This window comes from Oncorhynchus masou, chromosome 20 (assembly GCF_036934945.1).
Source record: "Oncorhynchus masou masou isolate Uvic2021 chromosome 20, UVic_Omas_1.1, whole genome shotgun sequence".
NCBI lineage: Eukaryota > Metazoa > Chordata > Actinopteri > Salmoniformes > Salmonidae > Oncorhynchus > Oncorhynchus masou.
This window is the reverse complement of record NC_088231.1, coordinates 18,347,967-18,420,055: the sequence shown is the minus strand read 5'-3', so window position 1 is coordinate 18,420,055 and position 72,089 is coordinate 18,347,967. Positions and strand designations below refer to the sequence as shown.

General features: G+C 44.8%; 3 protein-coding genes across 3 annotated transcripts; 1 reads left to right on the top strand and 2 right to left on the bottom strand.

The window, feature by feature from the left end:
• Positions 1 to 11,606: 11,606 nt before the first annotated feature.
• mxd4 (MAX dimerization protein 4) lies at positions 11,607 to 51,996 on the top strand. Its single transcript, XM_064926645.1, has 6 exons — positions 11,607 to 11,845; positions 12,500 to 12,599; positions 18,371 to 18,400; positions 40,171 to 40,285; positions 43,109 to 43,271; positions 46,791 to 51,996. Exons 1-6 carry the CDS (start codon positions 11,782 to 11,784, stop codon positions 46,988 to 46,990), a joined length of 672 nt encoding a protein of 223 aa, XP_064782717.1. The 5' UTR covers positions 11,607 to 11,781; the 3' UTR covers positions 46,991 to 51,996.
• Positions 51,997 to 52,673: 677 nt separating this feature from the next.
• Positions 52,674 to 68,647, bottom strand: LOC135507100 (PRELI domain-containing protein 1, mitochondrial-like). Its single transcript, XM_064926646.1, has 6 exons — positions 68,516 to 68,647; positions 67,008 to 67,230; positions 65,725 to 65,950; positions 63,892 to 64,005; positions 62,505 to 62,583; positions 52,674 to 55,943 (listed from the first exon to the last, which is right to left on the bottom strand). The coding sequence occupies exons 2-6, from the start codon at positions 67,097 to 67,099 to the stop codon at positions 55,828 to 55,830; spliced, it is 627 nt and encodes a 208-aa protein (XP_064782718.1). The 5' UTR covers positions 67,100 to 67,230; positions 68,516 to 68,647; the 3' UTR covers positions 52,674 to 55,827.
• Positions 68,648 to 69,425: 778 nt separating this feature from the next.
• On the bottom strand, positions 69,426 to 70,112 carry LOC135506569 (transmembrane protein 215-like). The gene has a single exon (XM_064925909.1). The coding sequence runs from the start codon at positions 70,110 to 70,112 to the stop codon at positions 69,426 to 69,428; it is 687 nt and encodes a 228-aa protein (XP_064781981.1).
• Between the last annotated feature and the right edge of the window lie 1,977 nt (positions 70,113 to 72,089).

Here is a 72,089-nt window from a genome sequence, read left to right as displayed (position 1 = left end):
TGTAACCGCAGTGAGGGGAGGGTGGGGTGACGACATCGGGCGTTTGTGTTATTGTATAACTATGCAATCAAGGGGGTGTTTTGCATGGCGACAGAGAGACAGACAGAGACAGACAGTGGATGGGGAAACTGCAGGTGTGTAGTTTGTCTTGTGAGAGAACAGAAGGCTGACAGGGACCTCCGGAAGCACATGGGGAAATCTGGAAGTCACTCACTCACCACACACACACACACACACACACACACACACACACACACACACACACCCAACACAAACACACACACTCAACACACCTACACACACCCAACACACACTCACACACCCAACACACACTCACACACATACACACACTCACTCACAGTCACGGGATGCAATTAGCCCAGTGAGCATGAGATCAGGGCAAGAGAGCAATCTAACTGTTATTCCAAGTCAGGATGAGGAGGCCGCTGTTGTAATAGCAACTAGAACACTCTCATACCAGTACATGGTGACCTCTGAACAGTGGGACATAGGACAAATACAGGCCCAATACAGATGCAGGATCTTAAATTGAGCCAGAAAAGAATCCTGCAGCAGCAGGAATTGTGAATTATTATGCGGATTATAATTAATGGACATTTTTGTATGTATTGATACATTTTTCATAAGGGTAAATCATGTCTGAAATTTCAAAGTGGAAATTACAAACTTCAGAAGCCTTTTGAACCTCAAATACAGTATACGTTTTACACTTCCTTTTAAAGATCCTACATCTGTACGTGGTCGGCCAGTAGGCCACAGAGATATTTGTGACTTGTGTACTAACTTTCTAGTGTTTTCCATAATGCGTGTATGATAGTGTGTTGTGTTTGTGTATTTGTATGCTGACATCACAAAGTGAATAAAGTATATTGTATGGTACACTGGGTTGAACAAACAGAACCCTGATAGTCCATCTGGCTGTATAACGGGATTTACTGCTGGGCTATATGATCATGGTCTTAGAGGCTTGAATCGCAATCGACTTAAAAATCCACAAAGCTTGTGTGCCTCTGGCTTGATATGTGCTGTAAAAAAATAATTTACAACCGCCCCCAACAATAATCTGATACATAGTCTGTTTATGGAAAATGCAGAATGTGTCTGTGGACTCTTGCCCTTTTTACAGATACACTGGAGGGTAGCAGCTGGAGTAGCAGACATAATTCTGATCATTACATGGAGAACCTAACTGCTGTGGCGGGCCGGACCAAGGCACAGACCCAGTTGCGTGTGTGTGTACTATCCAGCAAACAGGAAGTAGGAGAGGCGACAACATCAATCAACTGTTAACAACAGACAAACCGTTCCGAGGCTGCTACCCTTCCTCATCTCTCATCGCTGCTTTCAATTCTTCACTGACCGTGTCCAGAGCAATGTGAGGCTCTCTGTAATGTGCTGTACAACCACAACAGAGCTAATGGCCTGCCGTTGTCAGACGGGTAAACATACACTCCTACAAAGCTACATTGTCTACACTCTCAGGAAAGAAGGTTTCCTAAAGGGTTCTTCGGCTGTCCCCATAGGAGAACCCTTTAGGTTTCTGGTAGAACCCTTTAGGTTTCCGGTAGAACCCTTTAGGTTTCAGGTAGAACCCTTTTTTGTTCCAGGTCGAACCCTTTTGGGTTCCATGTACAACCCCCTATGTGAAAAGGGAACCCAAAAGAGTTCTACCTATAACCAAAAAGGGTTCTTCAATGGGTTATCCTATGGACACAGCTGAATAACCCTTTTACGTTCTAGATAGCACCGCGGAGTCGTCTTGTCTAAAAGGAGCCCTATTGAATTATCCCAGATCTGTTTGCGATGTCTTGCCAACTTCTTGGCACTCATGAGGCAGAAGTTCGAGAGGGGTCACTCAGACTACACAGTAAGGCTGCAAAATGAATTGAATTTTAATCGAAATTGCAATATTGACATGTGCAATATCCATATTACGAGAAGCTGCATTTTTTTAAACGCCATGAATGTAACATTCAATCTCTTACCAACACTTTGGTTCCTACCCTGTCCCAACAACTTGTACTGTACCTGGCTTTTTCAGTAGTTGTCATGCCAAACATCACCAACCATAGGATCAGAATACTCATTTTATTTTTTTAAATCGCTATTATATTATTTACCTATATTGTGCAGCCCTACAACCCAGTGTTACTGTAAACACACCGGAGGGGCATCAAGTTCAACAGTCCACTGGGGAAATGCTACACTTGTATATTAGACTAATAAACAGACAGCGAATCCCTAAAGTGGAGCCACCGTGGTTCTCTGTCCCAGACTTGGCATCCTGGCACCTCTCCAGCCCAGTGATTGTGCTTGGCTCCAGCGCTGCAGCCCATTTAATGCAGAAAACACTTTACGAGCAACTAACACGCACTGTAAATGCAGTGAGACTGAGGTCTCCTTGTGTCAAGAACCTCAAATAGCTCCAAGCACACACACACACACACACACACACACACACAATGAAAGAATGTTGTTAGTTGTGTGCTGAGCGTAGCCCTGATTAGAGGATTATCCCTTTACGCAGAAGAAGTGTTCTCTCCATTGCAGGAGTTGCAAGACCAACATAATCTCATGAACATGAACATGTCAAACAATAGTGTCATTAAACACAATAAAAAAGTCTGTGGAAACAATGGCGTGTCAAATCAAATCTTATTGGTCCCATATTACATGTAGTAGATGTTATTGGTCCCATACACATAGCAGATGCTATTGGTCCCATACACACATGTAGCAGATGTTATTGGTCCCATACACACATGTGCAATGTTATTGGTCCCATACACACACATGTAGCAGATGTTATTGGTCCCATATGTGCAGATGTCATCCCATACACTGACTTAGAAATGTTATTGGTCCCATACACAATGTAGCAGATGTTATTGGTCCCATACACACATGTAGTAGATGTTATTGGTCCTATACACATATGTAGCAGATGTTATTGGTCCATACACATATGTAGCAGATGTTATTGGTCCCATACACACATGTAGCAGATGCTGTTAACCATACATGTGTAGCAGATGTTATTGGTCCCATTCACACATGGTTGGTGATGTTATTGGTCCTATACACACATGTAGTAGATGTTATTGGTCCCATACACATATGTAGTGCAGATGCTATTGGTCCCATACACATGTAGTAGATGTTATTGGTCCCATACACACATGTAGCAGATGTTATTGGTCCCATACACATATGTATAGATGTTATTGGTCCCATACACACATGTAGTAGATGTTATTGGGCCCATACACATGTAGTAGATGTTATTGGTCCCATACACATGTGTAGCAGATGTTATTGGTCCCATTCACACATGTAGTAGATGTTATTGGTCCCATACACATGTAGTAGATGTTATTGGTCCCATACACATATGTAGCAGATGTTATTGGTCCCATACACATGTAGTAGATGTAGCAGATGTTATTGGTCCCATACACATGTGTAGCAGATGTTATTGGTCCCATTCACACATGTGTAAAAGAGATATTAATCCAAAGGTAGCAGATGTTATTGGGCCCATACACACATGTAGCAGATGTTATTGGTCCCATACACATGTGTAGCAGATGTTATTGGTCCCATTCACATGTAGTAGATGTTATTGGTCATGTAGCAGATGTTATTGGTCCCATACACATGTGTATTGCATACACATATGATGTTATTGGTCCTATACACACATGTAGCAGATGGTTATTGGTCCCATACACGTGTAGCAGATGTTATTGGTCCCATACACACACATGTGTTAGATACATATCCCATACACACATGATGTTATTGGCCTATTGGTCCCATTCACACATGTCCCATACACATGTAGCAGATGTTATTGGTCCCATTCACACATGTAGTAGATGTTATTGGTCCCATGTAGCACCCATACACATATGTAGCAGATGTTATTGGTCCCATACACACATGTACAGATGTTATGTGTAGCAGATGTTATACACATGTGTAGCAGATGTTATTGGTCCCATACACACATGTAGTAGATGTTATTGGTCCCATTCACACATGTAGCAGATGTTATTGGTCCCATACACACATGGTATAGCGAAATCCCATGATGTTGTTGCGGGTATAGCGAAATGACAGTTGAACTAAGCTCGTGAGGCATTTATAATTTAGATTCTTCATGAATCAATGTGCATGTATTAATCATTTAGAAGTCTTAAAATGGATGCAGCAATCACACATTGCCCCTTTTACAATCAATTTGTTTTGGTTTTTACGTAACCCTCTCAAACAACGGCTGAAAGGATGAATGTTTAAGGAGCATTTTTGTGGTTTAATTCGATGCAACTTCACATGGTGTTTTTATGCTTTTATGACAATGGATAAAAACCATAAAAATGGTGATGAATGACAGCTAATTATAAAAGCAAATGGGTTTTCACCTTCCTCCCGTGACTCATAAAAACAAAACAAATTAAGCCTTGGTTTCGCTGATACTGTGCTCTCACACACACACACACACACACACACACACACACACACACACACACACACACACACACACACACACACACACACACACACACACACACACACGCGATTTCTCTTGGAGGAGCTCGCTGGTTTAGTTGCCTAGAAGATTGATGTGCTATCCATAAAAATCGATCCCCAAAACAAATGATCCTTCCACAGCAATACTAGTAATCAAGAGGAGAGGGAAACATCCGGAGGAGATTAGAAGTGCTAATGCTGTAGCAGCCTCTCCTCAGATAGAGCCAACAGTTACGTTATAGCCAGGCTGCACGGCGAAAGCAGAAGCTGTGCTATTTGGAAACAAAAGCTAAGTGTCAACCTAGGATCCACATTTGCACAAAGATATTACATATCTACTTATACACATAGGAAAATGCAGGCCTAGATAGTATTATAGTATAGGTGGACACAAGTGGAAAGTCACAAAAAAACACAGGCCCATTTTCATAACCTGTACAATGCAACATAAAATAAACACAAACATAGTGGAATTTATCTCAATCCAAACAACCATTTCCCTGTGTTGTGTTGTTGATATTCTCTCTCAGGAGAGACAGTGTGTTCTGGTTCACTGCTCTGGTTCCAGTCACTGATGGTGATGGCCCATGGTGCTTTGCATGAGGTCTGACTGAGGCTGGGGCTGAGGCTGGGGCTGAGGCTGAGGCATGATGGCTGGTTATGGCAAAGGGAGATAATATTTCAAGATAAAGTGGAGGTACTATTTCTGTACGATTAACTGATATGTCAGAGCATGGTTCATCCAGACAAATCTCATAACGAAGAATAAAAACACTTTTTCCTGGCTAAATGTATCACCACAATGGTAGCATTACACACAATGTTATACAAGGTTGCCTCAAACACATATTTGAAGCACATTATATTCAGCTGTATGTACTGTAGGCCTTAGTCAGATTGGCCACAATACAGAAAAACTAACTTTAGTCTCAGCAGGCTGTAACGATCTGGGTGTCGTGGGTTACGGAGTCAGGCGCAGGAAAACAGAGAGTTCAGGGTAGTGCTCTTAATGCACAAACGCAACATAAGCCACCCCACGAAACATAGGGTCCTTCATGCCAGAAACATGATGCCCAAATTGACTGGGATTAAATAGTCCAGCAAAAACCATGAACAGGAACAAACACGTTCGACTCAAACATGCACACATGTTACACAAACAATCCCGCACAAAGAAACAGGCGGGGCCGGCTGACTAATAAAGCCCAACTTAATCACCACAATGCATAACAGGTGTAACCAATAAACAGACAAGGAGGGGGAGGAAAGAATCAGTGGCAGCTAGTAGGGCTGGCGACGACGACCGCCGAGCCATACCTGAACGGGAAGGGAGCCACCTTCGGTAGGAGTCGTGACACAGGCTATATCAATAACGGCTGTATTTGGTGTTGATCGCGGTAATTCTTTGAACTAACTCTAGAAATCATGTTCTTGACACATGCTCTTGTGTGGGGTCACCATCGCAAACTTAAATCAAAATGTAACAGACAATTAACACTGATATCCACAGTACAGAATACAGCTGGATAGGCACTTTACAGAACCAGATGTTACTGTAGCTTACTCAGCAAGTTAATATTGCAGTCTGATTCCTTAGATGCGTCAAATGGCAGCATTATTACCTCTGTAGTGCGCTTACTTGACCAGATCCCATAGGGCTACCCATAGGGCTCTGGCTAAAAGTAGTGCACTAAATAGGGAATCGGGTGCCATTTGGGATGCACAGGACTATGTATGTAGCATCATACCTCATTGCACCATTGCCATGACAAAAGGTATAACCTATTTAGCTTTTCTCAAATCATGACTTTTGAAGTGAAAGTTCGGATTTTGGCATTGAAGCCCTTCATCTCCTTCCCAGAGTCTGATGAACTTGTGGATATTGTATCTCAGCATAAGCTCGCAACCACTGTATCTCTGCATCCAGTATGAAGGAGAGGTCGCTCTAGAGCCAGTGCTAACTAGTGTTAGTGCTAGCGGCCAAAGACTGAATATTTATACAGCTACAGTTTAAAGAACCCAGGGCATTGGTTCTTCAAAGCACTTTAACTTCCTTGGCAATTAAATAAAGGGCTTCATTGCAAAGTCCTGTTATCACTTAAACCGCTCTATGTATCTATGATTGAGGCCATGTATAATACGCTTATCACATGTATTTTTGAAAATACTGGGTTCAATCAATAGGGCTTGAAGAGGCCAATAATTTCACCTGAACTCCAAGCAGTCAAGCCTTCGTAATCTCTGTCACTCATAAAGGACGCACACCTACAGAGATCAGCTCAGTTCAGTGGAGCAGCAGCTCAGTCAGTGAAGTCAGTACTGCATCGTGGGACCGCCTACAATGATTTTAAAAGTGCACCCATTGCATAAATCTATAATTTCCACATCAATCGGCCTAACGAGGATGTGATGATCGTCAGAACTGAGGAAGTGTGGACGTAATAGAAGGTTTTTAGGGCCGGCCTGCCTGGAAATGCAGTTGTACAGTTGTCAGTTGTGAAACAGACTCAGCCTGGTCCCATATCAGCTTGTGCTGTACAAATTGCTTGGCATGGCAATGACCATAGGAGTTGGCTACACAGCACAAACAGATCTGGACCAGGCTACTATACGTGTGTTCCGGTTATTACTACTACCATCTGCAATGACGGAACCAACTGCAGTATGTGGTATTGAAACTATGAGTGGGTGGAGACAGTTGGGAGTGACATTATCAACTCAAATATCACACTGCATCATAAATGAGACTCGTCTTAGTTTCAAGTTTCAAGTTGTATTACTTTCAGGTTCCTAGTCGACAAAGCAACAACAATAAGAAATAACAACAGATAAGAATATAAAGTAAATGGCTCAGTAGAATAGAAGAAACATTTTAGCAGAAGTATAAAACAGGAAGGCACAATTAATTGTCCAATATTTACAAGTGTATTGGGGATGGGGGCCAGGGTATAAACTGAGCAGTATAATAAGAGTCTGGTAGCAGCAGTTGTGATGGTGTGTAACATGAATGTATACTGTGTGTGTGTGTGTGTGTGTGTGTGTGTGTGTGTGTGTGTGTGTGTGTGTGTGTGTGTGTGTGTGTGTGTGTGTGTGTGTGTGTGTGTGTGTGTGTGTGTGTGTGTGTGTGTGCGCGCGTGCGCGTGCGTGCGTGCGTGCGTGTGTGTGTGTGTGTGTGTCTGTGTGTGTGTGTGTGTCTGTGTGGGTGTGTCTAACGTGAGGAGAATCAGAGCAGGTGTTCGGCAGACTGAAACTTGTAGATAGAAACTGTCTCTGAGCCTGTTGGTATCAGACCTTATACTCCAATACCATGTACCCGAAGGTAGGGGAGAGAACAGCTTGTGGCTGGGGTGTGTGGGGTCCTTGATGATGCTGGCCTTCCTCAGGCACCATTTTGAGTAGATGTCCTGGATGGGTGAGAGCGTGGTCCCAGGGATGTACTAGGCGTCTTCACCACCCGCTGGGAGGGACTTGCAGTCGGGATGGAGCAATTCCCCGCACCAGGCCGTGTTGCAACCGGCCAGGCTGCTCTCGATGGTGCAGCAGTAGTATGTGGAGAGACCCGGAGCAACATGCAGAATTTCTTCAGACACTTTAGGAAGTAGAGATGCTGTTAGTGCCTTCTTGACAAGAGTGGTGTTGTTGGTCCAGGACAAGTTCTCGGTGATGTGGACGCCGAGGAACTTAAAACTCGTGACTCTCTACTGCAGTCCCGGATGTGGATCGGGCATGTTCACTACTCTGCTTCCTGAAGTCAACAATCAACGTGTTTGTCTTGCTGACGTTGAGGAAGAGGTTGTTGTCATGACACCACAAATGCCAGTTCACTTATCTCCTTCCTAAAGGCTGACTTGTCGCTGTTGGTTATCAGGCCTACAACCGTGGTGTCATCAGCAAACTTGATGAGGGAGTTGGTGTGGTGCAGAGCCACACAGTCGTGGCTGAACAGGAAACAGCACACACAGAAAACACCACCTGCCTTTGGGTTAACACACACCAACCTACCAGTGTTTATATAGGCCTATAATATATCAATTGAAATATGAACATATATAATAAATCGTTTCATTAACACACACACACACACAGGAACAATGGAGAATTGGCTTGCTAATAATAGCGGTGGAAACATTCACAGAGGCAGAAGTGTACGGCAACAAACAAAAAAGTATCAGGAAACAATAAAGAAAGGCATGCATATGAATTCAGCTGAACAAAGGGTAGGCCACTAGGGACCACTGTTCTCGGTATTAAGTCCCCTGGATTCTGTGGCAACTCAAGGTGATTCATTTATATGGTTTCTATATTGTCTTTGATCTGTTTGGTAAAGAGTGGTATTCAGTGATATTCTCAATATTCACTTAAACCATCAATGTCATTAGATACTGAAACACACACACACACACAATCACACACACACACCCAACCATAGCACATCTGGGGAATAATTCAAAATCCTGACAAACAGTCCTGTAGCTCAAAAATGATCACTAAACTAGTTTGTGTTGATCCCTACATGTTGCATCAGTCCAGTCTCTCCCGTCTGTTGACATGAACTGTACACAGAGAGAGTCAGCCTACGCATGGAGTGATTGCGTATGCAGACATTTCTCTGATGTTTCAAACACAGCCAATGCTTTCTTGGCCACTACAAGCATCTGGCAAAAACTGTCATCATCTTGGTTTTTGGCACTATCTTCCTGAGACCCTATATTACTTTCTCTTCCTCAGTACACCGCCCGGCTACACCTAAAGACTGAGCATTTTGGTGAGCTTTTAGATCAAGTTTATAACGCTGATTGCTTAACTTTACATTTATCCTCGTTGATAATGTTGTCACGTAATAATGTCTCTGCCACTTCGTTATCTCGGGTGAGTGTTCCTTTTGTGTGGTCTTATAGTAAGTGTGGGTGAGGTTGGTTGACTTTGGTTGCCAGCTGAAGCCTGGTAAAACCACCCTGAGCCAAAACCACCCTGTCACCAGTGAGTGGAGCATTCAGTCTTGTCTAACCAGGCAAGGCCAACTGGGCCATGTTTTACAGTCATCTGAAGACAGACTGACATATTGCCTATCATAAGGCTAGTGAGCTGTAAAATAATTAAGTGCAATTACAATAAAACAGAATAAAAGTTTACAAGATTACTATTAGAACACACAGGGCAATGTTTTACTGACATAACGAGATTGGTATGTGATATAGCCTGGTAATAATCATAAATATCACTTTATAACCAATTACTGTAAAAGGTTTATAGTAACAGTGAGGTAAGCTTTGTTTAACAGTATGGCCTGGTTCTATGATGGTAACAGCATAGCAGTGTGTTGTTGCCTTGAGGGACAGCAGCACAGCTAGGCCCACACCCTGTGACCCTGCGGAGAGTGTGACCTCATCACCATAACAGACTACGGCAATGTGGAGAGGAAGCTATGGGCTTGTTGTGTATTTTTATTTTAATGTCTTGCTTTGCACCATTTTGGAGAAAAATGCGCACTACCATAAAAAAATATTAAATATTGTGTCCACAACAGAATTATATAATGACATTTAGCCAAATTATATTTACCCAAATTCTTGTTCAATATCTTTCTTCTACAATATCCACACAACCACCACCAACGTACATTTTCTGTTGATCTACCCTTCATGACACTTAAAGGCAAACACTGAGAAATGTCACCTGGAGAGTCATTTTGACACTCACTGACTGACATTGAGGGCTATTTCCATAAAATGCTGCAGTTGAGAGAATACTGGGAAAATTAGCCATGGAAATGTGCAGACAGCTTGGTGAATACCCGCGGCACTGTGGCATGCAGGCTCTCTCCTGAAGAAGGCTTTGCAATACATTGTTCTTAATAATGGTCATCTATCTCATTCTAAAATGGTTCATTTTATCAACATGTATCTTTCAAAAAGATAATGACATACACAAGTCTTTGCATTTCATAATAATCCTAAACCTCCCTCTCTCCCTCTCTCTCTCTCTCTCTCTCTCTCCCCCCCTCTCTCTCTCTCTCTCTCTCTCTCTCCCTCTCCCTCTCTCTCTCTCTCTCTTGCTCTCTCTCTCTCTCTCTCTCTCTCTCTCTCTCTCTCTCTCTCTCCTCTCTCTCTCTTGCTCTCTCTCTCTCTCTTGGTCCCTCTCTCTCTCTCTCTCTCTCTCTCTCTCTCTCTCTCTCTCTCTCTCCCTCTCTCTCTCTTGCTCTCTCTCTCTCTCTCTCTCTTGCTCTCTCTCTCTCCCTCTCTCTCTCTCTGTCTCTCTCTGTCTCTCTCGGTCTCTCTCTCTCTCGGTCTCTCTCTCTCTCTCTCTCTTGGTCCCTCTCTCTCTCTCCCCTCTCTCTCTCCCTCTTGCTCTCTCTCTCCTCTCTCTCTCTCTCTCTCTCCAACAGCATCCTGTGGTTGCCAAATGCTATTTTTAAAAATCCTTCAAGATGTTTTCTTTTATTTGAATCATATGTAACTGCTGGAATTTTTGGCACGATAATACACTTTAAAGTGTAAGTATACCATTTTAAAAGTGAAAGTATCATATTTTATTAAAGTGAAAGTAGCATGTTTTTTTTAGACAATGTCATGACAACATTCCTCTATTCTACACCGGAGCTGAAACTTTTCTGAAATAAGTTGTCTAATTGAAGCAGTTGGCTCAACAAACATCAACGTGACTTCCTACACGATTCAAGATAGACTTTTTGACGAAGAGCAAACCACACTGGCAACCCAGACAACAGCCAAGTTCAATGTTCAAGAGGAAGGAAAAAGACACGCCCAAAAGTACCCTCTGCCAATCAACAGCCAGTTATCTAGATATCAGACCAATGAACGATTACGGGGCTGGGTCACACGCGTTGTTGCTAGGGTATAGCTTCTACCTTGTTACTATCACTGTCAAGCCAATCACAAGGCAATTCGCAATGTATCAACATGCTCCTGGTAAACCCGTCACTGAGCTTCCCTATTGGGCAAGGCACGTATTCAGGGCCCGCCTATGTGGATGTTATTATTTTCTAATTGGCCAGAACAGCCGTCCTTTACTTCGCAGGTTTTTAGTTAGGTGCAGTTGATATGAATCTGGCTGGGAGTCCCAAAGACTCAGAACTGAACATAGACGTTCATATCGACCTAACACAGTTTTAGTTTTTATTTCATTTTTGTCTCATATTTTTTTTTTACATTAGCTGTACATTTGTGTATATAGATATTATTTTATATTTTTATACAAGTCAACAAGATGGAACTTAATTCTCTTTTAATTCTCCTGGAGGCTGCAGAATACTTGGAAAGAAGAGACAGAGGTATTTCCCTGACAGAATGTCAGATGGCTTTGACTGGGTTAATGACCGTATTTAATGTTAGGAAAATTAAAACGGTCTCTATTCTATCTTATGTGAAGTTGTGGACGTGCACTGCCATAGCGCAGCTATGATGTCACTTTATGAGCAATGAACATACTGTGCTGGTGCGGTGATGTTATTGCAGACCGACCGACCTAGATATAACTTGCATATTAACAAACTAGTCAACACGTTAGGACAAGTCTTGAGATATAACCTATGTGCATGTGTAGTTTTGCATTAGTATGATCAGTCAATGCTTATAACCTGTTTTATCTGATGGCTATAGCCTTGTTTAAAATTGGTTAGGGACAAGTTCAAGATACAGTTTCTTATCAAGATACATTATGTATATCATGTTTATTATAAATGGTTATGTAGATAAACTCAATATTAGATTGTCCTGAATCTTGTGCTTTGCTCCAGCATTGTCAACGAGTTTATCTACGTAACCATAACCACTTTTATCAAATAACATGTTTGGCTTAGGCTACGTCATATATGGCATTGACAGTTCTATTATGTGATCGCCAGTTTATATCCCTTGTTACGTTTAATTTATTAGCCTACATGTGTAGAAATTAACCCTGTTGTTTTTGTTTACTTTGTCAATAGAAGCAGAACATGGTTACGCGTCTGTTTTACCGTACAATAGCGACTTTTCCCGAAAGAAAACGAAAGCTTCACCAATTTCAAGAAAAACTCAGAACAATAGGTAAATATACACCTTTTTCTAACGATATAGCAATATTTCCATCGATCTGTTTGTGTTTATTCGTCATTCATACAAACGCCATTTTTATTTTCACTGTTTAGATGTCGTATAAACACTGCCACGCGTACAGCATCACTTTTGAAGCTCACTTTCTTTTTCAACACCCATGCTTCATTCTGACATTCACCCTTTCCCCCAATGCATTCACGCATTGATTTGAACATGCACACTTCTGCTGCATTTGCAACGTTTTGGAACTTGTGTTATGTCACTCCCTCCCATGACCCATATGACACCGAGCGCGCGTCGTCATCTCGGTAACAGTACACGGCGTTCTGACATAGATAACAGAACAATTATGTTAAATGTATCGATTCTGCTGTCGTGCTGAGGCTGCTTTGTGCGGCTGTGTTTCAGGAACATTTAACAATGTGGCAATTGCAAAAAAAGATTACACCACTTTTAAGAAATGTTTGTTGTTGTTACTGCGCTAAATTTACCGGCCATTCTAGTTTTTTATTGGCTGGTTAGCATATCATATGATAGGTCCTGCGCAGTGCCTTCAAAACTTTTTTTAGAAGCAGTCTCACGCTTTGATAATTCATTTTTTCTTCGTAAGTTCAGCAAGTTATTTTAATTTCCTCCATCAACATATGAGACGTCATATGACCCGCCCTCACCAAAGAGGCTCATTTTATAAATCATATGTTGTGGGAGATATATAGGATCTGTCAGTGGCCTATATTGTCAAGTCTTGTGGTGCAGTCACAGTGTGTTTTCTTGGAGCAAAACAGTGGGGATGTGGCACACTCAGGTGGGTGTGGTGGCCAACTCAACTTAGCTCACACAGATGTCCACATAACACAGTGCCCCACAGACACAGCCTTAGCAGACCCTGCCCCTGCCTGGGCGGAGGGCTCAGTTTACAGCTGGTCTGGCTGCAGCCTGAGTTTCTCTCCCCTTTCTGGTACCAGTTCATTGCTCTGCAGACTACAACTATTCTTTCTGGTACCAGTTCATTGCTCTGCACACTACAGCTATTCTTTCTGGTACCAGTTCATTGCTCTGCAGACTACAGCTATTCTTTCTGGTACCAGTTCATTGCTCTGCACACTACAGCTATTCTTTCTGGTACCAGTTCATTGCTCTGCACACTACAGCTATTCTTTCTGGTACCAGTTCAACTACAGCTATTCTTTCTGGTAGCAGACTCTGCACACTACAGCTATTCTTTCTGGTACCAGTTCATTGCTCTGCACACTACAGCTATTCTTTCTGGTACCAGTTCATTGCTCTGCACACTACAGCTATTCTTTCTGGTACCAGTTCATTGCTCTGCACACTACAGCTATTCTTTCTGGTACCAGTTCATTGCTCTGCAGACTACAGCTATTCTTTCTGGTACCAGTTCATTGCTCTGCACACTACAGCTATTCTTTCTGGTACCAGTTCATTGCTCTGCATTCTTTCTGACTACAGCTATTTCTTTCTGGTACCAGTTCATTGCTCTGCACACTACAGCTATTCTTTCTGGTACCAGTTCATTGCTCTGCACACTACAGCTATTCTTTCTGCAGTTCATTGCTCTGCACACTACAGCTATTCTTTCTGGTACCAGTTCAACGCTCTGCAGACTACAGCTATTCTTTCTGGTACCAGTTCATTGCTCTGCAGACTACAGCTATTCTTTCTGGTAGCAGTTCATTGCTCTGCAGCTATTCTTCCTGGTACCAGTTCATTGCTCTGCATTATTCTTTCTGGTAGCAGTTCATTGCTCTGCAGACTACAGCTATTCTTTCTGGTAGCAGTTCATTGCTCTGCAGACTACAGCTGTTCTTCCTGGTAGCAGTTCATTGCTCTGCAGACTACAGCTAGTCGTCAGTACAACCCCATTTCTGCATTCAAATCAGTGGAAGTTAGTTGACACATGGAAACATGGTTTCCATCATTTTATTTAGCAGCCCTCCGTACCTTTTTAGATTGAATGTATTAATTGCAGTGCAATGTTATGCCCTTTGCACGACACGAGACAGAGGCAAATCGGTGTCATAGAAAGGAGATCGTTCGGGTGAGTTTCCCTGTTTACTTTGAAGACCGAGGTTAAATCGGGACACAAACACTAAATGCAACGGCCACATGGGCGTACATGCACACAATTATAAGATTACATCCTTGAACATGTGCGTCCTCAAAAACAACAAACGGATGCATACAGCTCCTCATTTTATTTTCACTGCATTGCTACCAAACGAGCACATCCCAGGCCTTCATATAATATGCACTTATAACCAAGCGACTGTTTTCATCCATCCCCAAAATGGCGGCTGATGTCGGCCTTATTTACACACCAGACCTGTCCCGGCTCTAGTGATGATTTGTCAATCTTATACTGACAGTTTATATGACATTCAAAGTCATGTGTTTGTTGTTGTTGTATGAGGCAAGTATGGTGTTGGACTGTGCCTCCCTGCCGGGCCTCTTTGGGCCTCTTTCACCCGTGCCTCGCTTAAGGAAACCATGGAGTGTCGCCTCGTGCTTTGCCTGTCCCCAATTTGCACATGTTTCAAATTTGAATAGGACTACTTCCTTATACAGGAGATAAAGCATTTCCTCTCCCCTGGCGTCGGATGGTGAAAAGGGCTTGTCAGCAGTGTCTGTAGGCTGAGCCCCTCCCCCTTCCACTGAGCATGGCCAGTGAGAGGCCTAGGGGCAGCACACATACGTGCAGATGGGTATCATCATTAGGCACAAAACGGAAGAAAACTGACTAAAACCAGGAGAGACTACCTGGACTTGTCCAGTCAAAAAGGCAAGTTGTTCATTGCAAAAATGTTTTTCAAGCGTTTTCGGTTGTGTGTCCTAGTGAACACCACCCTGGATACTATGACGATGGGTGACGGCGCACACAGGATAGGCTAGCATCAGCTCAATCGTCTCATGCAGTGCGCTGTGGGGCAGTGGGGCCTACGCAGATTCAGGTCATCTTCCCGCTCCCATCCCTGCACATCTGTGGGAACCACGGCTGAAGTCGACAGTACAAGGGCACTTAAGAGGGATTGGCTGAGAAGAGTGGAGGACTCCACGGCAGGGGTCTTTGTGTTCGTGTCTTGGCTTGTTATTTCCTTGGCATCCTAGATGGTAGTTTCAGGGTATTATTGGGACAAGAACCAAGGGGTTTGTTTATAAAGATGAACTCCAGTGCTCTCATTCATTTCCATTGGCGGGTCGTCCTAGTAGCCTTCCAAGCTCCCTGGCCTGAAATAGTATGCTGCAGTGTCGACACTGTAATGGAAAAAGAAAACTGTAAATTATACGGTAATTTGGGGTATCATCAACAGGAAAATACTTTTTAACATTTTACTGTAGCATACTGTACGTGATGGTGCATTGTGGGAAAATATTGTGGGCGGGAAGTAATTGCTGTATTTGGAATGGCACTGTAAAACCTTTTGACCACTCGTGGGTGGCAGGTAGCCTAGTGGTTAGAGCATTGGGCCAGTGACAGAAAGGTCGTTTTAATATCCGAGCTGAAAAGGGGGAAAATATGTGGATGTGCCCTTGAGTAAGGCACTTAACCCTCATTTGCTCCACGTGCACCGTACTACTATGGCTGACTCTGTGAAACAACATATATCACTGCACCTATCCGGTGCATCTGCCCAAAAATATATGGTATGATGTTGTTGTTTCTGGGTCATTAACATATTTTAAGGCGTGTGTCATTACACAGTACTTGCTTTGATACCACATTTAAATTACTGTAGGTGCACTGTAATATGAAAGACAGAATTTGACTTAAGTTGCCACCGAGCTGCCCGTAAGCTACTGTGAAATTTACAGTAACCCCTTTACAGTGTAGGACTGTTGACATACACATACTGCTGTCCAGTCTAGTGTGTGTGTGTGTGTGTGTGTGTGTGTGTGTGTGTGTGTGTGTGTGTGTGTGTGTTGAGAGCTCTCTGACAGATTTCATACACACACACATCGAGGGAAGAGGATTTAGTTTTCCACACGATGACGAATGCAGAGCTTTGTACAAAAAAAATAAATATATATATATATATATATATATAGATAAACAGAAATGGAGGTGTGGGGGAAAGGGGAGCGAGCGAAGGCCTTCTTCTTCTTCTTAGTATTTAGCCTTCTTTCTGAATTTCCATTGCATTGTCCCAGAATGCACTGCGACAAGAGGTTGTTAACCTTCCAGCTTATGTAAAATAAATGCATGGCTGTATGCCTTATCTAATACCGGGAAATTTGTTTCACCATTTGTTACACAAGAGTACTACAGCTCTCCCATCTATTTTTGCATCCTTGCGGTGTTTGTGTGAGCGGCTGTTTTTACCTGACTGGCCCTCCTGGCCCTCCTGGCCCTGCCTGGCGGTTTAGTCTAAGAGCACTTTGAGGAGCTGAGTTGCAGTCAGACCACAAAGAGGGAATCTCTCTCTCGCTCTCGCTCTCCCCTCTCCCCTCTCTCGCTCTCGCTCTCCCCTCTCCCCTCTCCTCTCTCCCCTCTCCTCTCTTCTCTTTCTCTTTCTCTCTCTCTCACACACACACACATTTTCCAAGCATCAGCCTCTTGAATCTCTCCAAGCCTGATTAGGCCTTCAGAGACGCTGCGTGTTATTTCCAACAAATACTAGATGAACATGCAGAAATAAACATGAAATTCCCACGGGTCTGTAGATTGTTTAGCTTATAAGACCTTTTAGACAATCAAGGACTCTATGGCCCTGTTGCAATATCCACACTAGCATGCTACTTAGAATGAAGCAATGCGTGTGGCCTGCAATTGAAGTAGAGTATGTAAGTAACAGTGGAACGTATCCTACGTGTTGAAAGCTGCAGAGCCACCCATATAACAGCAGAGGAAGGACAACTGGGAAAGGGCTTGGGCCGACCAACATCCTCTTTATACCGCGTGTTATGTAGGTCACACACTTCTTCTACCCTTTACGTCTCCATTTCATCTGTCCATCCTAATATCAAGACGTTCTCTCTCTGTCTGTCTCCTGACCTTCACCATGGGTCATGTTCATTATGTACCAAAACGGAAGAAAACATACTGAAACTGGAAAACTCTCCCTCAGAAGCACTCGTTTTCATATCCCATTGAAAAAAAGTTTTCAAGCGTTTTCCCAAATGAACACAACCCAAGTGCGCATTCCCATCCTGCACCCTGGTCATGAGACGGTGTGTATTAATGACAGTGTCCAGAGTGTTACTACAGAGTGTTACTACAGAGTAACTACAGAGTAATTACAGAGTGTTACTACAGAGTAACTACAGAGTGTTACTACAGAGTACCTACAGAGTTACTACAGAGTGTTACTACAGAGTGTTACTACAGAGTGTTACTACAGAGTACAGAGTGTTACAGAGTAACTACAGACTAACTACAGAGTGTTACTACAGAGTGTTACTACAGAGTGTTACTACAGAGTGTTACTACAGAGTGTTACTACAGAGTAACTACAGAGTTATTACAGAGTGTTACTACAGAGTAACTACAGAGTAACTACAGAGTGTTACTACAGTGTTACTACAGAGTGTTACTACAGAGTAACTACAGAGTGTTACTACAGAGTGTTACTACAGAGTGTTACTACAGAGTGTAACTACAGAGTGTAACTACAGTGTTACTACAGAGTGTAACTACAGTGTTACTACAGAGTAACTACAGAGTAACTACAGAGTGTTACTACAGTGTTACTACAGTGTTACTTCCTAAGGCACTCATCCATGTCTCTGTTTATTTGCCCTTTCAGATCGTCACACAACGAGCTGGAGAAACACAGGTAAGATGACAGACAACACTGTGCTATATAGCCTGGTCCCAGATCAGTTCATAACCAATTCCTATAGGTCTATTTGACTCAGTGCTAGCCTGATCCCAGATCAATCAATCACATTTATTTATAAAGCCCTTTTTACATCCGCAGATGACACAAAGTGCTTATAAAGAAACCCAGCCAAAATCCTGAACAGCAAGCAATGGAGATGTAGAAGCATGGTGGCTAGGAAAAACTCTCTAGAAAGTAAGGAACCTAGGAAGAAACCTAGAGAGGAACCAGGCTCTGAGGCATGGCCAGTCCTCTTCAGTTAATAGCCAATTCCTATAGGTCTATTTGACTTGGTGCTAGCCTGATCCCAGATCAGTTTATAGCCAAGTCCTATAGGTCATTTAGACTCTGCTATACAAAACAAACAGATCTGAGAGCAGGCTTCAACCTTCCCCACCCTCCTTCCTCCCCCTCTGTCTCTCTTGTTCATTTCCCTGGATAAGCTGTATGTCTCTCGTGCAGACAGTCCCATGGTTTGCTTGGAAGGACTCCCTGTTCCCTAATAAACAAGAGGTGATGGGGTGAGGACTGTCGGTAAATGTCAGATGTATTCTTGTGGAGCTGAAGTTTAAAAAGCACATAGTAGACTGAAAATATGAAAATGTCCGGCCACTTGTTCGCGCAGTCCCCTCCCTTCACCTCTCTCGCCCACCACCTCGGATAAAAGATGAAAGCGCATCAAAGATGAGGAGCCTTGGGCAGACAGATAATAATCGGATTTCTAAGGCAACCTCAACCTTTGTGTTAGATTTGTCTGTGCCTCCGTGTCTGTTCATAGGGAGAAACTTGTTACCATGTATGGCAGGGGAATCCTGCCATTAATGTGATAATCCAGTGGCGGGTGGTGAAAGGAGGGGAAGTAGGCCTCGCCTGCCATGTCTCTCAGCTAGGCCTGTTGAGTCGCCCACTCACGTCCCAAAATGCATTGCACCTTTCTATCTACCTCTCTCTCTCTCTCTCTCTCTCTCGCTCTCGCTCTCTCGCTCTCTCTCTCTCTCACACACACACAAACACACAAACACACACACACACACAAACACACTGGAGCCTGCATGGTACAACAAAGTGTCATATTGCAAAGTGAGGGATGTAGAGGGATGTTTGAGGAGAGTAGATGAAAGAAAAAAAACAGTATAGTGTGTTTTTGGACCTCTGTGTGTAGTTTTTTTTTAGTCTTGCTGCCTGGGCTTACTCAGACTGATTTGCCTGGGCTTAGTAGTGTGACTGACTGTTTCTTGACTGACTGCTCCTGGGCTTATAGGACCAATAGAAAACAGACTGACTGACTGCTGCCTGGGCTTAATAGGACAGACTGACTGACTGCTGCCTGGGCTTAGGATAGGACCAATAGAAAACAGACTGACTGACTGCTGCCTGGGCTTAGGATATAGGACCAATAGACCAATAGAAAACAGACTGACTGACTGCTGCCTGGGCTTAGGATAGGACCAATAGAAAACAGACTGACTGACTGCTGCCTGGGCTTAGGATAGGACCAATAGAAAACAGACTGACTGACTGCTGCCTGGGCTTAGGATAGGACCAATAGAAAACAGACTGACTGCTGCCTGTTAGGATAGGACCAATAGAAAACAGACTGTGACTGCTGCCTGGGCTTACTGTGCTGACTGCTGAGAGCCAATAGCTGACTGACTGGGTTTGCCGGTCACATGACTAATGACTGAGCTGCCTGGGCTTAGTAGGACCAATAGAAAACAGACTGACTGACCTCTGCCGACAGCTCAGTGAAAAACATGACTGTGCCCTGTTAGAGTATGCGTGCGAGAGGTGGAGTGTTTGTGTGTGTGTGAGCTGTCACTACTGCTGAGAGCCAGCTCTTTGCCGGTCTGAGACAGTAATAATTGACCTCTGCCGACAGCTCAGTGAAAAACATGTAAAGACATATTCCTCTCTGAGACAGAGAGAGAGAGAGAGAGAACTGAACCTGAGTATAGGTCTCTTGTTGTTGAGATATTACTGCATGGTTTTATCCAGTGGGGTTGGGTTACTAAAATAGTTGCAGCCAGTTTCACATGCTGAAATCATAGTTGCGGTCAGATTCACGCGCTGAAATGATAGTTGCAGTCAGTTTCACGCGCTGAAATGATAGTTGCAGTCAGTTTCACATGCTGAAATGTGTGAGTGCTGGTAAGCTCTTCCATAATCACTGTACTCATTTCCCTTACGATCAAATGTGGCCACGAGTTTCTGAAAAGTTGTCTTTTTTTTGTTTAGCTGAAGTGACGAACTTCCAGGTTTATGAATGTAACCTTCAATGTCACTGATGCAATAGATTAGAACAGGAGGTTGAGTGGTTAAAGAATGGTCATTTAGGTACTTCCACTTGAAATGCACACTGCAGGTGTCTTCTTTTAAGTGAGGGTTTGTAAAACCTGTATAGCAGACTGCCAACATGGTTTAGTTGTAGAAACGGTAAGGAAGGGAAGCAGTGCAGGGGTTCACAGTGACAGGTGTCTGGAGATAGAAGGTCCTCTTGGGTGAAGGGGTTCATTGGGCTTAAAAACATAAAGGAGAACTACAGCACTCTTTATATAATTAAAATGCCAACTAAAAGTTGCCGTGCCTTTCGACCCCACTTGTCACAACGAGACAGTTGCCATAGAGAAGAAGAAGTGAACTCGAGATCATAAAGGGGCGGCGCTGTTTTCTTTCGTAGCGGGTCGCTGACCGCTGTTGACTAACTACCGTCCTGCAACGCTGTGGCGGCGCTGTGGCACCGTGTCCCACAGGGGAAGGCCTCGGGGACAGCGCCGAGACAACGTTGAAATGTCGTCTGTCGCCGTCCCAAAGCCTCAACTCTGGCTCACTCAACCTCATTTCCTTTCAAAAACAATCTCCTTTTTTCCTCCTTCATTTTAGATTCCCTTGTCTTCCTGTTCCCATGTCAGGGAGAAAAGAGGCCTGTGTGTGTCTGTAATGACAGGCTTTCAGGGAGAGGGGAGATGTTGTGTGTGTGAGGGTTTGTGACGCGTCGAGAACATAATGCGCCGTGGATCCCCAAACCCTGTCCAGACTTGTGTCCTCAAATTACATTATGGGAACGCATAGGTGTTCAAATGTGGAGGTGGTTCAGTTTCCAACTCCCTGCTGCAATAGCCCATTATTGTAGTGAAACTGTGGGCTGGTTGGCTCAAGGCATTGTCGTGTCTCTATTTCCTGTATCTTTGTTGATGTTACGGTGATACCCTATTTGAGGGTTTTGCAAAAAACTACAAAAACTTTTATTCCAGTCCATAGCCAAAGGAATTTAGCGAATGCTTGATTAATCCTGAACCTTTTCAATTATTCTCTGTGTTGGTGGATCTCTCTGGGAGGCTGATCCCTGTCGACCCACGATGGAAGGAGCCCTATAGTGCTCAGCCTCTCAGCTGTCATCCTGGTCCAACCCGTTTAATGACAGTATGACTGGGACTTAATCTGAGACAATCCCTGTATCGGTATCCACATAGCTCCGTGCGCACTCCCTCACGCCCTTAGGGCGAGGCTGTAATGGCACCCTATTGCCTATGGGCCAAAATGAGTGCACTATATAGGGAATAGGGTGTGGCCAAAAGTAGTGCAGTATGATAAAGGGAATAAGTTACCATTTTGGACAGAGCCTTAGACACTATTTTATGTTTTGGTCTGTCCTGTACTCCTGGTTGGTACAAGCTGTTCTTCATTGCCCTACTCCTTCTGTGTGTGTGTGTGTGTGTGTGTGTGTGTGTGTGTGTGTGTGTGTGTGTGTGTGTGTGTGTGTGTGTGTGTGTGTGTGTGTGTGTGTGTGTGTGTGTGTGTGTGTGTGTGTGTGTGTGTGTGTGTGTGTGTGTGTGTGTGTGTGTGTGTGTGTGTGTGTGTGTGTGTGTGTGTGTGTGTGTGTGTGTGTGTGTGTGTGTGTGTGTGTGTGTGTGTGTGTGCCCTGGCTCTGTGACAGGGATGCCCATGCAGTCTGTGCTGTTACCAGGACACTGTTGGCTGGGTGACAGCAGAACAGTCTCACTCAGACACACAACAACCCGTCCCTGCCCTGAAACCTGCCATATCGGGCTCTGGTCAAAACAAGTACTCTATATAGGGGATAATGTGCCATTTCAGACGCTATCTGTCTGTGAGGATAGATAGATAGATACAGTAGATACAGTAGGTAGATAGAGATGGGTAGGTAGGTAAAAGCCTCCAGGCTGACACTGCTGTTTCCGTAATCTTCTCACAGGCCACTGCTCTGCTGGTAACCAGCATGACACTAGTGTGCTAGCTCCTAACCAGCGCTGCCGCGTGGTTGGTTGCTCCGTCGGCCTCTGTTGCCATCGGCTTCCTTCCCATTTCTGACATCTGCTGGTTCTCCAGCTCTCTCACTCTCTGTCTCTCTCTCTCCTACCACCCCTCTCTCTCTCTCTCTCTCGTGGTTGGTTTACCACCCCCCTCTCTCTCTCTCTCTTTACCACCCCCCTCTCTCTCTCTCTCTCTCTCTCTCTTCTGACCACCCCCCCTCTCTCTCTCTCTTTACCACCCCCTCTCTCTCTCTCTCTCTCTCTCTCTCTCTCTTTACTCTCTCTCTCTCTCTTTACCACCCCCCCTCTCTCTCTCTCTCTCTCTCTCTTTGCCCTGTTCAGACTGACTACCAGTAGTTTCCTTTTCTAGGCAAGGTCCAGGAAACCAGTTTTTCCTTCATCCCCACATCATAGGCTTACACACACACACACAGACACACACACACACACACACACCTGCTAACTGGAAAAGCCCATCTGACATGGCTGCTCTCTGCTCGTGATCAGATTCATATCCCGTCACGTTGGGAGGAGTCCTGTGGTATGTTTGCCCTTCCTCAACTGAGAAAGGATCATCAAGTCTATTTTTACAGTATGTAGACAGAGACAGTCTACCTACCGGTGCCAGTCAGCTGTTGTTTTGTGTCCCTCCCTCTCACTTTAAGTTATCTGTTTCAGGTAAAGTGAGTCATTGACGGAAAATGATGACTAGGCATCGGTTAGAAGTTAAATACAAACCAATCTGGCCTGTTACTCAGTTCAGAGAAACATCTGGCTGATGGTTTGGTGATGAAGCATTTTAAAGTGTCATTGTCATGAAAAGTGCCATAGAAATAGATGAGTGAATGAATGATTATTATTATTGATAACATGCAGTCTGATTCTGATTGTGGCCCTCTTTGAAGTGTTCTCGTTGCCAGGGGGAAAATACCAGACGGCCGACGGTAATGTACAGATGGAGAAAAACAATGTTGCTTTTGAGTTAAGTCAATGTTTTCTGCTGTGTTGTGATTCAGCTGGTCAGTTCACCAGTAACAAGGTTTTTGGAAAATCACAACTAACTATACTGAGCAATGTTCTGACAGGAGGGAAATAAATAGACCAGTCATTACCATAGGGAGGTGTGTGTGTGTGTGTGTGTGTGTGTGTGTGTGTGTGTGTGTGTGTGTGTGTGTGTGTGTGTGTGTGTGTGTGTGTGTGTGTGTGTGTGTGTGTGTGTGTGTGTGTGTGTGTGTGTGTGTGTGTGTGTGTGTGTGTGTGTGTGTGTGTGTGTGCGTGCGTGCGTGCGTGCGCGCACATGTTAATAGGCCTTACTACTCTCTGTCTGATCTCCTCTCAGATTCCATTCATCATCACAGTGTCCTCCTGACTTGTCTTATTCAGAACTTCCCCTCTATAGCCTGGCCCCGGATCTGTTTGTGCTGTATTGCCAACTCCTGCAATATAATATGTTGGGCTTGATAACGACCATAGGAGTTGGCTATACAAACAGACCTGGGACCTGTTCTCCTATTGTAGCTAGAGGCCAGACCTGGCTGGGTCTGGAGCCAGTGTAGAAAGAAACAACACTCTGTAGTGTGTGATATGTCAGACTGGATGTTAGGGGAGAGGAGGAAGGGATGGGGGAGGGGGCAGGCCTGTTACTTCCCCTCTTCTGCTCCTCTCTCCTTTCTCTCTCTCCTTCACTCTCTTCCTCTCTCCTTCTCTCTCCTTCTCTCTCTCCTTCTCTCTCTCATTCTCTCTCTCCTTCTCTCTCTCCTTCTCTCTCCTTCCCTCTCTCCTTCCCTCTCTCTTCTCTCTCCCTTCTCTCCCTCCTTCTCTCTCTCCTTCCCTCTCTCCTTCTCTCTCTCCTTCTCTCCCTCCTTCTCTCTCTCCTTCCCTCTCTCATTCTCTCTCTCCTTTCTCTCTCCTTCTCTCTCTCTTTCTTTCTCTCTCATTCTTCCTCTCATTCTCCTTCCCTTCTCTCTCTCTCTTTCTCTCTCTCTCCTTCTATCTCTCCTTCTCTCTCTCCTTCTCTCTCTCCCCTCTCCCCTTCTCTCTCCCTTTCTCTCTCTCCTTCTCTCTCCCCTTCTCTCTCCCTTTCTCTCTCTCCTTCTCTCTCCTTCTCTCTCTCCTTCTCTCTCCTTCTCTCTCCTTCTCTCTCTCCTTCCCTCTCTCTGCTCTCTCTCCTGCTCTCTCTCCTTCTCTCTCTCTCCTTCCCTCTCTCCTGCTCTCTCTCCTTCTCTCTCTCTCATTCTCTCTCTCCTTCCCTCTCTCCTGCTCTCTCTCCTGCTCTCTCTCCTTCTCTCTCTCTCCTTCCCTCTCTCCTTCCCTCTCTCCTTCTCTCTCTCCTGCTCTCTCTCCTTCTCTCTCTCCTTCTCTCTCTCCTTCTCTCTCTCTCTCTCTCTCTCTTACTGAGTCAGCAGAAGGCTGAGGGAAAGAGGAGGACGAAAGCAGATGGGGAAGGGTACCTACAGAGCCCCTGCTCACAGTGGACCCTCCTTACTCTCTCTCTCTCTATCTGCCAAAATGCCTCTCTCCTCCCTTCTTCCCTCCTACCTTTTATTTGGGTTAGGGGGCTGACTCTTTGTGACAGGAAACTGTATGAGAGAGAGTCCCTGGCTGGCTTGCCCTGTCTGAAATGGATCTCGCATCTGAGTGAGAGGAAGTCATCTGATACAAAGACAACAGGGTTGTGGTCATGAGGCAGCGAACAGACAAAAACATACTGAAACAGGGAAGGACTACCAGGACTTGTCCAATAAGAAATTTGCAAACGTTTTCCGTTGCATGCCCAAATGAACAAGACCCAGGCTATGGAAGGCCTGTGATGTTGGACATGATGAGGTTTTAAAGGCCCAGTGCAGTCAAAATTCAGTTTTCCTGTGGTGTTTTATATCATATTGTACAACAGCTGATGAAACTCACACTGTAAATGTATTAAGACATTTTATTTCTTGATAGTTTCTGGGTGAAAATACAATCTACACAGGCTTTTCTAATCAGCAGGTTTGCATGGGCAAACCTCTCCACCAATAACAGCTCGTTGTCAGTTTTCCCCTCCCCACTCGGACTAAATTCTAGCTTGAGAATTATTTTTGTTGCTAAAAAAAAAACATTTTTCCCATTTGAATTGAAATGTATTGCAGAAAGGTACTTCATTGTTTCCCAGAAAGATTTGATATTGATATAAAAACGTCTGTGTTGGGTCTTTAACTATAACTATGATATACTGTAAGGTCATGTACTTATACACCTAAGGTCATAGACACAGAAACACCACATTGAACTGATGACGGGACATAATTGTTATCTTCAGTGCTTCTGTTATTGCCAGCCATGTCTCTCTTTCTCTTTCTCTTTCTCGCTCTCTCATAACTTATTAATCCTGAGTAGGTAGATAGGCATGTTCTGTGTTGAGGACATGTGACCTTTATGGTTCTGACCTTTATGGCTCTTGGTCATGCCGTGCTGCCAAGTCGTTCTGTAACATTCCACATAATTAAATAGTGATCAGTGACTCATTGGGGATAATGGGGGCGGAAGACGCCACGTGTCAGTCTCTCAGTCTACTGGACTGTACTGTCATAATGTGTGTGTGTGTGTGTGTGTGTGCGCGCATGTGTGTGTTGACTTAATCATAGGTGTGCATGTAAATGTACAGTAGGTGTGAAGGTTCACATGCATCCCAGTAAGCTGGACACCTTCAATCATCTACAATACAGTACAATTCAATGCAATACAGTACAATACAATTCAATATAATACATTACAATACAATTCAATATAATACATTACAATATAATTCAATACAATACATTACAATACAACACATTACAATACAATACAGTACAATTCAATGCAATACAATACAATTCAATGCAATACATTACAATACAATTCAATATAATACATTACAATATAATTCAATACAATACATTACAATACAACACATTACAATACAATACAGTACAATTCAATGCAATACAATACAATTCAATGCAATACATTACAATACAATTCAATATAATACAACACATTACAATACAATACAATTCAATACAATGCAATACAATACAACACAGCATGTGTCAGCATGCTTGTTGTGTACGTGGTACATGTCTGCTTTAGTGTGTGTTTGCTCATGTCCATGTGTGGTGTGTGTCCGTCTCACAGTATGTGTGTAGGCTCACGTAGTCTATGTTATGCACACTTCATGCCTATGTAGGTGTACCCCTCCTATACCCACATCTCAATGAGAAGGTAGTCACATCTCAGGTGTTGAAGCCTCCAGGTCGTCGGTCCGGGCTCAGTTCCCTCTGTCACTAAATCAGTTTCAACTGAAGCAAAGTAGCTGATGCCCCTCGTAAAAAAAATAGATTTTAACAAGTCATGAACACACACTGTGCCTGGAGTGGACTATGGAGCTGTGTGGCCGTGAGAGAGAGAGAGAGAGAGAGAGAGAGAGAGAGAGAGAGAGAGAGAGAGAGAGAGAGAGAGAGAGAGAGAGAGAGAGAGAGAGAGAGAGAGAGAGAGAGAGAGAGAGAGAGAGAGAGAGAGAGAGAGAGAGAGAGAGAGAGAGAGAGAGAGAGAGAGAGAGAGAGAGAGAGAGAGAGAGAGAGAGAGAGAGAGAGAGAGAGAGAGAGAGAGAGAGAGAGAGAGAGAGAGAGAGAGAGAGAGAAGAGAGAGAGAGAGAGAGAGAGAGAGAGAGAGAGAGAGAGAGAGAGAGAGAGAGAATAGCATGTTGTTTCTATAAAGGCTGTTCTTTGAGTTGTGAAATATGACAGGACAACCAGGGGCGCAATTTTCACTCACTATTTTTTGAAATTGCATTTTTGTTCCCCCCTGATTTTATCATTGGAATGTGATACAAACCGAGGCAACGGTGTGCTTTAGGACCATGTGGACGCCTCCGAGCAGACGGATAGGCTGTTTGGAGTGTTTATCCGACTAGATCAAAAAAATTATGTCCCCCCACTTCTAAAACCAAAGCTGCGCCCCTGAGTACAGAAGCACAAACAAGTGAGGAACAGAAAGCGAGCGAGGCTGGGCCGACTCGACTCCATTCCTAGAAGTCAGGCAGGCTCGGGGAGGGGATGGGGGGCTGTGGTAATTCCTCTGTGGCTCTGGAGGGTATGGTGGGAGGGCCCCCTGACTTCTACTGGAGGACGCTGGAGGTTAGGGTGGGAGGGCCCCCTGGCTTCTACTGGAGGACGTGGCTGGTGTGTCGGGCACAGCAGAGTAGAGCAGATTGAAAATGAGGTCAGCTCTGCACGTAACACACACTCACACACACACACATACGGTGGAATGTTGAGTTGTGTAACAGAGGAGGGTAGGGGGAAAGGGGTGCGTGACACACTCAGCTTGCATGCAGTAGAAATAGTCCTAGTAGTACTAGGAGAATGTACTGCAGGCTAGCAAAGCCATGTCACCACTTCATGTAAGACTGGATGGCTAGCTACAGCTAGAGAGAGAAGAGACTGGAGTTGTTTTGGTCTGGGAAAGTAGATGGCTATACAGCAAGAGAGAGAAGAGACTGGAGTTGTTTTGGTCTGGGAAAGTGGATGGCTAGCAGCTAGAGAGAGAACAGAGTGGAGTTGTTTTGGTCTGGGAAAGTAGATGGCTAGCTACAGCTAGAGAGGGAAGAGACTGGAGTTGTTTTGGTTTGGGAAAGTAGATGGCTAGCTACAGCTAGAGAGAGAAGAGACTGGAGTTGTTTTGGTCTGGGAAAGTAGATGGCTAGCTACAGCTAGAGAGAGAAGAGACTGGAGTTGTTTTGGTCTGGGAAAGTGGATGGCTAGCTACAGCTAGAGAGAAAAGTTTGTTTGAAGAGTTCATTTGATGCATGCTGTTGTGCACACACAACACACACAACACACACAACTGAATTTGAATTCCCTTTCAGATAGTCTCTCTGTTTCCATGTACACAAGGTTTGATTCTGGGTGTTGAGATTCAGAGGAAAGAAAGTAAAACAGTCTGCATTCTCTCTCTACCCCCTCTTTCTCTGTCTCTACCCCCTCTCTTTCTACCCCCCGTCTCTCTCTCTCTCTACCCCTCTCTTTCTCTCTCTCTCTGTCTCTACCCCTCTCTCTCTACCCCCATCTCTCTCTCTCTCTCTCTCTCGTCTCTCTCTCTCTCTACCCCTCTCTTTTCTCTCTCTCTCTCTCCCCTCTTTCTCTCTCTCTCTCTACCCCCTCTTTCTCTCTTTCTCTATATCTCTCTCTCTACCCCATCTCTCTCTCTACCCCTCTCTTTCTCTCCCTTTCTCTCTCTCTACCCCTCTCTTTCTCTCTCTCTCTCCCCTCTTTCTCTCTCTCTCTATCCCCTCTCTTTCTACCCTCTCTCTATCTCTCTCTCTCTACCCCCCTCTTTTTCTATCTTTTTCTCTCTCTAGCTTTCTCTCTCTCTACCCCATCTCCCTCTCTCTCTACCCCTCTCTTTCTCTCCCTTTCTCTCTCTCTACCCCCATCTCTCTTCCTCTCTCTCTCTCTCTACCCCCATCTCTCTCTCCCCTCTCTCTCTACCCCCCTCTACCTCTCTCTCTAGCTCTCTTTCTCTCTGCCTCTGCGTGACATCGTAGGGGATTGTGTACCCATTGTGCAACCCACACAATACTAGTCCGATGATATAATATACATGGAATCTCCACCACCTCTTTCTCAGAAACCCATTCTTATACTGACGCTGAAGAGAGGAGATAATTGGTGGTTTGTGCCAGTGGGTTATGTGTTATTGTGTGTTAATCATTGACATTGGTACAGTGTGTATGCAGACCTGTAAGCCCATTTCACCGTGTCCCTAGGTGGGACTAGTGCCCCACTAGTGTCCCCACTAGTCTGTCTGTCTGTCCGACTCCAACCTTAGCTGTCATGCAACTCAGGACAGAAGGGACATTTTGAGCGTTTCCTTGCACTTCTTGTATAATTACATTACAGACTGTTGTTACAGCTTTCGAAAACGTGCATATTTAGTTTGGGCTATCCTGACTTTGAAATGATACAGAGATGCACACCAAACCATTCTTTAACTTTTAGATGTGTGTTTTGTTAGATACTACTGCACCGTTGGAGCTAGGAACACAAGCATTTCACTACAGACAAGCATTTCGCTAAGCTTACAATAACAACCGCTAACTATGTGAACATGCGACCAATAGCATTTGATTTGATTTGAACCACATCACTTCATCGAACACAACTGGTGATCGATCTCCAAACTGACATTTGACTTCTCACACTCCTTTACTCTCACTCGTTGCCTATTCTCTATTCTCACTCGTTTCCTATTCTCTATTCTCACTCGTTTCCTATTCTCTATTCTCGCTGGTTCTTCTTTTTTGGCGCTTTGTACACTAGGTCTGCTTTGTACGCGACAGAGGTACCCGACATGACCAACAAGTATGTGAACACTTGCTCGTCGAACATCTCATCCACTTATTTGAAGGGGTGTCCACGTACTTTTGTGTAGACAGCGCATGTTGAATCAAAGGTGTTTTTAATCTGACATGCTTTAGTTTCAGTCACCCCAGGGCTAGTTTTAGTCACCCCAGGGCTAGTTTCAGTCACCCCAGGGCTAGTTTCAGTCACCCCGGGGCTAGTTTCAGTCACCCCAGGGCTAGTTTCAGTCACCCCAGGGCTAGTTTCAGTCACCCCAGGGCTAGTTTCAGTCACCCCGGGGCTGGTTTCAGTCACCCCAGGGCTAATTTCAGTCACCCCAGGGCTAGTTTCAGTCACCCCCAGGCTAGTTTCAGTCAACCCGGGGCTGGTTTCAGTCACCCCGGGGCTAGTTTCAGTCACCCCAGGGCTAGTTTCAGTCACCCCAGGGCTAGTTTCAGTCACCCCGGGGCTAGTTTCAGTCATCCAGGGCTATTTTCAATCACCCCAGGGCTAGTTTCAGTTTTGGAAAGAGACAAACGAAACCAATCGCAACAAGGCATTCCAATAGACATGGAAATTCCAGTTAGACATGAAAATACTACCAACGACTGAGCAACAATAAACCTGTTGTTTTCTATGGCAACAGAGACAAATCAAAACGTGTGTGGAGACTTAGGCATTTCCTGCTGAAGTAGGCTAATTCAGCTAGCCACGTTGACCGTGTCACTCACTCACTGTGTTGTTTTGCTAGGTTGCTGTGTTGACGCAGGTTTCAGCCGCTTGCGTGCTACAGACGGAGCCTCGTGACTCATAGCCCTTGTTTCTGTGGCCAGGTCTGTGTGTGTGTTGATGGGCCTATTGTGTCTCTGTCTCACCTCGCACAGTTGTCACCAAACACTCCACACACACACACACACACACACACACACACACACACACATACACTCCCGCATACATTCTCACAGTGGGTGTGTCGTCCTCGCTGACAGAAAACAAATAAAGCCTGACTGTCTGTTCCAGAGAACTGACATTTCATATCTGAAAGGAAATCATCTCCCTCTGTCTGCCTGTCTTTTATCTCTCTCCTTCTCCATTTCTCTTTCTCTCTCTCTCCTTTAGACCCCCCTCTCTATCGCTCTCGCCTGTCTTTCTCTTTCTTTCTCTCTCTCTCTCTCTATCTCTCTCCCTCCTCTCTATCTATCTCTCTCCCCTCTCTATCTATCTCTCTCCTCTCTCTCTCTCTCTCTCTCTCTCTTTCCTTTCTCTCTATTATCATACAGTACATTGCTTGCAGTGATGTTGTGGTAAAAAAGTTGATGGGTAAACTCTTATCACCAGTGGCGGTGAGTAAAGCAACACACCCTGTACTTTCAATGTGTAAACTGTCAAGCAAAAGAAACAACTGTGGAAACTGTTTACTTACTGCCCTCCACTACACCACTGATGGCGTGGGTTGTGTCTCACCACAAAGACACGTTCACATGGGACGACTGTCTCTCTCTTCTTGTTTTTCTCTCCATTCCGCTGTTTTTGAGGACGGTGCGGTCGGCCCATCAGATCTCTTCTTTCTCGTTAATGTAAACATGTGTGCCTGGGCAGGGGCTGAGGACCAGAGGGTGACAGAGAGAGAGACTGATGAGGAGAGGAGGGCTGTGTTCTGTGTTGTGTTCTGTGTCTGCGAGCCCCCAGGCTGGGACTGGATCTTTTCTTTCTTGTCCCACTTGCCCTCTCTCTCCTTTTCTCTCTCCTTTAGACCCCTCTCTCTCTCTCTTTCTCTCTCTCCCCTTTTTCCCTCTCTCTCTCTCTCTCTCCTATTTCCCTCTCTCTCTCTCTTTCCTTCACTCTCTCCCCTCTTTCCCTCTCTCTCCCTCTCTCTCTCGGTCCCCTCTCCCTCCCCCTTCAGTCTGTCTGTCTGTTTGCCAGATGTGGAACCATTCACCATACTTGGCAACCCCAAAATTCCACCAACCCACCGTGGCGATACGATACAGGCGATCCAGCTCAGGCCCACTTACACCACTTACACTACTTGAAGTAGAGTAGGCTAACACCGTGGGGGCATTTAGAACTACTTAGGTTAAACGTTTTCGGCTTTTAAATGAAGCTTTTAAGAGGTTTTTTTTCCGGAGTGTGTCGTAATGTCATGACCCATATCTGGTAAACAGCTTAGTATCAATTTAAAGGGAATGAGGCTTCCATTTTTGTCACCAGATGAACCGAGGGTTCTGTTGTGAGTTGAAGTGGTCAGAATTAGAAACAAAGAGGATGGCGGAGTGTGTTTTCCAGAGCCAGTCAGACTATGTTCCCTCCTGTTCTGGACATTAACTCATGTCTTTCTCCTCCTCTCTTATTCTTTGAACAATGTGGACGTCTCTCTCGGTCTCTGTTCTGAAGTCAAAACAAGCGTGTCAGGCACGGCAGGGTGGGTTTTTCTCCTTCCGGCCAAACATGACGAACCGAGTTGGCCTGGCGAGCGAGGGGAAACATCGCAGCAGTGTTTCTGCTGACCCCTGACCTTTACTAGAACGAACAGGCTTGGTCCAGCGCCAGGCGCAGGCGTGCTGCTCATTCCTCCGCATCCACGGGTCGGTGTGTGTATGTGTGTGTGTGTATTTATGGGCTGTTGTCATTCAAAAAGACATAACGGAAAGCAAGCCAAGCAAAGTGGGTTAGAGTGGGTTAGGTAGGACTGATTAGAATGGGTTTCTGAAGGAAGGGAGTGTTAAGTAGGACTGATTAGAATGTGGACACAGTGTTCTGAAGGAAGGGAGTTGGGTTAGGGTAGTGGGTTATGTTAAGTAGGACTGATTAGAATGTGGACACAGTGTTCTGAAGGAAGGGAGTTGGGTTAGGGTAGTGGGTTATGTTAAGTAGGACTGATTAGAATGTGGACACAGTGTTCTGAAGGAAGGGAGTTGGGTTAGGGTAGTGGGTTATGTTAAGTAGGACTGATTAGAATGTGGACACAGTGTTCTGAAGGAAGGGAGTTGGGTTAGGGTAGTGGGTTATGTTAAGTAGGACTGGTGGACACAGTGTTCTGAAGGAAGGGAGTTGGGTTAGGGTAGTGGGTTATGTTAAGTAGGACTGATTAGAATGTGGACACAGTGTTCTGAAGGAAGGGAGTTGGGTTAGGGACTAGTGGGTTATGTTAAGTAGGACTGTTTAGAATGTGGACACAGTGTTCTGAAGGAAGGGAGTTGGGTTAGGGTAGTGGGTTATGTTAAGTAGGACTGTTTAGAATGTGGACACAGTGTTCTGAAGGAAGGGAGTTGGGTTAGGGTAGTGGGTTATGTTAAGTAGGACTGATTAGAATGTGGACACAGTGTTCTGAAGGAAGGGAGTTGGGTTAGGGTAGTGGGTTATGTTAAGTAGGACTGATTAGAATGTGGACACAGTGTTCTGAAGGAAGGGAGTTGGGTTAGGGTAGTGGGTTATGTTAAGTAGGACTGTTTAGAATGTGGACACAGTGTTCTGAAGGAAGGGAGTTGGGTTAGGGTAGTGGGTTATGTTAAGTAGGACTGTTTAGAATGTGGACACAGTGTTCTGAAGGAAGGGAGTTGGGTTAGGGTAGTGGGTTATGTTAAGTAGGACTGTTTAGAATGTGGACACAGTGTTCTGAAGGAAGGGAGTTGGGTTAGGGTAGTGGGTTATGTTAAGTAGGACTGATTAGAATGTGGACACAGTGTTCTGAAGGAAGAGAGTTGGGGATAGGACTTTTCCCAGTGAGTGCTTTGTGTTTGGCATTAAGCCTTTCTGAAGTGTGAGTTGGGTTAGGGTAGTGGGTTATGTTAAGTAGGACTGATTAGAATGTGGACACAGTGTTCTGAAGGAAGGTGGGTTATGTTAAGTAGGTGTGTGGGTTGTGTTAAGTAGGACTGTTAGTGTGGACACAGTGTTCTGAAGGAAGGGAGTTGGGTTATGGTAGTGTTATGTTAAGTAGGACTGATTAGAATGTGGACACAGTGTTCTGAAGGAAGTGTGTTTTCCCAGTGAGTGCTTTGTGTTTGGCATTAAGTTTAAGTGTGTGTGTGTGTGTGTGTGAGTGTGTGCGTGAGTGGACGGACGGAAGCTTTAGTAAAAAAAAAAATCACAAAATGAACCACCCGACCACCCCAATCTCAGCAGCCAATGACAGCGGTCAGGTGGCTTCCTCTTGGACGTGACCGTGAATGGGCCGCGCCTCTCGCGGTCACAACAGTCCAGAGAGCCAGCTTTACAGTCTTGTTACCTCAAACCCTTACAATCCACCAGGGCCCAACAGTAGAGGGACTATAGTCTATTCCAGAGACCTACAGCACTGCCTGGAGGCTAATAACCATTTATGAGTCTTTATAATCCATATTAGAGCCTTATGTCACAAGCCCTTAGACTCACTATAATGTCAACCATAGATATTTAGACATAGATAGATATGTCTCTATGTAGCTATATATACATACATACATATTCTGATGTTAATACAGCCGTGTCTGTATGCTACTATACCTTGACGTGTTTCCATTCATACGGGTTGTTAGGGGAAGTGTTTCCAGACCGGTTTGGCCATATAGGTAAATATGAGCACCTTATAGTGTGTTCAGATCAACCAGTTCTCTGTCATGTCTGCTGTCTGGATCATCAAAGGTTCCTATTCACAGGAACATAAAAGGGGATACTATTTTCAACCCACCCTGATGAATTGGAATGAGAAATGTGAAGTAGCTCGGTCTCAACGTTGTGTATCGGGAACAGAATGAAATGGGCATCCCTTTTCAAGGACACTATTGTGTGTGTGTGTGTGTGTGTGTGTGTGTGTGTGTGTGTGTGTGTGTGTGTGTGTGTGTGTGTGTGTGTGTGTGTGTGTGTGTGTGTGTGTGTGTGTGTGTGTGTGTGTGTGTGTGTGTGTGTGTGTGTGTGTGTCAGCCAGGCAGTCTTGATAAATATTGAGTGACCAGGGTCTGGTTTAATAACAAACATAAATACGTAGCAGCAAGGATCTGTCAGGGAGGGACACACACACACACACACACACACACACACACACACACACACACACACACACACACACACACACACACACACACACACACACACACACACAGACAGCAAGGTTTCTGGAGTGAGGGTGACCAGGCATGAGAACAACTGGTTCATAGCCTCTGACATGCAAGGTTTGGGTCAGAAAGAGAGGGAGGGAAGGTCAAATCGAATAATCATCTACTTTTTAAAATGGGGGGGGGGATAAAATGAAGCATTTATTGGAGAATGACATAGCGGAAAACTCCATCCATCATCTCATCCTAAAATACTTTACTGATGTTTCTCTCCCCCTCCGAGCGAGGTCTGTGTCTACCTGGTATGAGGTGTCCAAACAGAACTCTGTTTCACTGCTGTTGTGATAAACAGAACCTGGTTTCAGGTCAGATCACTCAGGACAGTCAGGATACTAGAGACCAGGTCTCTGTGTGGATCTGGAACAGACTCCAGGTAAACAAACAGTGGTAAAACTCCTGAGGAGGAGTGGAGGAGGGGAATTGGGGACTATAGAGGGGCTACGCCTCGTTATTCATTTTGTTTATAGAGCCAAGATGGTCGCCCATTGGCTCGGGTTACACTCGGATGATGTGTTCGCCAAGCCCTGCCCAGTGCAGCTGAGCACACTGTGTGGATGTTTCCAGCCAGAGGAGAAAGTAGTCTTCCACCACCAGATCGGACCCCAGCCACGGCCCTCGGCCTCCTTCCTGCCCGCTTCCTCTGGCCTCCCCTGGCCTGGGTCCAGCTGCTTCATGTGGGCTGGGGAGTGGGGAGAGTGGGGCAGGTTGGAGGTGGTGGGGTGGAGGCCCCCACCCCTGATCCTCCTCTGAAGACACTTGTTCTCCTGTGGGGTGGAGGGTGAGGAGGGTGTGTTGGTGTTGGCAGCCAGGGTGGGGTAACGTATTAGGGGGGAGACGAGGGGGGGGGGGGGGGGGTAGGTGCCCCCTTGGGAGAAATAGGAATGAAAGCGCTGGAGCACTTTCACACGGCCCTCGTTTTCAGCTGAATTCCTGTCTGCACCTGCAAGATGTTTTTGCTCGACTATTTTTATAGAAATGCTGTACGTTTTTCTGAAGACCGCAATGATTAAACACACTGAAGTGAAAGGTGCCTTTCTAATTGAGGTTAGAGGGGAATAACGATGTTTGATGTTGGGGAGAGAAGATGGCTGCTAGTCTAAAGGTTCACCTTCTGTTGTCTGGGTCTTATACTGACCTCCTAATGGAGTGGGCTGGGAGGAAGAGGGTCTCTCTTCCTATAAAACACAGGCAACGCCCTGCCGTGAAAAAGAAACAACTAGCTTGGGATAAGTACAAGGACCCTGTGTGTGTGTGTGTGTGTGTGTGTGTGTGTGTGTGTGTGTGTGTGTGTGTGTGTGTGTGTGTGTGTGTGTGTGTGTGTGTGTGTGTGTGTGTGTGTGTGTGTAGCTTTTTGAATGTGTGTAGTTTCATTTGTATGTTACCCACAGTGTTTGTTTGTTTGTTTGCAAGCGTTCATGTGTGTGTGCGTGTACATGCAGCTGTGTGTGCGTGTTCACAACAGACCCAGGTGTGCTGGGCTCCTCAGCCAGAGAGCTAGCAGCCTGTCTGTGATTAGACTGATTGTAATGGAGGGATGACCTGAGGACAGCCTGGAGGCAGTCTGCACTTAGAACCAGTTTACTGTTCACATGGAGAGAAGCCTGGAGCTGGAGGAGAGGAAGGAAGGAAGCCTAGCTAGGACAAAGAAAAGCTTCATGCATTATCCTAGAAAACAGAAGGCATTTGATTTATTTCACCTTTGTTTAACCAGGTAGGCCAGTTGAGAACAAGTTCGCATTTACAATTGTGACCTGGCCAAGATAAAGCAAAGCAGTGCAACACAAACAACACAGAGTTACACATGGAGTAAACAAACATACAGTCAATAATACAGTAGAAAAGTCTATATACAAGTCTATATATTTTAAAGCCCCTTTTTGGACAAAATGGGATAAAAGTAGCTATGAAAAGAGTTACACAAACTGACTATAGGAGTAGTATAGGATTGGAGTGCTAGGATCTGATCCCACTAGGACATAACCTGACTATAGGAGTAGTATAGGATTGGAGTGCTAGGATCTGATCCCACTAGGACACAAACTGACTATAGGAGTAGTATAGGATTGGAGTGCTAGGATCTGATCCCACTAGGACACAAACTGACTATAGGAGTAGTATAGGATTGGAGTGCTAGGATCTGATCCCACTAGGACATAACCAGTGTTGAGTCAATAACAGTAGGTTTACATCAATTTCCATCATGCAGAAACCTCATGCAACTGGTTTCTGTTCTCTTCTGCTGCAGTAACACTCCACACGATCGGACACAGCCCATATCCAGTGTAGCGTCAAGTACTTTTACATTTGTTAATTCTACCACACATCACTCAAACGACTGTCATGAAATGATCGAGTGCTTTTCTGTGTTGATTGGTGTGACTGTGGTTAGGGGGTCATTTTGGGGCGTTGGCATCTGGGCCCCCTGGGTCAATGTTTTTTTCTCTCTGAAGATCGTACACTGCAGTACAATATACACACAGAGCGGCCATTTTGATTCTAAAGATGCCTTGGCCGTGTGATGTGCTCTTTGGTTTTGGGGGTGGTCGACTCACGTTTCTGAGAACACCTGTGTGGGTTTTTCTTGGCCAGCATTGCCATGAGTCTGGCAGGAGGAGATATAGCCTGGAGAGAGTAGAGGAGACAGTAAAGGCATAGGGCCTGTGATATGTAGGTCAGTGTGTCAGGCTGTCAGGCCCTGGATATGTGTAGCCCATGTCGTGACCGGTTTGGGACCGACACTGTAATAGCAAACCAACCTGCAAATAAACTGGACATAGATTAGGCCAAGTCATTTGTAAGCTTACGACCATTAAGTAATCTTAACTGTTGATTAAAACATGCATCCGCCATTTCCTGGTTGCAAAAATTCTATAGGTTCGCCTAATTTCAGTTTATGTGACAAAACAAGCTAGTATAGTGGAGAGAATCATTGTACCATCTAAACCGCTGTGAAATATATTTTCTATAACCAAAAATATTGTATATCCAGCTGTTTGAAGCTGCTGTACAAAACCAAAAGGGAAGCATAGAAATAGTGCACATTTGCTTTCAATGAGAATGACAGATTTATAACTCACATTTCTAAGTGATCAAATGTACATCAAGATAATATCTTCTTAGACTTGCTTTTAATGAGAATGACAGATTTATAACTCACATTTCTAAGTGCATTTTGTCGGGCTCCAAAAAGGTTACATTTTGCAGCTTTAACTGTTGATTACAACATGCATCAAGATAATATCTCTCCTTAAATGTTGATTAAAACATGCATCAAGATAATATCTCTCCTTAAATGTTGATTAAAACATGCATCAAGATAATATAATATCTCTCCTTAAATGTTGATTAAAACATGCATCAAGATAATATCTCTCCTTAAATGTTGATTAAAACATGCATCAAGATAATATCTCTCCTCAAATGTTGATTAAAACATGCATCAAGATAATATCTCTCCTTAAATGTTGATTAAAACATGCATCAAGATAATATCTCTCCTTAAATGTTGATTAAAACATGCATCAAGATAATATCTCTCCTTAAATGTTGATTAAAACATGCATCAAGATAATATCAAGATAATATCTCCTTAAATGTTGATTTCATCAAGATAATATCTCTCCTTAAATGTTTTATGGTGGTGGAGTATCATCTCTAGCATATTGCATCGTTCATTCGTCTCTCCATCCCTCCATCATCTCTTCATCCCTGGCTGGTCATAAATGCTCAGCTTGTATTCCTGCACCACCTCTCCTCCTCTCCTCCCCCCATTGTGAGACCAAAAGGCCCACACATTATTGATGTTTGATTACCCTTTTCAATTTTCAGTTTACAATTAATTTTGGGTGCTTGTTAGCGCAACCGTTTGCTCACAAGTTGATGTAAAAGGCCCCGGCCTCTATCCCAAAATGGCACCCTGTCCCCTAGATAGTGCACTACTAGGGAATAGGGTGCCGATTGGGACGTAGCCCATCTCTTTGGCTCTCCTGCTACCAGAGGCAGTGCTCAACACAAGCATATTGTGCTCTCTCTCTCTCTCTCTCTCTCTCTCTCTTTGTCTCTCTCTGTACTATGACATAATGTGACAGAAAGCACACTCACACACTGCGGCTGTCGGGGGTTATGCAACCTGCATGGCTGTGTTGTTTGGACAGGCCATTAAACGTACAGAAGGAGTGTGTGTGTGCGTGTGCGTGCGTGCGACCTGCGCTCGACCTTCGCCGCTCTCTCAACACACTCCGTCCACAAGCTTGAGCGTGTGTGTGGGAATGTATGGTTGTGTGTGTGTGTGTTTTGCATGTGTGGGTGTGTGATAAGAGCAGTTGGGGGAGCTGGGTGTTATAGAGTGTAGGACGTTCACCGTACAACGTAGAGAAAAACGGGGCAATTCAAGAGGATGCTACAAAATGAATGTCAAACACTACATTTCTTTGCCCTATGTCATTATAGAGTATTTAGTCAGCCACCAATTGTGCAAGTTCTCCCACTTAAAAATATGAGAGAGGCCTGTAATTTTCATCATAGGTACACTTCAACTATGACAGACAAAATGAGGGAAAAAAATCCAGAAAATCACATTGTAGGATTTTTAAAGAGTTTATTTGCAAATTATGGTGGAAAATAATTATTTGGTCACCTACAAACAAGCAAGATTTCTGGCTCTCACAGACCTGTAACTTCACAGACCTGTAACCCCCCCCCCCCACCTGATAAGCATTGTTGTTGAGTTCCAGAAGAAAGTATGACACGGAAAACCAACAGAGCAGTCACGTGATTAGGATCGCTCTCGAGCGAACCTCTGCCATCTACTCTCCCTCCCCCATCTCCTCTCAGTCTCTGCGTGCATTTGTGCTCCTCTGTGTTTCTACCACGCAGATAACTTCAAAAGGATCTCTCTTGTTCACCTGTGTTGACCCTGCAGTGTAGGAGCCTTTCCTGTGCACGTTGCTGACTCAACTCACTCCCTCACCACTCTCCACCTCTGGTTGTTTGTGTTACAGACGTGCCAAACTACGGCTGTACCTTGAGCAGCTGAAGGAGCTGGTTCCTTTGGGTCCGGACAGCACTAGACACACCACACTGAGCCTGCTGAAAAGGGCCAAGATGCACATCAAGGTACCACGACCACACAGAGCCACAACCACAACCAGAGCCACGCTGAATGTTAAATGCGTCCTTCTAGAATTGCCATATCAGGGACGTCAGTGTAGAAGTACAATTACTAGAATGAACATAATATGATGTCACCAAACTTGGTGTCTTTTGGAAGATCATTCTATGGTTTGTAATTCTACGAGCCACAGACATAATCTTATACTGTAATTCCAGAACAACGGAAACTGAAAGTTCTTGAACGTCAAATCACAAAACCACAGGCCTTTGAAAGGCTGTACTGTAATCATAATAAGTCATAATTATGCCACTGGGCCCAGTCGCACTCCAGAGGTGAATAAATTACTGCATCGGAGCTTTTCCTTTTAAAGGACCCCAGAGAGTTACCCACTAGCAGACAGACAGACAGACAGAGAGGAAGTAGGTCAGGAATGTCTCCCTGTCCTCAGGAAGTACCCCCTGATCCTACCTCAGAGGCTCAGTGCTCAGCTGCTGTTTCCTCAGAGTCTCCCAGGCACTTACTCTCTCTCTCTCTCTCTACATCTTTCTTTTTAAGTCTCTTTCTCTCTCTGTCTCTCTGTCTGTCTCTCTCTCTCTCTCTCTCTCTCTCTACATCTTTCTTTTTAAGTCTCTTTCTCTCTCTCTCTCTGTCTCTCTCTCTGTCTCTCTCTCTCTGTGTCTCTCTCTACATCTTTATTTTTAAGTCTCTTTCTCTCTCTGTCTCTCTCTCTCTCTCTGTCTCTCTCTCTCTCTCTGTCTCTCTCTCTCTCTCTCTCTCTGTCTCTCTCTGTCTCGCTCTCTCTGTCTCTCGCTCTCTCTCTCTCTACATCTTTCTTTTTAAGTCTCTTTCTCTCTCTGTCTCTCTCTCTCTGTCTCTCTCTCTGTCTCTCTCTCTCTCTCTCTCTCTGTCTCTCTCTCTCTCTGTCTCTCTCTCTCTCTCTCTCTCTCTCTGTCTCTCTGTCTCTCTGTCTCTCTCTCTCTCTCTCTCTCTCTCTCTGTCTCTCTCTCTCTCTCTCTCGCTCTCTCTCTCTCGCTCTCTACATCTTTCTTTTTAAGTCTCTTTCTCTCGCTCTTGCTCTCCTAAAATTAGAAAACATACTCTAATCTTTCAATCAGAGCTGTTAAGCCCTAAAAAAATGGCAAGCGTGCAAAAAGTAGCATTCCCATCCCCTAGACCAGGGAAGAAAAAAAGCCCCCTTGCTCGTTACAAATGATAAGTCAACAAAGAGAAACTTTTAGAACGAGAAAAAAAATCTGGAGTCAGATGGGGATGATTTTCAGATATGAGGTCGAACGTTATAATTGGATTTGGGGTTGGCTTTGGGTCAGCCCCCTCTACAGTTCATTACTTGTTGCAGCTCATGTACACCAAGTGACAACCCACTGGGCAAAAACAGATTGAATCAACGTTGTTTCAATGTCCTTTCAACCAAAAAATGGTGATGACATTGAATCAGCATGGGAAACTGACTGGATTTGAAAAAAGTAATCAACCTAAGAGAATTTAGTATTTTTCACCCAACTTCTAACCTTCTTCGCGTTAGTTGACCACTCAGCCAAATGTAAACCAAAACTAGATGTTGAAACGGCGGAGGGAAGCTTAATACGGTCGGTAAACAGGACCGCAGAAGGACCGTTTACGAAGGGAAGTGGATACTCTTTTTTGAACCGCTACGAAACCGCAAGCGCTACAACATTGTTTACTTCCTGTATTAAAGCTACAATCTGAAGTGACAGCGGACTGAGTCTTAAAGGATAGAACTTCATCGGTGAATTTGGGAACGGTTACATTTCTCTAACCAGGTCCCTCGACATTCAACCAAACCAAGTGGCAGGGCTGTACTTTAGTTGCCAAATGAATTGTAGTTTGTGGCTTTACCGTGGCGAAGCAGGAGACTTCAGATGGTTCCAGTCTAGTTCTCCACAGCTGCTGCACGGACTGTGTGGGTGAGAGCGTGTGGTCGGTGGAAAAACCCTCATTTAACTCTTCACATCCTGTTTACGATACATAGGCCTGTCCTCTGGTGTACTGGTGCTATAATATCTACGGTTTTAGTTTGGTTAGTAGGAATCTCTTAAAAGCACGGGATTACAGCGCTTGGTTCGTTTTCTTGTTCTTCCCCTGTTTAAAAATCCCTTGGTTGGAATTGTGTCGCAATCTGGGTAATGTGTGAGTAATATCTGTCGTTGGGTCAGCTGAAGTCATGTTGTTGCTATGGTTTCACTTCCTTATAATAATCACTAATGTGAGAGCATGCACGTGTGTGCGTATTGCTCAACCTCCAAACAGCTGAGTTTAAGCTATCAGAATTCTCAAAATACACTGAAATACATTTCAAATTCTCAAAATTCACTGACTAAAATTCACTCCCGTGCATTTAACCCAGGTATTTGAAAACAGTATTTGAAATAAGTATTTGAAAATACTGTCAAATACAATTTGGTAGACAATTTCTTTTTTACAAATAACCATTCAAATACTTAAATAAAAGTACTTATTTTGGGCTGTGTATTTGAAAATACTGAAATACACAGAAAAAGTATTTTAAATACCAGATACTCAAATACACATGTATTTGAACACGTCTGTCAAGTGTAAAATGTGTGTTTGCCCCAATGTCATTATAAATGTGTGTGTGTCCCAATGTCATTCTAAATGTGTGTGTGTGTGTGTGTGTGTGTCATTCTAAATGTGTGGTGTGTGTGTGTGTGTGTGTGTGTGTGTGCGTGTGTGTGTGTGTGTGTGTGCGTGTCTGTGTGTGTGTGTGTGTATGTGTGCGCCAATGTCATTCTAAATGTGTGTGTGTGTGTGTGTTTCCCCTGTAGAAGCTGGAGGAGGCGGACAGAAAGGCTCTGAACACCAAAGAGCAGCTCCAGAGAGAGCACCGCTACCTCAAACGACGTCTGGAACAGCTGGTGATGCCTGGAGGCGTGGAACGTACCCGAACCGACAGCCTAGGCTCCACCATCTCCACCGACTCAGAGCAAGGTACGCTGGGACACCCGCATGACACACGACATACAAGGTACTCAGAGCAAGGTACGCTGGGATATACCTATGACACACGACATACAAGGTACTCAGAGCAAGGTACACTGGGATATACCTATGACACACGACATATAAGGTACTCAGAGCAAGGTACGCTGGGACAAACTCATGACACACGACATACAAGGTACTTAGAGCAAGGTACGCAAGGACATACGCATGTCACGCGACATACAAGGTACTCAGAGCAAGGTACGCTGGGACATACGCATGACACACACACGCGGCTCCCTGAAGCCTTTAGTAACCTATGAATGTGGTTTCCATTTATCCTTTGACCCCCCTTTGATTTAACAACTGATGTGGATCAATAGAACCAGATGTGGGGACTCTTTAGGTCAAGTCAATGACTGTAAATTAACTAATTACTGGTCAAGGGGAGGGGAGCAAGAACTGGCAGCACTGCAGCTCTTAAGTAAGTTTTCTAGCACAGAATTAATCTATTCCACAAGATATAGTATGTTACAAACAGCACCAAACATCACCAAACAGCACCAAACATCACCAAACAGCATCAAACAGCACCAAACAGCATCAAACAGCACCAAACATCACCAAACAGCACCAAACATCACTAAACAACACCAACCAGTACCAAACAGTACCAAACATCACCAAACAGCACCAAGCAGTACCAAACAGCACCAAACAGAACACCTATACACCACTGCATTACCTTAGCCAATGATCTACCAGTACCAGTGAGCCAGTTTGCTACAGCAGGAAAATGTGAATTATTATGTGGATTATAATTCATTTATATTTTTGTAGGGGTTTATACATGTTTTGTAAGGGGAAATCAGGTCTGAAATTACAAAGTGGAAATAACAAACTTTAGAGGCCTTTTTAAACCTCAAATAGACCACAAATATTCTCCTGCAAAAGATAGTTATCCTGCAACAGGGTGATCAAATGAAGATCTTACATCTGTACAGACACACAAATCCCTATACTGTGTATAGCCACTGATCCATACATAATGCAAACAGGTCACCGACCCCATTCTGTATATAACCAAGCCAAGTTATACAGACCAATTCTCTATATTGTTCGCAGCTTCGTTAAAGCCACTGACTCGGCTTGAGGGGCCCTGACCTCTTCACTTGATCCGATATAACCGTTCCTTAAAACAGCTGAATACTCCACTGAACCACTCCTTATCTAGCAGAAGCACTGATCCACATGTAATGAAGATCAATACTATCCACAGCTTCAGTGCATGAAACTGCCTGACCTCAACCTCTACTACATAGAGTGGATACTGCCCTGAAGCCTCCAGGCCCTTGATACAACCTAGTTCCCTCTATCATGCTCGAGTCTATTGTGATGCCTCTCCTTCCCTGTCTGTTCTGGACACAGTGTTGACTTGGACTCCTATAGTGCTTTTGCCTACACCTCAATCTGTACAGAGCCTGAGAGAACTACAGGCCAGTGTATTGCTCTGTACACACCTGCAAAAACACACACACACAGACACACACACCTGTAAACACACACACACAACGCCCCTCTTGACCCCTGGTGAAGACCACACACTCCTGCTGAGCCCGGCCTGGTTTAGAGGTCACGCCCGGGGGTCAAGGTCAAGCTACTCTGCTGCCACTCGCAGTATTACTAAACACAGAGGCTGTAGCTAGACTGGAGCCAGGCTGGAGCTAGACTGGAGCCAGGCTGGAACTAGGCTGGAGCTAGACTGGAGCAAGACTGATGCTAGACTGGAACTAGGCTGGAGCAAGACTGGAACTAGACTGGAACTAGACTGGAACTAGACTGGAACTAGACTGGAGCTAGACTGGAGCTAGACTGATGCTAGACTGATGCTAGACTGGAACTAGGATGGAGCAAGACTGGAACTAGGCTGGAGCAAGACTGGAACTAGACTGGAACTAGACTGGAGCTAGACTGGAGCTAGACTGATGCTAGACTGATGCTAGACTGGAACTAGGATGGAGCAAGACTGGAACTAGGCTGGAGCAAGACTGGAACTAGACTGGAACTAGACTGGAGCTAGACTGGAGCTAGACTGATGCTAGACTGGAACTAGGCTGGAGCAAGACTGGAACTAGACTGGAACTAGACTGGAACTAGACTGGAGCTAGACTGGAGCTAGACTGATGCTAGACTGATGCTAGACTGGAACTAGGATGGAGCAAGACTGGAACTAGGCTGGAGCAAGACTGGAACTAGACTGGAACTAGACTGGAGCTAGACTGGAGCTAGACTGATGCTATACTGATGCTAGACTGGAACTAGGATGGAGCAAGACTGATGCTAGGCTGGAGCTAGGCTGGAGCTAGACTGGAGCTAGACTGGAACTAGACTGAAACTAGACTGATGCTAGGCTGGGGCTAGACTGATGCTAGACTGGAGCTAGACTGGAACTAGACTGAAACTAGACTGATGCTAGACTGGAACTGGGCTGGAGCTAGGCTAGAGCTAGACTGGAGCTAGACTGGAGCTAGGCTGGAGCCAGGCTGGAGCTAGACTGATGCTAGACTGGAACTAGGCTGGAGCTAGACTGATGCTAGACTGGAGCTAGACTGGAGCTAGACTGATGCTAGACTAGAGCTAGACTGGAGCTAGACTGATGCTAGACTGGAACTAGGCTGGAGCTAGGCTGGAGCTAGACTGGAACTAGGCTGGAGCTAGGCTGAGCTATAAGGGGCTGGTACAGTTAAAGATGCCATTTCTGCTCCTTCTGCTTATCCCAAATGAAGTTAATTTAAGTTAAACTCTCAAAATGACCGTTTATTGGGCGATGACATGGATGGCTTCTCTCGAATCATATGACCACGTTCCAGCCATTTTTTAAAATGGGAACCCGAGGTGACCAAGCTCTATGGCTGCGTTTGCACATGCAGTCCAATTCTGATGTTTTCTCACTAGTTGGTCTTTTGACCAATCAGATCAGCTCTGAAAAATATATGATGTGAAAGAATCTGATTTGATTTGTCAACATACCAGTTAGTGGAAGAAATGTATACAGTATCTCTCCTACTTGGCTCCTGGAGGCCCCTGGGTAGGAGACGGGTGTTGTTGTTTACTGATCATGAGGGTGGTAAACACGTGGGGGATGTTTATCAGTAGGGGGAGGGATTACTGGAGGTAGTACAGAGACCTGCCTGTTATACAAAGTTAATGGCCGTCTAAATCCGGCCCTAATCCGCCCGGCGACACACAGAGAGGGCTCCTCAGTGTACGTGCCCAAAGTTCAACATGAACAAAATACAACAACGCTGTTTTGTACCCCCCTCTCTCTCTGTCTCTCTCACACACACATATATACACACACACACACACACACACACACACCCCTCCTTCCCTCCCTCCCTCCCTCCCTCCCTCCCCCTTTCCATCTCTCTCTGTTTTTGTTTCTATCTCTCTGAAAGTCCTGTTGTAGTTATTGATTTGATTCCATGAAATGTGGAGAATAACAGTTTGTCTCTCTCTATGCAGAGGTGGACATTGAAGGCATGGAGTCCCCCCTGGGCGAGGGTGAGCTTGGCGAGGGCGAGGGGGACAGCGTGGACGAGAGCATCAGTGACGACGGCCTCCTGGACGGCGAGGAGGAGGAGGACTACAACCTGCAGAGCAGCTCCAGCGACGCCAGCTACACACAGCATTCCTCCCACAGACTGCAGCCGCACCACTGCTAGGGGCCACCAGGGGGCCCCTGAGGGCCACACCTCCAATCAGCCCTCTATGACCCCAGCCCCGCGTATCCTCCTATTCCCTTCCTACCCCCCCTAACATTGCCCCAGCACGCACCACCTCCAGCCCACGCTACGCGGTCATCAGCCACCCCCCCAGCAAACAGCAGCTGTGGTCTCCCCCTCCCCAATGTCCCCATTGGAGCTTATTCCTTGGAACCAGGAAGTAGACAGTAGACGTTCCTGTCGTGGCTGACTTCCTGACTTTTTCCTGTCCTAACCCCTACACCACACCCTACCTCACCCCTATCCTATCACCCCTTATCCCGCATATCTTGCCTAACCTGACCCCCAGACCTCCTCTCACCTCTACCTGTTGTTGTGGCTGCAGGCTCGGATATAGCAGAGCAGTTTGTGGTTTTGTTGGGGACCTCTGTGGTGAGGTGGCAGACCGCTTTGACTTGTCAATGGGAACTCAGCGTGTGTTTAACTGTGTGTGTGTTTGTGTGTGTGTGGCATAGTTGTGTGCGTGTGTGTCTGTGTGTGCGTGGCATAGTTGTGTGTGCGTGTGCGTGTGTGTGTGTGTGTGTGCGCGCGTGGTATAGGATAGAGCATTAGCTGGGGACAAACTTCAACTCCGTCATTTGAATGAGGCACAATTTCTGATGGAGAAAAAAAAAGAACGTTCTATTGGAATGTTCTATTGGAGTGTTCTATTGGAACATATCTCTTGTTAATCTGCAAACCCCAATCAATGTTACCAAATGTACTGGACATTAGGGTCAATATTTCTAAGGGCAGCACATTGATATCTCTCCCTCTGGCTGAGTTCCTTAACCACTGCTCCACACTACTGAACACGACACTAGAAGTGGGTCTGAAATGGCACCCTATTCCCTATATGGTGCAAGTGTCTGAAATGGCACCCTATTCCCTATATGGTGCAAGTGTCTGAAATGGCACCCTATTCCCTAAATATTCACACACGGTGCATCCTCAGAATCGCAAACCATACTTTACTTTTCAGTAGCATATTGATGTAGCAATAAAACACGGGAAGAGACTGCTTTCTCAAGCATTTAAGCGATTCTGGTGGGTCAATTTTGTCCCAAAATGGCAGCATGATTGCCCTCTTTTACTAAGTTATAGAGGACAACTGGGCATTTTGGAGGGGAAGACAGTGGATCAGCAAGATCAAGCTAACCATTCTTGTTATTCACTAATAGATCCATTTATTACCCTGCTGTCAGTCTACTCCTAGCTCCAACAGTTCTAGATGTGTGTATGTGTATGCGTGTGTGTGTATGTATGCAGGCGTGCATGCGTAAGTGTGTGTGTGTGTGTGTATGTATGCAGGCGTGCATGCGTAAGTGTGTGTGTGTGTGTGTATGTATGCAGGCGTGCATGCGTAAGTGTGTGTGTGTATGTATGCAGGCGTGCATGTGTAAGTGTGTGTGTGCACGGTCGGTACACATTGACAAGTCAAAGCTGTAGAAGTGCATAAGAATAAAAAGCCAGCTCTAATGATCAGCTCTCTGTAGAGGAATAGGTATTGCATCAAAACTAATCATAACAATGCTTTCATTTCTCTAACTCAAAGGTAGATTTGTGTATTTTCTCTGCTATATCTGTTAGCTAGATACTACTTCTGAAGCTTTGGGGACATTGTAAAAGACCAATGTAATGTATTCTTAGAAATGTACAGCACTGTCTCCAAAGCCATGCACACCAGTATAAAATATTGACGGAAGAGGCATATCTTTGGCCTTCGGAACATTTAACCGTTTAGGCCTGAGTTTCTCTCGTAATCCTTAGAGCTTGGCATTCCAGCACTTCAGACTTGGCAGGTCTGACCAAAAAAAGAACTAACAAAAAAAAATCACAAAAGACTTAGAAAAACGTTGCAATGAAAAAAAAAAACAGCTATCGGTCACTGAAAGTGATACTGTAGTCTATATTTTCTATTCTATTTTCCTAAATGTTCTCGTTTAATGAAAAGACAAAAAAGAAGAGTATATCTATATAAATATATGACAGGCAGACAGACAGAAGGCCAGGCTAGTTGAAGGTAGAGAGAGTGTAGAACAGGGAAACTAGGAACCTGGTTGCCCCCTTCTCTAGATCTCTCCCCAATGTCATTCTGTGCCTTGGTGAGCCTTGGTGACTGTTGTCGTGTGCCCCCCTAACTCCTCCTCCCTCCATCCCTACTCAGGTCTTGACCCTGCTACACACTCCCCCAGCTCCACCCCTTGCCCCCCAGCTCCACCCCTTTTCGGAGTAGATGAACACTTTGTTTTAACCCCTTCCACCCAAGCCAAATGGTAAATCTGTCTCCTCCTTGATTGAAGAAGGGGCACGTGAAGAACTGATTTTAGCCCCTTTTGCCTCCATCGAGTACCTCTCAAGGTGCACCCCTGGTGCGGTTGCCAGGTACGCCCTACCCACTTGACGCCTGCCTGCCACGCCGCTTAAAGTCAACACTGGCCATACTGGTAACTCCCGATGGCAGCTTCCATTCACTCGCCCTGGCTGGTCATTATTGGGGTTCAATCAGTCAACCTAATTGGGGGTTTAAACTGCTTATTTTGTTGTTGTGGCAGCCATTTTGTTTTAGCTCTGTTTATGAAATGCACTTGTTTTTGAACATGAAACCATTGGGTGAGGAGAAGGGGGAGAAATCCAATCAATGAAGGCAGCTCGTGGTGTTCTCCTCCCTCCCTCCTCCCGGTGGCACCTTCCCTACTCTACTCTACTACCATAGTTTTACCGTGACCCTGGTGGTCATGGGGCGTCTCGAGACACAGCAATATGACCATCTTGTGCTTTTTAAAGAGGAAGTGGGCGGTTGGTTGGTAGGCAGGCTTGGGTTTTGAAAAAGAAGAAAAAGACAGATTTGTGCTTCGACTCTGTGGTTCATTTTGTGACCAACAATGTTAACATTTCTGTTGATGGATTTGACCTCTGAACTCTCCATACACTGAAGGAGGGCGAAAAGAAACTGAGAAAGATAAAGTTCTTGAGTTTACATTCATGTCAAGGACCTTTGTACACGACTGTTAGGAGCACAGATGTACTACTCTTTCAGTTTGCTTTTGAAATGAACAACTGAGTAAAACTTGTCAAATGAAAACAAAATATTCTCTTGCACAGAACCTCCCATCAGCTAATGTGAGGCAATGAGTAAACGGAAACACACGTGGGCCAGGTATGAGATTTCTCATGTTCAGCGACATCATTTTATAATGCACATAGCGCACGTTCAGAAAGAGTGAGTGGTTGGAGGGCAGGTGTATTAGCAGAGGAGGATACTAATTCAGATACTGAATGTAGGAGCGAAAGAAGTTGAAAATACGTTAAGCAGACGTCTTTTTGGTTGAAAAAAGTATATTTTGTGTTGAAAAGGACTTTTTTGGTTGAAAAGACGTGGCCTTTTCAAAGTCTTGCGCTCACTGGGTTTCAGGGAATAAGACTGCTGGATAGTGGTTATGGAATTTATTTCAATGATGTGCCTTGAAAATAACTTTGTTTTCTTTTAACCAGAGAGATTGTACTTAACGTCTGACAGAGATTGTCGAGCAAATCACTTGGCGACAGGCATTGAACACTAAATGTGTTGATTTGTGAATATGAGTTTGGAAACGCCTGGGGAAAGTATCGGTTGAAAGATGTGTGCTCGACTCTCAAACCTTTCGCAATGCAAAAACAACATTATTGTAAAAGTAATCAATGGTGCTGTCTAACAAACTTCCTTTAAATGTCAGAGCGGGGGGGGGGGGGGGGTTGACACACTTATCAATCAAGATGTATTGACTTTTGTCGAAGCCGAGAGGTGGTTGATCCCTGCTTTAAAAATCATCTAGTCTCTGAAATTTATCCAAGTGTGTTTGATTTTTCTTTTCAAAGCACAAAAACACAGCAAAATGATGATTGAGTCTGTCTGCCAGGCTATTGCTGCCAAGGGAGTCAGCAGGAGGGAGAGATTGGGGTGAAATAAGGTTGAGGCTCAGACCAAACAAGTGAAGCCTGTATAGAGGCAAGGGGAAAGTCAACAGACGGACATACACTCAGACCTGGGTTCACATAGTATTGTGAAATCTCTGAAAACACTTTAGCTGTGCTTGATTGTGGCTGTCTGCCTGTTTTTAATAGAATGGGCCCAAAAGAGCAAATCCCACCCATTTGGCTGGCAGGCAGACTTAACAAGCAAAGTATTTGAAATCTTCCTATTTGAGCTCAGGTCTGACAGTTACTTTCAGAGACAATTAGAACCCATTCCTGTCCTCTGTCCTCTCCAAGTGCAGCGCTATGAACAAACAATCGAATAATGCCGTAACGAAAACCCGATTCCTGCCAAATAACTAGTCACTTTGATTTCCTTTCCACCCCCTTGCGAACAGTCATCAGACACCTATGGAATCCCATCTTAAATCAGCTTTAATAGCAACATGAAATGTAGATTTTAGTCCCAAGTGTGTCATTGTTTCTCATCTTAAACCCTCTAACCCGTTACTGTCCTTTCTGTTTCTGTCTGTGTGACATTGCTAGAGCACCGTCTGAAGATAGGAATGATTTCTTTCCTCTTTTATGTTATGAGTTCTGCGATCGTTCTCTTGTTGTCGTCTTGTTGTCGAGTTGGCATGAGAGAACTCTTAGTCCCGAGGGTGTTGTGTGTCTCGTTGATAGACAGTTTAGGGGCCTCGGAACTTTGGCCAGAGGGGAGGCTGGTTGAGATTAGGTTCAGAGGGAGGGAGAGGATGAAGGGGGCTGAGGGAGCTTGGCATCGTAGTCAGGCAAAACACTGAGTAGGGAGAGTTCTGTGCCAGAGACCTGTGAATATGTTCCTTTAATAGCAGATGTTGTAATATGCTTTCAAAAGATGTGCTATATTATATAAATTCCTATGTATGGATACATGAGTTTACCTGGTGCTGGATAACATTTTGGCACACACTTGAAGGTATTACAGTGTATTCTTTAATTGTAATATAATTAAAAAAATGTTTTTTACACAAGGTTGTCGCAGCCTCCTTATTTGCATGATTTAAATATATTTGTGTTTTAATATTTATAGTGGTTCTGAGAAGGTCGAGCTACCGTCCAGGCCAGAGGAGGCTGCTGAGGGGAGGACGGCTCATAAGGGGTGGAACAGAGCGAATGGAATCAAACATGTATTTGCTACCATTCCACCTGTTCCGCTCCAGCCCATTACCACGAGCCCCCTCCTCCCAAATTAAGGGTCCACCAACCACCCGTGGTCTAGGCCAGCCGTTAAAAATATTTGATGTAGTTCTAACAGCCGCACACCTGAAAGTAGTCAACTAATCATCAAGCTGCTGTTAATTTGAATCAGGTGTGCTGGTGTTACACCATCATTATGGAACGACTGGGGTGCAACGAGGATTGGGTTGAGGAAGGCTTGTCCAGGCTGTTGTAAGTACTTGATTCAATGGGATTTCAAATGATCCTATTACTATGCAATAACACAGGAAGGTGAAGCGATATATTATGTAAAATAACCTCTAGTCTGGTGGAGACTGGAGAGAATGATAAACACAGGACGGTGAAGTGATTTATGTAAAATAACCTCTAGTCTGGTGGAGACTGGAGAGAATGATAAACACAGGACGGTGAAGTGATTTATGTAAAATAACATCTAGTCTGGTGGAGACTGGAGAGAATGATAAACACGGGACGGTGAAGTGATTTATGGAGATAATGATAAACAGTAATATAAAAAGGTCCAATGCAGCCGTTTTTATATCAAATCAGTTCTGGGTAACAATTAAAACCCAGAGTTAAAATCGTCAAAGAAAGAATAGTTTCTTAGCAAAATGCAAGAAGTCCAGGCAGTCTTTTCCAACAGCTCTCATGCTAAAAAGGACAATTTCACAGTATTATTGCAACCTATATAAATCACTGACTGCACTGCCCCTTTAAATAGTTGGCTGAACTTCCACAGGCTTGTTTCAGGCCCCCTGTTGTCAGATTACTGCAATAGCATCACAGCGACTTAGTTCATAAGAATATGACAACCATGGCATTGAACATTACCCGATTTCATGACAATAATATGCAGGAGTTTACAATGCCTGAACCAAAACTAAATGAAATAAGACTGATAAAGTTGTATCCCAAATAACATTAAATCAGATGTTTATTTAAGTGCAGTATTATTTCAATGTTAAGACTTATGACAATTTCCTCCAGTCTAAAATCACAGCCAAAATGATTTCAAAATCATAATAGCTAGTTCTACCTTAAAGGAATGTAGCAAAAAATATTAAGAGACAGACAAACCAATGTCGGACTAATACATTATTAATGTACAATAAAACAAATTAAATACATCAACTGTCCCTGGTAAATGTCAAGTCAAATTCCTAATTTGATATAGCTTGATATATCCAACAGATCAATCGTAGACCTCACTGACAAATTCAGTCAAACGACACAGTTGAAGGGTAATACAATAATTACTAATCATTTATATTATTTGATAAACTCTCCAACTCCAGCATGCATCCAGTGTTGTGGAATTTATATTATTTCTTCAGCTTGTCTTGGTACCATCACTGTTATTTGGCATGTCTGATTTGTCACGTTATGCTTTTCAAAACAGGCCTCACTGGGTGCACAAGAGATGTATCCCAGAGCTTCCTCAAGTCAGGGTCGTGTTCATTATGGCACACCATATAAAAACATTTTGCAACAGAAAAGTGTTTATTTTGGATAAGTTCAGAAAGTACCCTACATGACCAAAAGTATGTGGACACCTGCTCTTCCAAAATCATGGGCATTAATATGGAGTTGGTCCCCCCCTTTGCGGCTATAACATCCTCCACTCTTCTGGGAAGGCTTTCCACTAGATGTTGGAACATTTTTGCGGGGACTTGCTTCCATTCAGCCAGTGAGGTTGGGCAAGAGGCCTGGCTTGCAGTCGGCGTTCCAATTCATCCCAAAGGTGTTCGATGGGGTTGAGGTCAGGGCTCTGTGCAGGCCAGTCAAGTTCGACAGACCGTTTCTGTATGGACCTGGCTTTGTCCACGGGGGCATTGTGCTGAAACAGGAAAGGGCTTCCCCAAACTGTTGCCACAAAGTTGGAAGCACAGAAACGTCTAGAATGTCATTGCATGCTGTAGAGTTAAGATTTCCCTTCACTGGAAATAAGGGGCCCGAACCATAAACCACCACAGACCATTATTCTTCCTCCACCAACCTTTACATTTGGCACTCTGCATTGGGGCAGGTAGTGTTCTCCTGGCTTCCGCCAAACCCGGATTCGTCCGTCAGACAGAGAGATCGTGAAGCGGGATTCATCACTCCAAAGAATGCATTTCCGCTGGTCCAATGGTAGCGAGCTTTACACCACTCCAGCCGACACTTTGCATTGCGTATGGTAATCTTAGGCTTTTGTGCGCCTGCTCAACCATGGAAACCCATTTCATGAAGCTCCCGACGAACAATTATTGCGCTTACGTTGCATCCAGAGGCAGTTTGGAACTCGGAAGTCCCATTCTGTGAGCTTGTTGTTGCTCCTAGACGTTTCCGCCTCACAATAACAGCACTTCGTTGACCAGGACAGAAATGTGACGTACTGACTTGATGAAAAGGTGGCATCCTATGACGGTGCCACGTTAAATCACTGAGCTCTTCAGTAAGGCCAATGTTTGTCTATGGAGATTGCATGACTGTCCTTGGTTTTATACACCTGTCAGCAACATGTGGCTGAAATAGCCAAATCCAATCATTTGAAGGGCTGTCCACATACTTTTATCTCAGTTTCACTCGGTTTGAGAACATTTTCTCGCGTTTGGGGCCTATTGAACATGTCCCTAGGTTGTAGCAGGCAGTCAAACAGGGGCTCAGTACCTGAGACGTATTAATGCTAGGCTAATGAAAACAAGAGGAGCAGAGCCTAACCCCAGAGGAGCAGAGCCTAACCCCAGAGGAGCAGAGCCTAACCCCAGAGGAGCAGAGCCTAACCCCAGAGGAGCAGAGCCTAACCCCAGAGGAGCAGAGCCTAACCCCAGAGGGGCAGAGCCTAACCCCAGAGGGGCAGAGCCTAACCCCAGTGGGGCAGAGCCTAACCCCAGAGGGGCAGAGCCTAACCCCAGAGGGGCAGAGCCTAACCCCAGAGGGGCAGAGCCTAACCCCAGAGGGGCAGAGCCTAACCCCAGAGGAGCAGAGCCTAACCCCAGAGGGGCAGAGCCTAACCCCAGAGGAGCAGAGCCTAACCCCAGAGGAGCAGAGCCTAACCCCAGAGGAGCAGAGCCTAACCCCAGAGGAGCAGAGCCTAACCCCAGAGGAGCAGAGCCTAACCCCAGAGGAGCAGAGCCTAACCCCAGAGGAGCAGAGCCTAACCCCAGAGGAGCAGAGCCTAACCCCAGAGGGGCAGAGCCTAACCCCAGAGGGGCAGAGCCTAACCCCAGAGGGGCAGAGCCTAACCCCAGAGGGGCAGAGCCTAACCCCAGAGGGGCAGAGCCTAACCCCAGAGGGGCAGAGCCTAACCCCAGAGGGGCAGAGCCTAACCCCAGAGGGGCAGAGCCTAACCCCAGAGGGGCAGAGCTGTTAGTGGTTTAGATGGACATATTGTACACATACTGTACACCAAGACCTTGATACAAGCAAGCTTCCAGTCGATGAAAAGGCAGCTAAAAGAGTGTGTGCATGCACAGCTCAATTCTGATTTGTTTTTCCTTACAAATTGGTCTTTTGACCAATCAGATCAGCTCTTAAAAAGATCAGAATTGGCCAGCCTGTGTGTTGCATGTGAATGTGTTGCTTGTGCCTGCCCTGCGTGCACAGTGTCCCGTTCCAGCCGGTGGCAGTGGATGTTCCCGTTGTCACACGTACTGCTGGGGCTGTTTCTGCGGGGAGGCGGCCGAGGCCAGGGTCTTGGCTTTCTCTGTAGCAGTCTTCACTGTGTCCCGGACGCAGGGTTGGCGCTGGGGTGCCTCTCCTGTGGGCAGAAGACGAGAGAGACATGGGGTGAGTGTGTATACAGTAAACTAACCAACTTGGTTCCAAAACTGGTGGTACCATGAATGCAAAATGTGAACATGGAGTGAATGAATACAACTCCACATTACTTCAAGATTTGATATCCTGAGTCTAAAAGTGTGTGTGTGTGTTTGTGTTGGAAAGATCACAAGGCTCAGGTAACAGGACTCTTGTCATGATGAGGAAGCCAGCAGGACTTCTGGTCAGGGGTTTGTTCCTGGGTCAGCATTCTCTCTAACAGTGTGTGTGGTTTGACTATCCTTGTGGGTACCAGAAGTCCTCACAAGGATGGCAAAACAAGGAACATTTGACAAGTGGGGATATTTTGCCTGTCCCCACAAGGAAAAAGGCTATTTTAGACTTAGGGGTTAGAGTGAAGGTTAAAATGATTAGGGAAAATAGGATTTTGATTGGGAATACATTTTAAAACATGTGTGTGAAACAATATCAAATCTTCCCTCCATCTATCCATCCACCTATAAAATATTATTTGAGACGTAGGGGTTAGAGTTAAGGTGATCTCTACCATCCTCGGAGGTCTCCTAGTCAACACACTAGCACCGTCACAACAAAGACAAGCAGAGCATTCCTCTTCTTCAGTGTGAGTTGTGAACACGGAGGCCATCCAAATGCTTCTAACAGAAACTTCAAACATCTGGAAAATATTTAGACTGTCAGAGAGGAGAGGAGCCAATCTTGGAGTGGTTGTTGAGGCTGAGAGATCCTATCTGGAGCGACCAGTAGGGAGGAGGGGGAGAAAGAGACACACACACACAGGATCCAGTCAGACAGGCCAAGAAAGACTAAGATGAAAGTTAGGGAAAGAGGGCGAGAGAAAGATACTCAGAAAAAGGTGGCGGGTACTCCAGTAAGAGAGATCTAGACAAAAGTGTCTTGGTCAGTGAGTTGGTCAGGCCCACTGAGTCTGGCCAGCCTACAAGAGATGGGATCGGTGGCAGCATAGCGTGATGTGGCCCAGAGGAACCTTAGCTCAGGGGACAAACTGTACTGGGAACAGGGACAAGGAGAGAGGGGACAGAGGGAGGAGGCTACTAGAGTAACTGTACTGGGAACAGTGACAAGGAGAGAGGGGACAGAGGGAGGAAGCTACAGTAACTGTACTGGGAACAGGGATGAGAAGACAGTGAGGAAGAAGAAGTTCTATGTTCTATGCTAGGCCTGGGTCTGGCTAAGACTTCATAGCACCATATACACTGTTCTACTACAAATAGACAGACAATGGGGGGGAAACTATGACAACACACTCTCTCTGCTCTCCCTTTCTCCCTCCGTCTCCCCCTGACTGAACCCAGCACAGCTGCAGGTCTGGAGCCACTGACCAGAATAACCACTGGTGCCTTCCCAGGGCCGGCTGCCTTGGCTGACCCCCAGAGCACCTCTCTCTGGGGGTATAGAAGGCTTCTGAGGCCTCCACACAAAGCCACATCTTTCCTCTGGGCTCTTTGAGCTCAACCCTCGCTCCCGCTCTCTTTCTCTTCCTCAGACGCTGTCGCGAACCTCGTGGCTGGAGATGCAGGCAGGAGGGAAGATTAGTCGCTTCACACAAACGGACGTGTGTCTGTGTACGCAGTTGCAAACACAAGCAGACACACCGACGCAGTCGGATAGTCTAGCGCACACACCAACAGAAATACGTGCAGTCTCACACACTCTGTTATGACTAAAAACCTGTTTGATGTTGGCCAATGACAGCAGGAAGTGGCCCTGGTTGTTTCTACTACACTGTCTGAAATGGCACCCTACTCCCCATTGGCCCTGGTCAAAAGTAGTGCACTACATAGTGGATAGGGTGACTTTCCAGACGCACATGACTTTGATCAAACGTTCTTGGAATATCTGGTAAGCTCGTTTGACGATTTCTCAGTTATGTATCATCCTTGCTCCGACTCCTTTCACAGTACTGGAGCTACTGTGTATCGGTTCTGGCCGCTCCTGTGGAGGAGCACAATTAACTGAAAAGTCGGGCACAGTGGGAGGTTGGGTAGGCAGAGCGGTGCTAAGATAAAGAGACGCTGTAAAGCTTTAAAAACGCGAGGAACGATCCTCCACTATGTGGGGGAATGATCTGCCAGGGTTTCTGCACCCTGAGGAAATATTCTATTCCCAGAGTAAGTGAATTAATAAAAACTCACGAAACTAGAAAATGTCCTTTGTTCATGTCACCTGAACAGGAAAATTAAATATCACAGAAGTTACATCAAATCAATTTAGAGTGGAATATTATGTGAATCATAACATGATTCACAGCTATTTTCATGAAAATAAAAAATAAATAATAAAAATTCTCAAGTTATAATTCCTTCAGCCTACATGCACTTGCATCAACCGGAGCAAAATGATGGTACACTAGTCTACAAAACATTAGGAACACCTGCGCTTTCCATGAAACACACTGACAAGGTGAATCCCCTATTGATGGCACTTTAAATAAAAATTTAATTAAAAAAATTTGCCCTTTTTTCCCCCTCCCCAATTTCATGGTATCCAATTGGTAGTTAAGTCTTGTCTCATCGCTGCAACTCCAGTACGGACTCGGGAGAGGCGAAGGTCGAGAGCCATGCGTCGCCTGAAACAACCCAACCTAGCCACACTGCTTCTTGACACAATGCACATCCAACCCGGAAGAGGAAACACCGTACACCTGGCGACCTGGTCAGCGTGAACTGTGCCCGGCCCAACAAACGAGTTGCTTGTGCGCGATGAGACAAGGATATCCCTGCCGGCCAAACCCTCCCTAACCCGGACGCCGCTGGGCCAATTGTGTGATGTCACTTGTTAAATCAACTTCAAACTCAGTACAGGTGAAGCCTTGCGACACTGATTGTGTGTGTGCCATTCAGACAGTACCGGTAAATGGGCGAGACAAAAGATTGAAGTGCCTTTGAACGGGGTATGGTAGTATATGCCAGGTGCACAAGAACTGCAACGCTGCTGGGATTTTCCACTTTTAACAGTTTGCATTGGCGTCAACATGGGCCAGCATCCCTGTGGAATGTTTTCAACACCTTATAGTCCATGACCCGAAACATTGAGGCTGTTCTGAGGGCAAAGGGGGTTGCAACTCAATATTAGGAAGGTGTTCTTAATGTTTTGTACACAGTATTTGCAGCAGCTACAGAACCACAGAAACACAATACAGGATCTAATGCTCTAGAAAAGCTGGTCATGTCTGTCCACATTGATGCCAAAGGGAATCATGACTGTATTGTTCCTCAACTACTGTGGATACTAGAGATTGTTCTAGAAATGGCTGCCTAGTGGCTACAGAAGCTACTACCAGACAGACAAGTGACATCCCCCAGCAAGGGTTTGGGACGAGGGTGTCACAGATCCATGGCTCTGTTGCAAAATCCACACAAGTCTACACCTGTTGTATTCGGTGCACGTGACAAACTTTAATTTGATGCATACCATTTAGGAGGAAGCTATTGTGTCAAATGGTATCTTATGTACTATATAGTGAAGTACACTACTATTGACCAGGGCCCATAAGACTAAAGTAGTACACTATATAGGGCACAGGGACCAACTTCAGACAGTCTGCACTGGACAAGTGGTACAATAGTATGGATATTGGAACGTAGCCATACCGTCACCATAGTGACAGATCCTAGTACTGTACTGACCCCCATAATAAACCTGAGACCTAGTCCAGCTGTAGTGACAGACCCTAGTACTGTACTGACCCCCATAATAAACCTGAGACCCTAGTAACAGACCCTAGTACTGTACTGACCACCATAATAAACCTGAGACCTAGTCCAGACAGACCCTAGTACTGTACTGACCTCCATAATAAACCTGAGACCTAGTCCAGACAGACCCTAGTACTGTACTAACCACCATAATAAACCTGAGACCTAGTGACAGACCCTAGTACTGTACTGACCACCATAATAAACCTGAGACCTAGTGATAGTACTGTATAGTGACAGACCCTAGTACTGTACTGACCTCCATAATAAACCTGAGACCTAGTGACAGACCCTAGTAGTGACCCTAGTACTGTACTGACCACCATAATAAACCTGAGACCTAGTGACAGACCCTAGTACTGTACTGACCTCCATAATAAACCTGAGACCTAGTGACAGACCCTAGTACTGTACTGACCACCATAATAAACCTGAGACCTAGTGACAGACCCTAGTACTGTACTGACCACCATAATAAACCTGACCTAGTCCCCTAGTACTGTACTGACCTCCATAATAAACCTGAGACCTAGTGACAGACCCTAGTACTGTACTGACCTCCATAATAAACCTGACCTAGTCCAGACAGACCCTAGTACTGTACTGACCACCATAATAAACCTGAGACCTACAGACCCTAACTGTACCCTCCATAATAAACCTGAGACCTAGTGACAGACCCTAGTACTGTACTGACCTCCATAATAAACCTGAGACCTAGTGACAGACCCTAGTACTGTACTGACCTCCATAATAAACCTGAGACCTAGTCCAGCTGTAGTACAGACCCTAGTACTGTACTGACCTCCATAATAAACCTGAGACCTAGTGACAGACCCTACTGACCTCCATACTGTAGTGACAGACCCTAGTACTGTACTGACCTCCATAATAAACCTGAGACCTAGTCCAGCTGTAGTGACAGACCCTAGTACTGTAGACCCAGACCCTAGTACTGTACTGACCTCCATAATAAACCTGAGACCTAGTGACAGACCCTAGTACTGTACTGACCTCCATAATAAACCTGAGACCTAGTCCAGCTGTAGTGACAGACCCTAGTACTGTACTGACCTCCATAATAAACCTGAGACCTAGTCCAGCTGTAGTGACAGACCCTAGTACTGTACTGACCACCATAATAAACCTGAGACCCAGCTGTAGTGACAGACCCTAGTACTGTACTGACCACCATAATAAACCTGAGACCTAGTCCAGCTGTAGTGACCTCCATAATAAACCTGAGACCTAGTGACAGACCATAATAAACCTGAGACCTAGTGACAGACCCTAGTACTGTACTGACCACCATAATAAACCTGAGACCTAGTGACAGACCCTAGTACTGTACTGACCTCCATAATAAACCTGAGACCTAGTCCAGACCCTGTACTGTACTGTGACAGTCCACAGACCCTAGTACTGTACTGACCTCCATAATAAACCTGAGACCTAATAAACCTGACTGGACCTAATAAACCTGAGACCTAGTAGTGACAGACCCTGATGCACATAATAAACCTGAGACAGTCCAGCTGTAGACCCTAGGGACAAAATAAACCTGAGACCTAGTGGAAATATGTCCATAATAAACCTGAGACAATAACAGACCCTAAAACCACCATAATAAACCTGAGACCAAATTCTGACAGACCCTGGTACTGTTTCCATAATAAACCTGAGACCTAGATGACAACCCTGAATGTTCCCCATAATAAACCTGAGACCTAGTACAGACCCTTACTGACTTAAATCCTAGACAGTCCAGCTGTAGAGACCTGAAAATGGTCAACAACCCTAATTCGACAGAGCTTGAAAACCTGAGACCCAGCTGTAGTGACAGACCCTAGTTTTGAAAAGAACGGGCAAATGTTGCACAATCCAGGTGTAGAAAGCTCCTAGTGACTTACCCAGAAAGACTCACAGCTGTAATCGCTGCCAAAAAAGTGCTTCTACAAAGTATTGACCTCAGAGGTGTGAATACTTATGTTTTTAGAAATTTTTGCAAATTTATTACAAATGAAATACAAATCTCATTTACATGTCTTCACTTTGTCATTATGGGGTATTGTGTGTAAATGGTGAGGAAAAACTAGATATTTAATCCATTTTGAGTTGCGTCTGTAACACAACAAAATGTAGAATAAGTCAAGGGGTACTGAACACTTCCTGAAAGCCCTGTGGCATATGGCGCAGTCACACAACGCCTGGGACCAGACACTTGTCTGTGACTATCGGCTTAAGCTAGAGTCACATGGGATGTTTTCAGACTCTGAACATAGACAGTTCAATCATAGACTCAACCAGACTCGTTCAATTAGGAGAGTGGGAACTAGTAGGTGTCAATCTTTAGGGAGGGATATCTCTGAGACGAGAAAATGGCCATACTCAAGACATGCAGTAAATCACTAATCATTATCGTCGTATCACTCCACTCGGCGAAGGACTTCGAGACGCAATCACGGCCTGATTATCCACAGACGATTGTGTTCCACTTCCAGGGGAGAGAGATCTGGCGTCTGCTCACCCAAAGGCATGATGAGAGGGTTAGTGTTGAGAGTTGATTGGTGGGTGGGAGCTGTGATTCATTTCACGACTTCACTTCATACCACAGCAATCAGCCATGAGGAGACTGACATACTTTTTGGTACTTTGCTGCTTTCCGTCATATTTTCCACATTACACAATCTCCCAAAAATATAACTTTTCCCCTCTAAGAAAAGTTTGCCCATCGCCTCCAACCACATCATAAATCCCAGAAATAAAGTTGTTTGGTTCCCTGCTTCTCCTACTTCAGTACGTACCGTGTAAGTTAGACAGAGCGTACTCCAGGCCCTTCATGGCCTTCACCTGGTTGCTCTTGAAGCGGGCCAAGCCAAACTCCTGGGGAGCAGAACAGACGGACACGACAGGAAACAGCAGGGTTTAAATGGGGAGACATGAGAACAGCAGGGTACTTCCCCCCCCCCTCTTCCTTTCATCTCTCTTGTTCTCTCTCTTTCCCTTCATCTCGACTTCCTTTCTCTCTCTAGGGGTAGTCAAGGCTAGCCAACACACTGCTAATAATAATAATAATAAGTTTTTTCTACCCTTGCGTAGAAAACATTCCTGGTGGAAGATGACCATTTCTTTGTTTTGGCATCTGCAGACACTTTTCCTCTTGTGCCATTACTCGACCCTATAAACCCACTCTCGTGTGTGTGTGTGTGTGTGTGTGTGAGAGAGAGACAGAATGCCTAGCTTGCTGAGGTGGAAAATACTTATGTGGGCCTCTTAGATTTGCCGACCAAATATCTGGGTGGAACTTAAGGGAAAATCTGTTTTTCAACTCAGACTGGGCTTTTGTTATAGATGGATTATATACATATGTTCTCATAGGTGTCCAACAACGACCGCAAGCAGATCCTTCAAATTGATTTCCCAGGCTACAAATCCAAATGTACTGCTGCTTTGCAGACTGCTGCTATTCAATATCTGCTCCCATTTAAACGGGTCATGGCTTTGGTGATGAAAAGGGATCGTCTGTCCTGAGGTGAACTGGAGGTGAGGTACTTGAACTATTTTGCTGTAGTGTAGTGGTCCTCTGAGCCTCGTATACGTGGATGTATTCAATAGCCATCAGGCCTGGGTTCAAATAGTATTTGTTATCCATTAAAATAATTTAGCTGCACTTGTTTGAGCCTGATTGGCGCAATGTCACCAATGGAGTAGTCCCAAAACCAAACTCATTCGGCAACCCAGACAGGCTCAATCAAACGCTCAAAGTATTTGTAAGAAAGCAAACACTATTTGAACCCAGGTCTGCTTCAAACATTACTTTAGTCCTGGATGTACACTATCCATACAGGGAGACAGGACTGTCCTCTAGCTGCTCTGGGGCTGGCCTGTCCTCTAGCTGCTCTGGGGCTGGCCTGTCCTCTAGCTGCTCTGGGGCTGGCCTGTCCTCTAGCTGCTCTGGGGCTGGCCTGTCCTCTAGCTGCTCTGGGGCTGGCCTGTCCTATAGCTGCTCTGGGGCTGGCCTGTCCTATAGCTGCTCTGGGGCTGGCCTGTCCTATAGCTGCTCTGGGGCTGGCCTGTCCTATAGCTGCTCTGGGGCTGGCCTGTCCTATAGCTGCTCTGGGGCTGGCCTGTCCTATAGCTGCTCTGGGGCTGTGGTGTTTTCTGTTGTGCTGTACTACATCGGTGCTGTACCTGGATAGGTCTGGAGAAGCCGTAGACTCCAGAAGAGATCCAGGCCTCTCGTCTGAGCAGCGTGAAGGCAGGCCGGTCCTCTGACTCCTGGAACACGCAGCGCTCCTCCACAGTCTAGGAAAGAAAGGAGGAAGGGATGGGGGAGAGGGTTGTTAACCAGGTGGTGTTGGTTTGATGCCCTCAACTATAGGGCACAATACATAAAGAAGCAAACAACTTCAATGCAAAATGAATGAAGAACAAGTTATCAATTCCACTTCATTTTGAGGAACTGGTTGCATGCGATAATAACACACTGTTTTGAAAGAATCTGACATTTTGTTCCGAAATATGATCTTGTAGATAATTACAAAGTTGTTCCATCTGTCTAGTGATATGAGTCATCCCCTCCTTCAGCTGCCGTCTACTGGAATCAAAACAAGACAGCGCTCGCTAGCATGCCGCCACAACGCTTTGCGTTAACTAGACGGCGGGCATAATCTGGTGGGGTGTGGGTGGGTGTGTGTTCCTTATGGAGCTCCTCTTTGCTCATCCATCAAGTTGACAGCACTATATCTTGTTAGATAGACGTCAAGTGTTGGCGATCTTGAGACGAACACACAGTGGGAAGGGGATGGACAAAGTGTTGGTTGAATCATAAAAAGGTCTGTGTATGATTGTAGTGTAGGTCTAGTTGACATTGACCAGGTATGGTGAGATAAAATGTCTCATTCAGTCTCTCACATTAAAGCCTTGTTCTATTGCTAACCGTAGAATGGAGTGAACTCTGACTCTCGTAGAGACTTGAGATGTAAACCATGAGATATCCACCCACCCGGCTGACTCAAAGGAGGTTACACAACTTCATCTCTTTCTCATCCAACAAACCAGGTCCCTGAGAAACAGAAAACCACCAACAATACATTTCACGTCTGTGTCTCTTTAGTCAAGGGCTTACCAGTCCGAACCAATATCCAGCCAGACAGAGGAAATGTTGCAATTTTTTTTATAGGAAATGTCACAAATTATATACAATGGAAAACATTGTGGGTATCAGCATGAAGGAATTTCTCTGGGAAACAGTATATTCATTATGCTGTAGGCTTGGAGACGGTCGGTTGCTAGAGAAAACAAACAAGCGCAACCAGTAAACAAGCCAGTCTCTCAGGGGGCGGGGCAACGCAGAGGGCACTTTCTTGTCAATGTCTAGGGTCTTGTGGCTGTAATATAGGTCAACCACTGGAGGTCATGAAGGGACAGATACCAACCTAGCTTAAACCCCTGAGGAAAATATATTTCATTCTGTATCTAAAGACATGCAATAATAACACTATTTGGACAGCAGTTTTCATGTAGACGTGCATATCAAAGTCTCTGTTCAATAGTAGGCTGTGTGAGAATACGTAGATACATTCTTATCTTAGTCAACACTAATAGTGTCAGTGTTTCCTTTTTTAGAGGCGGTGCTCCGCTGCTAGATGCAGTAGGGGAAACACAGCGTGTTCCTCTGTCTGGTGGTGGTGCTGATACCATCTCCTAAAGACAGAACACGGATTTCTAACAAATACAAGACACTACATGGTGCTGAGTCAGTGTACTGTGAAGGGACATGAGCGTCCACCATCCTAGTAAAACAGAGAAACCTACACGTACTAACAAACACATACATGAACTACATGTGCCTGGCATGAGTGTCAAACCCACATGTTTGGTGTTACAAGCACCATTCTCCAACCACTAAGCTGTGGGAACCAGTATCCCTGAGTTCCAAATCAACACCTAGCCCCTACTCACTTCTTGGTGTAGGGGCTTGGGGTCGACTCAGAACGGAGCATATGTCGGAGTGTACCTCACCATTAACGTAGTGTGATTGAGGTTCCAGGTGTACGTGGTGAGGCTCTTGGTGACCGGGTCGACGACGGAGTCCTCTACGATGTAGACGGAGCGTGATAGGTTGGAGGGGAAGAGGAACTCGGCCCAGCGAGGCATTCGATTGGTCTTGGTGAGCAGGCGTCTGGAGAGAAGCCGCTGGTCCGCCGTCACCTCGCGGAGCACCACGTCCTCCGTGAGAACATGGGTACTGATGCACGGGAACACAGTGTTTGTGGTTTACTATCAGTTGGTCCAATTATTAGTTGTTCAGACAACATAACTTAACATACTCCACAAACACATTTTTAACATTGTCAGTACTTCTGCATTTAACCTGCTAAATAGTTGCAGATTTGTACATTTCAAGTCCTTGTATTTGATTATTAGCAATCGAATACAAACCTTGAATCAAGTACTCAAATAAAAGGAAAGATGGCTGGGTTAAATACAGAGCAGAAATTAACAATACAAACTAAATGAAGCCACTGACTGAATAAGTCACTTCCTTCTGATCTGACAAAGCTTGGCATCACTTCTCCACTGTGGTCATTCTCAGTTCTCCATCTTAATAAACTCTTCTCACTGTTGTTTTTTCTAAACCTGTGTAACAGCGTCAGACACCATCGTCTCATTGTGATTGAGAACAGGGCAATTCCACAGTAACATAATGATGCTGAGACTCCGATTTTTTTTTCACTTTAGAATGTATATCAAACAAAAAACAATGACTGCAAAGTTAAACAAACTGTACAACTCTATGCATAAGGACTACTTGTAGGTCTAGTTGACATTGGGGCGGCAGGGTAGCCTAGTGGTTAGAGCGTTGGACTAGTAACCGGAAGGTTGCAAGTTCAAATCCCCGAGCTGACAAGGTACAAATCTGCCGTCCTGCCCCTGAACACGCAGTTAACCCACTGTTCCTAGGCCGTCATTGAAAATAAGAATTTGTTCTTTATTGACTTGCCTAGTAAAATAAAGGTAAAATAAATAAAAATAAAACTTGTAACAATGTCCACTGAACATTTTACAAAAACACATTTGGTTGAACAGTGCAGATGCACAGTTTGGCTATAGAATGACGATTGGTGCCGTTTGTGCAGATTTACATTCACCGCTGATAGTAGGAGAAAGCAGACAGGTTTTCCATGGGTCTGGAGTTTGTTACTCAATGGTAAAGAGGATATCCCTTCTCTCTCCTACTAGATGCACATCTCACCAGATCATTGAGGCATCCGCCATAAAAAGGACAGCGCGAGGTCCTGTACCTGAATGGGTTGGGATACCTCTGCCAGAAGGCAGAGACAACATGGTCCCACGTGGTCCTGATGTCTACATCGTTAGAGAAGTACTTGACCATTCTCCCCCTGCCTGCCGATGTGCAGGCTGTTGGTCTGAACACGGACTACTTCGGGTTGTCCTGTCTGTGATAACTATGCTGGGTGCTCTGATGTTACTGACTCCATCCACACCTGACGCACACACTGAACCCTGGCGAGGAAGAGAGGTGGAGGGAGGGAGAGAGGGGTATTTCAGGATAACAGGTATAATAGGACAGACCTTTATCTCAGCTACATGTAGGTCTGATAACATCAGATACTGTATGTGTTCAAAACAGAACCAAAAATATATGTTGCTCTGCTCTAGGTTTGTAGCCACTACTGGCTAGCTACAGCCCTCTGTGGTTATTATGTGCAGCTTCAATCATTTTAGTCATTTAACAGACACTTATGCAGTGCGACTTACATGAGAAATTAGGGTTAAGTGCCTTGCTCACGGGCACAGCGGCAGATTATTCACCTAGTCGGCTCGTGGATTCAAACCAGTGACCTTTCAGTTACTGACCCAATGCGCTTAACCATTAGGCTGCCTGCTGCCGGTCCCACAATATAGGATGTACTGTGTAAAAGTAGCTAGCTTAGTATCTCCTGACAGCTGGGTCAAATACACACAGGTATCATATGAACTTAGAGCAGTACACCCTGCGGGGTATCACCGTTCGCTTTACTAGACCTGTCACAGATTCAGTCACATACTGTACAAGGGGAGAAGGAACATTGCTCAGGTTGCATGGGAAATAACGTGACCCCCTGCAACATGTGACAGTTGTGACGTTAGATGACGATCGGCACAAGGTCTTCACTAGTTACCACAACTACAAAGTCATAATTGTCACTAAACCCCGCCTGTTCCTACAAATTATCTCCTTAACATCTAAGCTTTACCCTAAACTTAACCACACTGCTAACCTTATGACTAACCTTAATTTAAAGATCAAAAAGCACATTTTTGTTTTCATTCATTTTTACGAACTAGACCATTTTGACTTTATGGCTGTGGTAACTAGTGACAACCATCAAACTGCTCATTCAATCGAAAAAGCATACCGGTTTTGAAATTAATCGTGTTCTATTAATACCTATCTACATTGCCAAGAACATAACTCCCGTTCCCTTTACAATGTACTTGTCTGGATTGAGCGTACTGGTCTTTGTGGAACATGTCACATTGACTGATCGTGCTATTATGCAACCTAGCTGGCAAAAACACTAAATTCATGCACGATTATGAAGGCTTGATAGTAATTCGCTACTATACGGGTTTGTCTAGCTTACTGACAATTTTAGCAGTTTCACATGGTGAAATGTAACGTTAGCTATCGTTTTGTTACGTGTTAGCATGAGTAGCTTAGCTAGCTAGCTAATTCCTCAAAATACAGATTATATCAAGTTATCAAACTGTACTGAACTATGGCAAGTATTTACTGTTCACATACCTGATATACTATCGCAGCATTTATGGGGATTTTCAGTGCACCAATAGTTAGATTTCCTCCGTCATGTTCCCTATTTTGATAGTAGCGTAACAGCAGTCGTCATTGAATCGGAAGTTGCCTAGTCCAAAAATGGCATGTGTAGTATCCAACAATGCACCGCTTTAATCATGAATATTCATGACATGACTTCAACTCTCTTCTTCTATTGGACTTCATTGGTGAAAACCACGCTGATGAAGATACATTGTCATGATGTATACTTTTTTTAAACGGGAATATCTTTCGTTATTTGTCTGTTCTTGGAAATGTTTACATTTTGAAATAATGTAAGGTAATAATTCACATCCAAACTCTTAATAATTTGTTTTTAGTAGCCTCTACAGTACATTGGCAGTGGTATATCCCCTTCTCGTGGTCTCTGTAACAGGTTTGTACTGTGCATATTGAACTATTTGCATGATTCACGTCGATTTGTGCATCATCTGGGCAGATGTAATCACAAAAACGTTTAATCATTTCTTTATTTAGTAACTATACCACAAACACACCAATGCATTAAATGGATTTTGCTGAATAAGATATGCAATAGATACTTGATCATTAAGACAAAAATATATAAAATAGTGCAAATGTAAATGTCCATTTAGAGAAATATCTTAATGCCCATTTAGATTAGATATTTATACAATATGAAAGAAAAATCCAAAATAAATAGGGAACATACAATTCATTCATGAAACAAATACTGCAAATGTCTTTCTTATGTTACCTGCTTCAACATGAGTAGTGCAGTATTATTTATCTGTAAGATAAACAGGCTTACTATTCATGTCCCAGGTACACCTAAATAGATGTAGTAGTTTACGAGTTCCAGTAATAGGGTTTTCCCAGTAGGCTTCAGTATCCACACTTAGACCACAGTCTCTATGCCCCACATAAAATCTCTGGGTTTGGTGTGGCAGTAACCGGGTCCGTACGGAGAGAAGTCTCCCTCGTAGTACACCACAAAACTGTCCCGTTGCTGCTGAGGCACACAATGCACCTTACTACTATAGGCCCCACAGTGACTGTCCAGAGCGTAGGACTTACTATCATAGATACTGTAGTTAGAGACACCTGCCATGGCCATCAAGGCACTAGCTGGGTAGCGTCGCACCTCATCATGGTTGTGCTTCACTTTATTGATCAGATGACCAGATTCCTTCACTGTTGTAATGGTAATGGATACAGAGTCTGCTCCAGCCCCAGATCTATACCCAGTCTCAGTCCTCTTGTCCCCATAAGGCTCCTCTGAGTCTCTGGCCACCTTGGAAGACTCTTTGGTTCTAGGCATCTGCTTCCTCCTCCTACACTTGCGACAGAGGCAGTTGAGACATTGGCGCCAGGTGGGGAACTTGGTGCAGCCATTGGTTCTGTTAGCCAGAATGATAGCCACCACCCCTGGGAGGCAGATGGCAGGTCCAATGGCGATGAGAGGGATCCCGCCCAGGGTCTCTCCCTTCATGCCCGACATGGTGAACATGAAGCCAAAGAACAGTAAGGGGCTGCTGATGGCCACCACCATCCCTGTGCGGGGGTTCATGTCATCGACCCTCATGGTGTCCAGCCCTCCACGTCACTGAGTTCGCTCACTTCGAGACGGTACACTCCTCACAGTCCTCTTGTAACACTGTATTCCAGAGTCTGTTGGTGTTTACAAATCAATACAGAAATAAAGCTGGTAAACTCTACCATGATAGGTTAGGACATAATAGTAGAAAAGAGATCTCAATACAGCAATACATTCTCATCCCAAATCCAAGCCAAACCAATCTGTGACTTCCCCACATACAGGCAAGCCCCCTACTACAGAGGTGTCAACCCTCATTACAAGGATAAACTGTCCAAGCAGGAGACGGCTGCTTTTATAGTGAATGAGCACACGTCACAACATCATGGTAAATGAATGCCGCAGTAACATGTGTAGCACCACAAGACTTCTGGGAGCCACTCACAAGATGGGATATGTCGGGCGCATGCAATCTGTCGATCACTCAAATGGCATTGAGTGTCTAATTAACACACTTTTCAACCAGGCATGTCATGCCTTCAGCTCTCTTTCTTCGCTATTACACAGCACTAGTTTGTGATGTACTTACCTTCTCCACTTCATAACAAATGGTGGAAGGCAACTGCCATATTCACTGAAGTATAAACTTCCCCCTGTCAAAACGTCAATTGCAGTTTTCCTTTGCAAGTCACTTGAACTACTCAGACAATAGTCACTTTTGAATTAGTAGAAAAACCTCTATCAAACATGAATTATATTCATACTTTATGAATGATTCATTCAATGGAAAGGCTGGGTGTAGTTGGTCTGTGCTGCATCGCCTGATGAAGTCTGTCTAGATATAACTGTGGTTGATTGTGTGTTTGGAGTCTAGGGAGGTTGAAGACGGACACGTACCCTTTAGAACGGGATCTGACTTACTAGAGGTGGAATGAAAGTCATCCCGAACACTTCCATCTGCTCTGTGGTTCTAGCCAAGAGACACAGTGTGCCTTACCCAAACCACAAACAAATATATAGAGAAGGAGATCAGCTCTCTGGGTCTAACCTTGGTGCAACAGATGACGATACCTCCTATGAACCTAATTCTGGACTTCGATTTAAATGGCTTTGGGGTGTGTCCTGGCCCCCATTTCAAGGGAAGATGTTTTGACATGGGTCAAGCTTCTACTAGTGAGAGAGGAAGAGGCCAATTCCCCCAGTGCTGTCTGATGCATATGGGGGAGTCGGAGATACTCCTTCAATGGTCTCGTATTTGAGTGATACATGATAGGAGGGCGGTAGCAAAACCAGCCCCTTGCTGTAAATCAAAACTGGGCGTGTCCCTTTGCTTGTGCATGGGGAGTCATCCTTGGGGTACCAAAATGTTTTGGAAAAATACACGGAAAGGGTCATTTTTTCATTGATTTTCATGCAACTAAAGAGAGCCTGGTTTGATTACCACTGTTATGTTTTCTTTATCATGTTTTACTCTGAAGACAATGGCACTATCGCTCTAACAACTCTGACCTACAGATGTATTATCTTTAATATGAGACAGTCTGCTACAGCAGGAAATATCCTGCAGCAAGACGAAATTATAATTATTATGTGGATTATAGTTAATGGACATTTTGTAGGGGTTGACACATCAAGTCTGAAATTTCAAAGTGGAAAACTACACGTTTTTAATTTCCTGTTCTCCTGCAACAGGGTGATTGAATAAAGATCCTACATCTGCAACAAACCTTTTATTTTTTCACTTTTTCCTAATATGCGGTAACAGTCAAAGTCCAAAAGTAAGATATATATATATATACAGTATATACTTCTCATAGAGAAGCTGTACACACACAGAGGAGACATACACTGATAAAGGTGGAGGAGAGGACATTCTCCTAATCTAACTGCTATTGGGGTTGTATCCGCTCTCGTCAACCTTCTGTGGTTTCTTCAGCACTCATCGGGGCGAGTGCCAACTTCCTGCAAGGAACGGAACACTTGGGTTAGGTTGCACCACAGCCACTTTATTAGTGTGTGGTTTAG

Coding starts and splice junctions, on each gene's coding strand:
- LOC135506569 (XM_064925909.1), bottom strand. CDS start 70,112: ATGAGGGTCGATGACATGAACCCCCGCACAGGGATGGTGGTGGCCATC.
- mxd4 (XM_064926645.1), top strand. CDS start 11,782: ATGGAACTTAATTCTCTTTTAATTCTCCTGGAGGCTGCAGAATACTTG. Junction 12,600..18,370: donor AGAAAAACTCAGAACAATAG/GTAAATATACAC, acceptor TTGCCCTTTCAG/ATCGTCACACAACGAGCTGG. Junction 40,286..43,108: donor GGGCCAAGATGCACATCAAG/GTACCACGACCA, acceptor TTTCCCCTGTAG/AAGCTGGAGGAGGCGGACAG.
- LOC135507100 (XM_064926646.1), bottom strand. CDS start 67,099: ATGGTCAAGTACTTCTCTAACGATGTAGACATCAGGACCACGTGGGAC. Junction 65,951..67,007: donor AGGTATCCCAACCCATTCAG/GTACAGGACCTC, acceptor CCCGTGCATCAG/TACCCATGTTCTCACGGAGG. Junction 62,584..63,891: donor GCTTCTCCAGACCTATCCAG/GTACAGCACCGA, acceptor TCTGCTCCCCAG/GAGTTTGGCTTGGCCCGCTT.